This window comes from Lotus japonicus, chromosome 4 (genome assembly GCF_012489685.1).
Source record: "Lotus japonicus ecotype B-129 chromosome 4, LjGifu_v1.2".
Lineage (NCBI taxonomy): Eukaryota > Viridiplantae > Streptophyta > Magnoliopsida > Fabales > Fabaceae > Lotus > Lotus japonicus.
Genome location: NC_080044.1, coordinates 38,092,844 through 38,164,932, shown reverse-complemented (window position 1 = coordinate 38,164,932; position 72,089 = coordinate 38,092,844). Strand labels below are relative to the sequence as shown.

General features: G+C 41.9%; 5 protein-coding genes across 5 annotated transcripts; 3 read left to right on the top strand and 2 right to left on the bottom strand.

Annotated features, from left to right (window-relative positions):
* Positions 1-11,261: 11,261 nt before the first annotated feature.
* LOC130712714 (uncharacterized) lies at positions 11,262-11,972 on the top strand. Its single transcript, XM_057562533.1, has one exon. The coding sequence runs from the start codon at positions 11,262-11,264 to the stop codon at positions 11,970-11,972; it is 711 nt and encodes a 236-aa protein (XP_057418516.1).
* A 40,184-nt stretch (positions 11,973-52,156) lies between these two features.
* LOC130712713 (uncharacterized) lies at positions 52,157-52,780 on the top strand. Its single transcript, XM_057562532.1, has one exon. It carries the CDS (start codon positions 52,157-52,159, stop codon positions 52,778-52,780), a length of 624 nt encoding a protein of 207 aa, XP_057418515.1.
* A 1,342-nt stretch (positions 52,781-54,122) lies between these two features.
* LOC130712712 (uncharacterized mitochondrial protein AtMg00860-like) lies at positions 54,123-54,683 on the top strand. The gene has a single exon (XM_057562531.1). It carries the CDS (start codon positions 54,123-54,125, stop codon positions 54,681-54,683), a length of 561 nt encoding a protein of 186 aa, XP_057418514.1.
* Positions 54,684-66,924: 12,241 nt separating this feature from the next.
* Positions 66,925-67,548, bottom strand: LOC130712711 (uncharacterized). Its single transcript, XM_057562530.1, has one exon. It carries the CDS (start codon positions 67,546-67,548, stop codon positions 66,925-66,927), a length of 624 nt encoding a protein of 207 aa, XP_057418513.1.
* A 2,429-nt stretch (positions 67,549-69,977) lies between these two features.
* LOC130712710 (uncharacterized) lies at positions 69,978-71,324 on the bottom strand. Its single transcript, XM_057562529.1, has one exon. The coding sequence runs from the start codon at positions 71,322-71,324 to the stop codon at positions 69,978-69,980; it is 1,347 nt and encodes a 448-aa protein (XP_057418512.1).
* Positions 71,325-72,089: the final 765 nt, after the last annotated feature.

Below are 72,089 nucleotides of genomic sequence, written 5' to 3'. Positions count from 1 at the left end.
TTCAGATCCTTTATAGCATACTTGGTCCTATCCATGGTCCAGTTGTCATAAATAGCAAAATTGACATGCTTCCTCATGCCAGGAACATTGGCATCAACGTTCTTGATCCTTTTTCCCTGTTGAAACGCCATACCCAGTAGCTTTGCAATGGACTCTTCTGAAATCACAATCTTTCTGTCCAGCACATGGGAGACGACGTAGTAGTCGTTGCAAACTGCATTTTTCCAGAATTCCACCACCAGTTTGTGGTAAATAGGACCACATAGCCTATTGAAATAACCAGACCAACCTTGTAAGTCAACTTGATCCCTGATGTCGAAACCATGATCAGCTAGGTTGTCGAAGTCCACCCTTGCTTCGTTGCATACAACCAGTTCTTCAGCTTTCTTGACACAGGTGACCACATTGGGTGTGTCCAGAATCTATTGAGCTTCTTCAAATCTCTGAGTTTCTTTGTCTTTGGCAGTTTGTTTGGAAGAAGTAGTAGCACTTGCTCTTGACTTCCTCGATTTGCCCATGATTTTCCGGTAGTGAGGTTTAGGGTTCAAAGAAGGAGAGGAATATTGGAGAGAAGAGTGAGAATGAATGCAATGCACACGAAGAGTTTGAAAACCGTATGTGTAAGTGTGTGTGAGATCGTGTGTGAAGAGTGCGTATAGTGGGTTAAATGGTAACCGTGGAGATTTTAAGAAGAGAGAAAAGTAAAAACAAGATCAACGGTTCTAAAATAGATAGTCTGAAAATAGCATAGTGGAGGAGAGTAGGCATTATCATTAAAGCAGATACACCACGCGACTCAAGGAACTATGTCACAAATGAAGTGACACGTGCATTGTTGCCTACCACAGAAGTTTAACCAGTGGGTTAAGTGCTTCTGATCGAGTACCTTCTGAAAAGGGTAACATCTGATAACTTCAGAAGTACCAAGGTCAGAAGTTCTGAGGAAAACCTTACTCTGGACAAAAGTCCATTTTCAGGTTTTCAAGAATAAATAAAAATCTATCTTCTGCTAAGGGCTTAGTGAAAATATCTGCCCACTGATGGTCAGTATCAACATACTCTAATGATAGAGTGCCCTTCTGAACATGATCACGAATATAATGATACTTTACCTCTATATGCTTTGCTCTTGAGTGTAGAATGGGGTTCTTGCTGAGTGAGATAGCAGCTGTGTTGTCACAGTAGATAGGAACCTTCTTCAGAGACAAACCATAGTCCTCCAGATGATTCTTCATCCATATGGTTTGTGTACAGCACGTGGCAGCTGAGACATACTCTGCTTCAACAGTTGATAGAGCAATTGTGTTTTGTCTCTTGCTTGACCAAGTGACAAGATTTGCTCCAAGAAAATGGCAGCTTCCAGAGGTGCTTTTTCTTTCCACTCTGTCTCCAGCAAAGTCAGCATCACAAAAACCTGAAAGTGTATACTCTGATGTTTTTCTATACATCAAGCCAAGGTTAGTGGTTCCTTTCAGATATTTGAGGATTCTCTTAACAGCAGTTAAGTGAGTCTCTCTAGGATCTGATTGGAATCTAGCACAGAGATGCACACTAAATAATATATCAGGTCTGGAGGCAGTTAAGTAAAGAAGAGAGCCTATCATTCCACGATAGAGCTTCTGACAAACCTTAGAGGAAACTTCCTCTTTCTCAAGAATGCATGTTGGATGCATTGGAGTCTTAGAGATGTTGCAGTCATTCATGTTGAACTTCTTCAGAAGTTCCAAGGTGTACTTCTTCTGATGGATATAGGTGACTCCTGGTCGTTGATCTATTTGAATTCCCAGGAAGTATTTGAGTTCTCCCATCATGCTCATTTCGAATTCAGCCTGCATTAACTTAAAAAATTCCTTGCACAGAGAGGGATTAGCAAAACCAAAAATGATGTCATCAACATAAATCTGAACTATAAGAATATCATTCTTATAGGTTCTGCAGAAAAGAGTATAATCACCTTTACCCCTTACAAACTCATTCTGTAGAAGAAAGGAGCTGAGCCTTTCGTACCACGCTCTGGGAGCTTGTTTCAGTCCATAGAGTGACTTCTTGAGCTTGTAGATATGCTCTGGATATTTGTCATCTTCAAAGCCAGGAGGTTGCTTGACATACACTTCTTCAGAAATGTAGCCATTGAGGAAGGCACTCTTGACATCCATCTGATGGAGAATGATGTTGTGATTTACTGAGAAGGAGATCAGTAGCCTTATAGCTTCAAGCCTTGCTACAAGAGCAAAGGTCTCAGTGTAATCAATCCCCTCTTGTTGACTGTAGCCTTGAGCCACCAGTCTTGCCTTGTTTCTTGTTACTTCTCCTTTTTCATTCAGCTTGTTTCTGAATACCCACTTGGTTCCTATGACATGGAAACCCTTGGGTTTAGGCATTAAGGTCCATACATCATTCTTGGTGAACTGATCTAGCTCTTCTTGCATTGCCAGAATCCAGCCTTTGTCTTCAAGAGCTTCATCAACTGATTTGATCTCAATGAGAGAAACAAGTCCCTTCAGACTCAGAAGAGTCTCTTCTGAAGGTTTGAGCATGGACCTGGTTCTGACGGGAGCATCTTTGTTGCCAATAATCAGTTCTTCTAGATGAGAGACAGCTATTCTTTTCTTCTTCTGAAGTTGATCAGAAGTTGTTGGAGCAACTTCAGATGCTTCTACCTCTGGAGCAACATCCTCTGAGCTGTTCTTTGGTTGATTTGCTTCTGAATAATCAATACTTAAATCTGCAAATCTTTCAAACAGCTTTGACTTTTCTGAGCCAAGATTATCATCAAATCTAATTTGAATAGATTCCTCAACAGTTTGATGAATAATATTGTAAATTCTAAAACCTTTAGATCTTTCAGAATAACCAAGAAAATTGCATTTTAAAGCTTTAGAATCGAATTTACCCAATTGCTCCTTAGTGTTGAGCATGTAGCAAGTACTTCCGAATGGATGGAAGTAAGAGATATCAGGTTGTCTTCCTTTGCATAGATCATAAGGAGTCTTCTCCAGAATTGGTCTGATGGAGATTCTGTTCTAGATATAGCAAGCAGTGTTGATTGCTCCTGCCCAGAAGTGCTTGGCCATACTTGATTCTTGCATCATGGTGCGAGCCATCTCCTGAAGAGTTCTGTTCTTTCTTTCAACAACTCCATTTTGTTGGGGAGTGCGAGGACAGGAGAAGTTGTGAGAGATTCCTTGGGAGTTGAACAATTCTTCAAAAGCTTTGTTCTCAAATTCCCCACCATGATCACTTCTGACAGTAATCACTGAAGTTTGGAACTCCTTCTGAACTTGAGTGATGAAGTTGGTAAACATAGTGTGTGTTTCATCTTTGTGCCTTAGGAACTTTACCCATGTCCACCTGTTGTAGTCATCTACAATTACTAACCCATACTTCTTTCCTCCAATGGATTCAGTTTTCACTGGTCCAAAGAGATCAATGTGAAGTAGCTCAAGGGGTCTTCTGGTAGATACCACATTCTTTGCTTTAAAAGGCTTCTTGGTGAATTTTCCCTTCTGACAAGCTTCACACAGAGCCTCTGATGAATACTTCAGACGAGGCAATCCTCTGACGAGATTTAGCTTGCTGAGTTGAGAGATCTTCCGGAGGCTGGCATGCCCTAGGCGTCTGTGCCAGATCCATTGCTCATCATTAACTAACATGAGACACTTGACCTTCTGAGATAGCAGTTCAGAAGATTTGATTTTGTAAATATCATTTCTTCTCTTCCCAGAAAACAGAACAGATCCATCTGTTTGACTGACAGCTTTGCAGCCGGTTTGATTGAAGATCACATCGTAACCTTTGTCAGTAATTTGGCTTATGGAGAGCAAGTTATGAAATAATCCTTCCACCAGAAGTACATCATTGATAACTGAAATTTTTCATCTCCTATGGAACCTTTTCCAATGATTTTTCCCTTCTGGTTTCCTCCAAAGCCAACGTCTCCTCCTGACTTAAGCGGTGTCAGTTCTTGGAATATAGACCTTGTGCCCGTCATGTGTCGTGAGCATCCACTGTCTAGGTACCATGACAGGTGTTTTAGCTGAGCTACATAAGATATCTGTAACAGGAATAATTTTTGCCTTAGGTACCCATATCTTGGGTCCTTTCTTGTTAGTTTTCCCATAAGTTCTTGGAACTTTGGGTGCAACAGGAGGATAATGCAAAGGAACTTGATTATAATATTTAGACATGTCAAGTTTGAATTTTCCTTTTGGTTTTACTACCTTTGGTGTAACCTTTTCTGGGATGACAGTGCCAGCGGGAACGAAATGCTTATGCAAAGGTTCGTGTTTGGGCTCAGATGACTCATCTCTCATGGATTGAGAGTAGCCAAGGCCACTGTTCCCATTTCTGCTCATGCCATAGATCATTGAAGCCATAAGACTTCTGTCTATGCCCTTGGCAAGGAACCTTTGAAACGCTTTCTCATATTTTGTCTCATACTTGACATCAGATGATGCAAGTTGATCTTCTAGCACAGCATTTTTAGCACGAAGAACAGAGTTGTCATTAACAAGAGTATAGTTTTCTTACATGAGTTCAGAGACTGACTTCTCATGAACTTCTGAAGAACTGGTTTTAACAGCATATTTCCTTTTAAGCTCTTTATGTTTACTTACTAGAACATCATGTTTCTCCATTATTTCAGATAAAGCAGTTCTTAGCTCAGATGGAGAAAAATTAGAGAATACCTCATCGTCATTCTCGGAGTCTGAGTCATCTTCTGAAGCTTCAGCACCTCTGCTGGTGGTGGTAGCCATCAGAGCATCCATAGCTTCATCTTCTTCTGACTCAGCTTCATCAGAATCAGTTGCATCGAAGGTCACGAGAGCTTTCTTCTTGAAGACTTTTCTTGGTCTCTTGTCCTTCTTTAGCTTGGGACAGTCACTCTTGTAGTGCCCAGATTCCTTGCACTCGAAGCAAGTGGCTTCCTTTCCAGATGATTTCTTCTGACCAGATGAAGATTCATATCTTCCTGAACTTTTCTTTGGTCCTTTGCCTTTGCTATGTCTATTCTTCCAGAGTTTGCTTAACCTCTTTGTGAAAAGAGACAGCTCTTCATCACCAGACGCATCTGATAGCTCTTCAGAGTAATCTTCCTCTTCTACCTGATAAGCTTTCGCTTTGTCAGACTTTGACTTAAGAGCAATAGATTTGTCTTTCTTTTGAGGCTTGTCCTCTTTGAGTTCAATCTCATGGCTTCTGAGATGACTCACGAGTTCTTCTAACTTCAACGAGTTCAGATTCCTGGAGAGTTTCAGTGCAGTGACAAAGGCTCTCCACTCCTTAGGAAAACTTCTGATGATCTTTTTGACATGATCACAAGTAGAGTAGCCCTTGTTTAGCACTCTGATTCCAGCAATCAGAGTTTGAAACCTTGAGTACATCTCCTCAATGGTTTCACCAGATTCCATCTTAAACTGCTCATATTGTTGTATGAGAGCAAGAGCCTTGGTCTCCTTGACCTCTTCATTTCCTTCATGCGTCATGACTAAGGAATCATAGATGGATTTTGCTGTTTCTTTGTCAGAGATCTTCTCATACTCAATATATGATATTGAGCTGAATAGCATAGACTTCGCCTTGTGATGATCCTTGAAACGCTTCTTCTGAGCGTCAGTCATTTCAGAACGAGGGATCTTCACTCCTGAAGATCTACTGGATCAGTATAGCCTTCCATGACCATATCCCAGAGATCTGGGTCAGTGCCAAGGAAATAACTCTCTATTCTATCTTTCCAGTACTCAAACTTTTCACCATCAAAGATTGGTGCTCTGAGTTGGTTGTTGTTGTTGTTGTTGTCAGCGGAAGTATTGGCTTGGGCCATTGTTTGTTTTTCACACAAGGTTCTGGATCACTGAACACTATTAGGTGTTTAAATCAGAACCGGAGCTCTGATGCCAATTGAAGGTGCGAAAAACACTAGAAAGGGGGGGTTTGAATAGAGTTTTTCAATAAAGGATATACTTTTAGAACTTTTTCCAAACTCAAAGATAAGAACTAGGTGCTGAGAGATAAGAAGTGAAGCACGCAAGTATTTTATCCTAGTTCACTTGAGATAAAAGCTCAAGCTAATCCAGTCCACCCGTGAAGGTGATTTCTTCTTTCTTCTGATGAAGGCAATTCACTAAAATCAATGAGTGTTACAACTGCACTTTGCTACCTGCTAAGTGACTAACAACACACTGATTTTCTCAGTAGTATCCTCTTAAGAAGCTGATCTACCGATCCTCTTAAGACTAGCTAAACACTGAATCAACCTTGATTCAGTCCTCTCAAGATCCGACCAACCTTGGTCTCTTAAGGAACTTTACAATGTAATGTAAAAGGTTTCGGGTTTACAAGAAGTGCTTCTAAAAAGCTAATAGTAAACTCAGATGTTTAAGAACAGTGAAGAAATAATGCTAAGAGATTGGTTCGTATAAGTTGAATGATTTCAGCAAAGTTTTCTTAGCCTCTTTCTTCTTTCTTCAGCCTTTATATACTCCAAGACATGTGATGTAGCCGTTGCTCGGGTTTTGTCCGTTGGAGTGGCAATCTTGTAATATCAGACTGCTAGACTGAACGAGGTAGGTGGCGGACAGACTGAGACTTGTACGATGTTGTACTATGATAGCGACCTGTCCTTTCACCAGTTGACTTGAGATCTGGAGTGCTTCAGATGAACGTTAGTGAAGCTTCTGATCATCGTCAGATTAAAGCTTGGATTCTTCTGACCTTGCAACTTCTGCTTCTGAACAAGTTCCTCAGAACTTCTGAACGTCAGAGCTAGAATAGCTTGGGTCTTCAGAACCAACTTCTTGCAGGTCTTCAGAACTTGAGTCTTCTACTTCTGGACCGTTCCGCTGGAACATCTGGTCTTCAGAACTTCTGACTCTGGTTCTTCAGTACCTCTTAAGAGCTTGTATCTTCAGAAATTCTGAAGGATTTGCCACTGTTCTGAACGAACATGGTAAGCTTTAGAGCTCTCTTTTCAGTATCCCTTGGTTGTTCTTCTTCTGAATAAATAGGCTTGGATCAGTTTCAGAACCTGTTTGTCACAACTAAAAGAGACAAACGCTAGGGTACCACAATTGTTCATCATCCCAAACCTTAATTGTAATCATCAAAATATAGAGATGCAAGTACTGATCAAACCTTGATCTTACAAGCATTTGCAGAGTCACGATCAGGGATCTTCTCATATTCCTCATATGAGATAACACTCAACAAGATAGCTCTTGCTCTGTGATGATCCTTGTACATTTTCTTTTGAGGATAAGTCATCTTATCTCTTGGAAGCTTCACTCCAGCTTCATCAACTGGACGTGTATAGACATCAACAATATGATCCCAGAGATCAGCATCAAAGCCAAGAAAGAAACTTTCGATTCTATCTTTCCAGTAATCAAACTTTTCTCCATCGAAGATGGTTTAGCACTATAGTGGTCTTTCTGGGTTTCATTGGTGGTGGTAGCCATTGAGTTTTTCACACCGCCCCGGATCTCTGAACACTGTTAATTGTGGTAATCAGAACTTACGCTATGATATCAATTGAAGGTATGAAAAACAGTAGAAAGGGGGGGGGTTTGAATAGGGTTTTGAAGGTTTAAAGCTTTCTCTCTAAGATTTTGATAATCTTTTCAGTATATAAAAAAAAAGGTGCAAGAGATGAAGGATAGAGAAAAGCACACAATGATTTTATCCTGGTTCACTTGATGAATCACTCAAGCTAATCCAGTACACCCGTGTGATTTCTTCCTTCTTAGAATGAAGGCAATCCACTATTCAAAGATTGTTACAACTGCACTAGCACACCTTGCTCAGTGACTAACAACCTATGAACTAGCAACACTAAGACAACCTTGTCTTAGTATTCTCAAGAACACTGGCCTCACTGGTCTCTCAAGGAAATACAAACAAGGTTTGTAAAGGGTTTGGCTTACAAAGAAATGCTTCTAAAATAAGCAAAGGTAAACACAATAAGAACAATGAAGAAATATTGCTAAGGTATTCGCTTGTAGGTTTTAACTTGTATTGCATAATAGTTTCTTAGCCAATATCTTCTATCTTCAGCCTTTAAATACTCAAAGGTTTAGGGTTTGTATCCGTTGAAAGAATCCATCCGTTGGAGGGCAATTCTGGAATTTCCAGAACCTGCTAAGGCTGAACCTCGTAGGTAAGGCGGTCAGAATAGTATACTTGCTTTTGTACTATTGACAATGACATTGCCTTAGTCTAGTTGACTTCTGATCTTGGCGATGCTTCGTGTTGGAACTTGTGAAGCAATGTGATCAGAGTGAGAAGGAAGCTTGGATCTTCTGACCTTCAGAACTTCTGCTTCTGAACCGTTCACTCTGAACTTCTGGTCATCAGAGTTGGAAGTACTTGGGTCTTGAGAGCTAGCTTACTCTTAGACATCAGAGTCTTCAGCTTCTGGATTGTTCCTCCGAACTTCTGGTCTTCAGAACTTCAGTGCTTGAGTCTTTCACAGTATACATCAGAGCTTTAATCTTCAGAACATCTGAAGCGTTTGCTACCTTTCAGAAGAACGTAGTGATTGCAGAAGCGTTTCATTGGTTACTCTTGCATCTTCAACTTCTGATAGATATGTCTTTGAATCAGAATCAGAGCCTGTTTGTCACACACTTAAAAGACAAACGTTAGAGTACCCTAATTGTTCATACACAAATATAAACTTGTTATCATCAATACATAGAGTTGTACCACCCGACCAAATATTGGTCTTACATCTTTCTCTTGAATTCTTGATTATGGTCATGCTAGGCTAAACTTCTTTTAGTACTTGGGTTGTGAATCCGTTTTTAATGATGTTTTGATTTGAATCGTTATTTATATGAATTCTCTTTTTCAATCGTAGTAATTGAATCAATTTATATCGTTTATTCTTGAGTGCACGCAAAGAACTTGCTAATTTCTATGAGAACGGAAGTTGATTAGGAATTAGGGAAATAAGGATTCGATTCAATTAGGCGTTCCCAACTGCTTGATTCAAGAGTAGAACCTAGTTGTGTTGGCTAGTTTAATTGGGACTTAATCTTCAATTCTCTGGTCTTGGTGCTCGTAAAACAGACTTAGTATTTGAATTGAAAGTCTAGGGCGTGTGAGTTACCAACATCCTAGAATAAAGGCTAGACCGCCGAAGAGAGGTTTATTGAGTTCATATAAATATTGTTAAAATTGAAGCATAGGACAAATAGGTGAAATATACCCGAGTGCTATTTTCCCAACTGAATTCTCAAATCTATTTAATTTTTCGTGTTACTTATTGCGTTCAACATCACTACGTCTAAATATGAAATTCGTTTTTACTTTTATAAGTCTAAATAAGAGAATTAATAGAAAATATTTTTGAATCACAATTCGTCTTAATATGAAATTCGTTTTTACTTTTATTACTACGGGCAACTTTGTACACTTGCAAAGGAGTTATCAAGTTTTTGGCGCCGTTGCCGGGGATTGTCTTTCCAATACTAGTTTTAATTAATCTCTATTGTTTAGATTTTTTTTGTTTTTGTTTTTTAATTTTTGTTATATGATATTTACCGAACGGGTCCATCTGATTAGTGTGTTCAATGTATGCGAGGTACAGTTGATCCAGATGCATTGCTTTTTTATCCAGAAATCGACCGCACCTTTCATTACCGGTTAGCACAACAAAGAAGAGCCCTTGCATCTGCAATGGCAGCTGAACAAATGCTGAATTGGAAGCGCGACTTTGAGCGGAGTTCGCAAGGACTGAAGAGGAATGGGTGCAGGAAGTCTTGCGCCGAATCCAGCATGAAATAGAACTAGAGGAGGCCAACCGCCCCTCAGGGATCTGAATGAACCTGTTATGAGTTATGATTACACAGGAAGTATAGCCCCTCATGATGCGAGGCTCAGAACTTTGAACTCAGACCTGCACTCATCAACCTCATTAGTCAACATCAATATGGAGGATCTGGTAATTAAGATGCCAGTACTGCACGTCTTCCCAATGCTGAGCTTGTCCGTTTGCAACTCTTTCCTTTTTCATTAGCTCAACTTCCAACCTCAAAGCAGCATAAGAACTTGGGAATATTTAGCTAAGAATTTCACTAAAAAGTTTTTCCCTCGTACCTTGCTGAGGAAGCTGAAGAACGACATCCTGATTTTTAAACAGCAAGATACTAAGAATCTCTATGAAGCTCTAGAGCGGTTCAAGAAATTGTTAAGGAAGTGCCCTTAGCACAATCTCACTTTGGAAGAGTAGGTGGAGAGGTTTTTTGACGACTTGGCTGATTCTGCCAGATCAAACTTGGAAGCAGCAACTAGTGGCGAAATTGATGCTCTTTCAGCTTAAGCAGGTTGGAACTTAATCAATAAAATGGTTGAAAGTGCAATGAACTCTACCAATGACCGCCAAAACAGAAGGGGTGTACTGGAAATAGAAGCGTATGATAGGATGGTTGCTTCAAACAAGCAATTATCTCAACAAATGACAGCTATGCAACGACAATTTCAGGCAGCCAATATATCTTATGTGGATAGTATCTATTGTGGATCGTGTGGTGGTCCTCATGCCAGTGAAGATTGCAGAGTAAATTTTGAGGAGGAAGTCAAGGCTTTCGGCGATCCCCAAAATAATCCTTATTCCAACACCTACAATCCGGGGTGGAGGAATCATCCTAACTTTTCCTGGAGGGAACATAACAATTCCAATCAAGGAGGAAATAATCAGAGGCAATATTCAAATCAAAGGTTTCAGTCTCAGAATTCAGGACCTGAACAAACTCAGGATCAAGGCAGTGGCAGTGGGAAGAAATGCTTAGAAGAGCTGATGGAGAATTTCATCAAGAGATCAGAGACCAGTTTTAAAAATCACGAAGCTGCTGTAAAAAATTTGCAGACTCAGACGGGACAGATGGCTAAGCAAATGTCAGAAAGCCCCCCAGGTATGTTTCCTTCAAACACTATTATTAATTCTAAAGAAAATTGTTCTGCCATAACTCTTAGGAGTGGTGCTACCTTGAGGGAGTCTGAACTAAAAAAGGTAGAGAACAATAATGTCAATGATGAGTTTGTAGGAGATATTGAACCTTTAGGAGAGAATAAGAAAGAGCGGAAAGAAAAAGAAGAGGAAAAGAGAAAAGTAGAATTAGAAAATAAGTTTACAAAAGTCCATTTTCCCCCTTTCCCCACTAACATAGCAAAAAGGAGGTTGGAGAAGCAATTCTCCAAGTTTATATCTATGTTAAAAAAAGTTGCGTGTAGAGCTCCCATTCTCTGAAGTTTTGGAAAATATGCCTCAATATGCTAAATTCACGAAGGAGATACTTTCAAAGCAAAGGAGGTTGAGTGAAGAGAATGACATCGTTGAGCTTACTGAGGAGTGTAGCGCTATTATGCAAAAGAAGCTTCCACCTAAACAAAAGGATCCAGGTAATTTCACTCTACCTGTTAATTTTGGGGCTTCAAAGGAAGTGAGAGCCTTATGTGATTTAGGGTCAAGTGTCAACTTAATGCCCCTATCAATATTTGAGCGACTTAATGTTGGAGAACTGAAACCGACAATGATGATGCTTCAATTAGCGGAACGCTCCATAGTGACTCCATGGGGAGTTGTTGAAGATGTGCTAGTAAGAGTAGGAGAGTTCGAGTTCCCGGTGTACTTCGTGATAATTGATGTGGATGAGGACTCTAAAATACCATTGATTTTTGGAAGACCATTCCTAGCCACTTCGCAAGCGAACATAAATGTGGGAAAAGAAACAGTATCTTTAAGGGTAGCTGATGAGAAGATCACTTTCACCATATATGACCTGAAGTCAAAACCAGTTGAGAAGAATGATGTATTCTTGGTGAAGATGATGGAAGAGTGGAGTGATGAAAAGCTAAAGCAGATCTTCCTTAAAGAAAAAGCTGGAGCATCAAATAAGAAGAAAAAGGAAGATGCGCAGAGCTACCAAACTAAGCAAGTCTACTCAATGAGCATGGTTGTTGACTCAAAGTAGAAGGAGGAGATGAAGTCAGAGCAGAAGGAGAAAATCTACTCAGATGAGAAGGTAAAAGGTGGGTGCTTCCAATGGAAGCCTAAGCGTAAGAAAAATGAAAAATCCATTATCCCTCTTAGTTCAAAATTTTATGATTGTGTATCTTGAGGTTGCATGCAAAAATCTAACTAAGGTGTGTACTCAACTGAAATATTCCAAAAGTGCAATGCACTATGGGATAAACCCTTGATAACATTTTTGAAGGTATGAAAGACGATAGAAAGGGGGGTTTGAATAGCGTTTTCAATCTAAAACCTTTCTCACTTGAGATTTTAACAAATCTCTTCAAACACCAAAGATAAAAGTGCTAAGATAAGAGTTGAGGAAAGCACACAATGATTTTATCCTGGTTCACATGATAAATCCCTCAAGCTAATCCAGTCCACCCATTAAGGTGATTTCTTCCTTCTTATAATGAAGGCAATCCACTAATCAGAGTTTGTTACAACTGCACTTGCTACCTGCAAAGTGACTAACAATACACTGACTTAGCTATCACTAAGATTCACTCTCTTAGTCTTCTCAAGGATCCGACCAACCTTAGTCTCCTTAAGGAAAAACAAACAACTGTTTGAAGGTTTGGGTTTACAAAGAAATGCTTCTCAGAAAGCTAATAGTAAACACAATAAGTACAATGTGAAGAAAGATTGCTTAAAAGAATATTTGAATTTCGTGTGAGCTTCAACAAAGTTTCTTCATGCGGCATCTTTCATCTTCAGCCTCTTTATATACTCCTAGGAATTAGGTTTGGAAGTTTGCATGGAATGCTACCGTTGGAGGGCGGGTTTTCCAGGTTCTGCTGTGGCTGAATAAGTTAGGTAAGGTCGTCAGGAATGGTATAATGCTTTTGTACTTTGGATAGTGACATGACCTTTATCCTAGTTGACTTCTGATCAGAGCGACGCTTCATAATGGAACTTGTGAAGCTTGGTGATCAGAGTCAGAAGGAAGCTTGGATCCTCTGACCTTTGTACCTTCTGCTTCTGGACTCAGAGGAGAAGTACTTGGTCTTCAGAGCCAGCTTACTCTTGGACTTCAGAATCTTCACTTCTCAGCTTCTGGACCTTCAGAGCTTCTGATCCTTCAGAGCTTCTAGTGAACTGAATCCATATCAGAGCTTTACTATCTTCAGATCTTCTGAAGCTTAATCTACTGTTTAGATTGAACATAGTAAGTGCGAAAGCGTTGCGAAGGTTACTCTTTGAGCAAAGTGCTTCTGAATTATGTGAAATAAGACCAGAGTCATAGCCTGTCATTAGAACACTCAGAAAACAACGTTAGTGTACCATAATTGTTCATACACAATAGTTAATATGTAATCATCAAAACATAGAGTTGTACTACTAGATCAAAACTTGATCTTACAATCTCCCCCTTTTTGATGATGACAAAACCAAGTATTTTGATCAACAATTCTTAAACAATAAACTGAATTCACTCAGAGTTTAGAGAATAGAGATAAACTTATCCTGAGGTGAATGGTTTATGTTGCTCATTCTGAATCCAAGTCACAGCTTGATTCTGAGCTTAGCTCCCTTTGAATCTAAGACTTAATGAAAATATTAGTAATATCTAGATTCTGAGCTAAATAATAAAAGAGTTCAGAGTGAGAATTTATGACATAGATAATATGTGAATATCAGAGCGCATAAATATTCAGAGTCAAGAGCAAGGTAAAAGTATCAGAGTCAACCAATTTAGCTTATGATCACTTCACAAGAAGTGAAAATGTATTCCTTGCAAATACCCACGGACAGATCTATGGTCATAAAGAGTGGAACTCTTAAATTCTCCAAAAGAAAAAGAAATCACACTAACACAGCTTACACATCAAAAAATGGTTGTATACTCCCCCTTTTTGTCATAAGCAAAGAGCATGGGGTGTGAAAAACTTAGCTTGAAGTACAAGGTACTCCCCCTTAGAGAAGGTCTAAGTTTAAAAGGATGGAGAAAATAAAAAAAAATTAAAGAAAACGTATTTAATTAATGCGTATGCAGAAGATTAAGTGAATGGGTGGAACGTTTACAACCGGCCAAGGAGTTAAAAGTAAGCGTCTGTTACCAATAAACAATCCTCGAGAAACTGCTTCAGCATTAACTTTTGGAGACTGAACTGACCTTATAAATAGCGGTTAAAGCATAACAGTCGTCACATCTCGTTTTCACTTGAAATCAATATTGCAATGGCATCCTTCATAGCATGCATCGAAGAATTGAGGAAGAAGGCCTTTGATGAAGATCTCTTCATCAACGTGCGCCATCCAGATGAGCCGAGTGTCTATAGTCTGACAAACCAGCTGCTGGGGATGAGTCTGAGTCCGGAGATGGACAACATCCTTAGAGGTTTCCTCAGATTCGTGGAGGAAATGCAAGAACTCTTCCAGAAGGAGCTGGACCTTTATGAAGAGATCAGAGCAGCAGAGGTGGCTCTGGAGACTATGGCGGAGGGTCCTGAGAGGCAGGAGTTTCGCCGGAGCTTGGTCCACTTAGAATATAGGCAGCATCGTCTGGAGCTTGAGAAAGCAGCGATGCGTAGGCAGTGTAGATCATTGAGGAAAATTCCTTCTTTTTAAATGTATCAATGCAATGTATGAATGATGTTATTAATAAAAAAAACTTCTTTGTTGATTAATGCGTATGAGAAAAAAAAAACTAAGTAATGATGAACAAGTAATTATGCAAGCACATAGGAAAGAAAAACGATAATCTGATAAAAGAAACATAGTTAAATACGAAAACATAGTAACATAGTAGAAAGAAAACAGAAGAAAAGAGAGTTCCTAAAGACTAAGGCTTGGGTGTCCTCTTCAGAAGTTCTGTGCACATCTCTCATCTCTTTAAGACTCTGAAGAAGAGCTTCATGAGAATCAAGTCTTTGTTCAATGAGATCAAGTCTTGAGCCTGACTGAGCTTGAGCAGACGGAACAGTAAATGGAATAATTCCAAGTGGAGGCAACATCAGTAAATGGAATAATTCCAAGTGCTTGATTTCTAAGAGCCTCAGCTTCAGCTTGTAATTTAGCTTCTTGTTCCAGAGCTTGCAACCTTGCAGCTTCACGCTATTCTGCTTCAAACCTTGCAGCTTCTTCTTCTTGTTCTTTCTTTTTCTGTGCTTCTTCAATAGCAGCATGAAGTTGATTTCTCAACTTTTGTTCATTCAGTGGTTCTCTTCTTCTAAAACGCTGACTAGCAGCTTCAACTCTTTGATCCCTTTCAGCAGTAAGGAAACCCAGCATTACTGCTGCTTGGTCAAGCATCCAAGTGCAAAGACGATCCCAGTCTTCAACAACCAGGTCTAGTTTCTCACTGAGGTCAGTGCGACCATGCACATTGCGAACCCTTAAAGATGCTTCTTGATTAAATAATTTGATGCAATCAAGCAGGGTGTTTGGTCTGAGTTGGGTATAGGGAACGATGGAGAGATAGGTTTCAAGTGAAGAGGGATGATTGCTACTTGTAGCTTCAGAAACACCATGAGGAGAACCAATTTGCACAGTTTGGGGTTCAGAGGTATTGGTCTCAGGGTTTGGATGAGAAACTTCAGTCTCAGGATTTGGAGATTGGTCAGAGACAGAGTTTTCATTTTGAGGTGGAGGAGAAGGAGGAAGAGGTGGTGGTACTGAAGACAGAGGGACTGCATGGATTGGAAAATCAGGAGCAGTCAGAGGTTCTGGTCTTGGTCCAGAATAGCGGTTTGGACTTGGAACATTTATGAAATGTTCAGGAAGTTCTGAAATTATTTCTCTGGCAATTTGAAAGAATTGGCGAGAGGCTTCAGATTTATTTGAAGGAGAGGAAAATGGAATATTTGTAGGAAAAGAGACAGAGGGAGTAGGAGAGAGAATTTCTCTATCAGAGGGTTCCTGATGTGAGTGATCAGAGGGTTGAGGCTCAGAGTAAGATTTTTCAGTGGTTGGTATCTCTAGAGCTTGTGTCTCAGAAGCCTGTGGTTCAGAGGTTTGTGGAGTGTATGGAAGGATAATGGGTGAGGTTGGTGTGTTGGACTTAGGAGTTTGGAGCATTTTCCAGAGGGGTTCTTCCTCAATGGAGGGTTGAAAGAATGAAGCCCTAGGTGGAGAATTGTGTGAAGTGGATTGATCAATTTGTGTGGGTTCAGGGTTGGAAACACCAGGAATTGCATCAAGCAGATTTAAATCATCTGTAAGATCAAGTTTTGATCGAGTAGTACAACTCTATGTTTTGATGATTACAAGTTAACATTTTAGTATGAACAATTATGGTACGCTAACGTGTTTTTCTGAGTGTACTATTTACAGGCTCTGACCTCAATTTAATCTCACACAAATCAGAAGCACTGTGCATAAAGAGTGACCCAAGTAACGCTTTCGCAACATCTATGTTCACTCTGAACAGTAGAAATGCTTCAGAAGATCTGAAGTCATACAAGCTCTGATATGGACTCAGTCACTTGAAGTTCTGAAGATCCAGACGTTCTGACAACCAAGAAACTCTGAAGGTTCAGATGTTCTGATGGTGTAGAAGACTCTGAAGATCCAAAAGCTGAAAAGTGGAAACTCTGATGTCCAGAAGCAAGATTACTCTGAAGACCATGTACTTCCCTCTGAGTTCAGAATCAGAAGATACAACGGTCAGAGGATCTGTGCTTCCCTCTGACTCTGATCAACTGGCTTCACAAGTTCCAACATGAAGCATTCCCCTGATAAGAAGTCTACTAGGTTTAAAGGTCAAGTCACTATCCAAGTACAAAAGCAAATGTACTATCCTGACGACCTACCTAACATTCTCAGCCACAGTAGAAGCTGGAATTTCCAGAACTGCCCTCCAACGGTAGCATTTCCATGCAGCGTTCAAACCCTAATCCTTGGAGTATAAATAGAGGTTGAAGATTGAAAGATGCAGTTGGAAGAATCTCACACGCGCAAGCTATATTCAAAACCTTCTAAGCATTCTTTCATCTGAATTCATTGTGTTTACTATTAGCTTTTCAAAAGCAAATTCTTTGTAAACATTCTTTCTTCAACAGTTGTTTAGTTACCTTTAGGAGATCAAGTTTGATCGGATCCTAGAGAAGACTAAGAGAGTGAATCTTAGTGTGAGCTAAGTCAGTGTATTGTTAGTCACTTGTAGGTTTCAAGTGTAGTTGTAACATTTACCTGATTAGTGGATTGCCTTCATTCTAAGAAGGAAGAAATCACCTTAACGGGTGGACTGGATTAGCTTGAGTGATTCATCAAGTGAACCAGGATAAAATCCTTGTGTGCTTTTCTATCTCTTATCTTAAGCACTTTGTTCTCGAAAGATTTGTTAAAATCTTTAAGGTGGAAGTTTTATTCTGAAAACGTTATTCAAACCCCCCCTTTCTACCGTTTTTCATACCTTCAATTGGTATCAGAGCTCCGGTTCTGATTTAAACACCTAATAGTGTTCAGTGATCCAGAACCTGGTGTGAAAAACAAACAATGGCCCAAGCCAATACTGCCGCTGACAACAACAACAACAACAACCAACTCAGAGCACCAATCTTTGATGGTGAAAAGTTTGAGTACTGGAAAGATAGAATAGAGAGTTATTTCCTTGGCACTGACCCAGATCTCTGGGATATGGTCATGGAAGGCTATACTGATCCAGTAGATGCTTCAGGAGTGAAGATCCCTCGTTCTGAAATGACTGACGCTCAGAAGAAGCGTTTCAAGGATCATCACAAGGCGAAGTCTATGCTATTCAGCTCAATATCATATATTGAGTATGAGAAGATCTCTGACAAAGAAACAGCAAAATCCATCTTCGACTCCTTGGTCATGACGCATGAAGGAAATGAAGAGGTCAAGGAAACCAAGGCTCTTGCTCTCGTACAACAATATGAGCAGTTTAAGATGGAATCTAGTAAAACCATTGAGGAGATGTACTCAAGGTTTCAAACTCTGATTGCTGGAATCAGAGTGCTAAACAAGGGCTACTCTACTGGTGATCATGTCAAGAAGATCATCAGAAGTTTGCCTAAGGAATGGAGGGCTTTTGTCACTGCACTGAAACTCTCCAGGAATCTGAACTCGCTGAAGTTAGAAGAACTCGTGAGTCATCTCAGAATCCATGAGATTGAACTCAAAGAGGACAAGCCTCAAAAGAAAGACAAATCTATTGCTCTTAAGTCAGAGTCTGACAAAGCGAAAGCTTATCAGGCAGAAGAGGAAGATTCCTCTGAAGAGCTATCAGATGCGTCTGGTGATGAAGAGCTATCTCTTTTCACAAAGAGATTAAGCAAACTCTGGAAGAACAGACATAGCAAAGGCAAAGGACCAAAGAAAAGTTCAGGAAGATATGAATCTTCATCTGGTCAGAAGAAATCATCTGGAAAGGAAGCCACTTGCTTCGAGTGCAAGGAATCTGGGCACTACAAGAGTGACTGTCCCAAGCTAAAGAAGGACAAGAGACCAAGAAAAGTCTTCAAGAAGAAAGCTCTCGTGACCTTCGATGCAACTGATTCTGATGAAGCTGAGTCAGAAGAAGATGAAGCTATGGAGGCTCTGATGGCTACCACCACCAGCAGAGGTGCTGAAGCTTCAGAAGATGACTCAGACTCCGAGAATGACGATGAGGTATTCTCTAATTTTTCTCCATCTGAGCTAAGAACTGCTTTATCTGAAATAATGGAGAAACATGATGTTCTAGTAAGTAAACATAAAGAGCTTAAGAGAAAGTATGCTGCTAAAACTAGTTCATCAGAGGTTCATGAGAAGTCAGTCTCTGAACTCACAGAAGAGAATCATTCTCTTAAAAATGACAACTCTGTTCTTCGTGCTAAAAATGCCATGCTAGAAGATCAACTTGCATCATCTGACGTTAAGCATGAGACATTATATGAGAAAGCGTTTCAAAGGTTCCTAGCCAATTGCATAGACAGAAGTCTTATGGCTTCAATGATCTATGGCATAAGCAGAAATGGGAACAGTGGCCTTGGCTACTCTCAATCCATGAGAGATGAGTCATCTGAGCCCAAACGCGAACCATTGCATAAGCATTTCGTTCCCGCTGATACTTTCATTCCAGAAAAGGTTACACCAAAGGTGGTGAAACCAAAGGGAAAGTTTAAACTTGACATGTCTAAATATTATAATCAGGTTCCTATGTATTATCCTCCTGTTGCACCCAAAGTTCCAAGAACTTCTGGGAAAACTAACAAGAAAGGACCCAAGATATGGGTACCTAAGACACAAATTATTCCTGTTGCAGACATCTTATGCAGCTCAGTTAAGACACCTGTCATGGTACCTGGACAGTGGATGCTCGCGACACATGACGGGCATAAAGTCTATATTCCAAAAGCTAGTACCGCTTAAGTCAGGAGGAGACGTTGGCTTTGGAGGAAACCAGAAGGGAAAAATCATTGGAAAAGGTTCCATAGGAGATGGATAAATTCCAGTTATCAATGATGTACTTATGGTGGAAGGATTATTTCATAACTTGCTCTCCATAAGCCAAATTGCTGACAAAGGTTACGATGTAATCTTCAATCAAACCGGCTGCAAAGCTGTCAGTCAAACAGATGGATCTGTTCTGTTTTCTGGGAAGAGAAGAAATGATATTTACAAAATCAAATCTTCTGAACTGCTATCTCAGAAGGTCAAGTGTCTCATGTCAGTTAATGATGAGCAATGGATCTGGCACAGACGCCTAGGGCATGCCAGCCTCAGGAAGATCTCTCAACTAAGCAAGCTAAATCTCGTCAGAGGATTGCCTCGTCTGAAGTATTCATCAGAGGCTCTGTGTGAAGCTTGTCAGAAGGGAAAATTCACCAAGAAGCCCTTTAAAGCAAAGAATGTGGTATCTACAACAAGACCCCTTGAGCTACTTCACATTGATCTCTTTGGACCAGTGAGAACTGAATCCATTGGAGGAAAGAAGTATGGGTTAGTCATTGTAGATGACTACAGCAGGTGGACATGGGTAAAGTTCCTAAGGCACAAAGATGAAACACACACAATGTTTACCAACTTCATTACTCAATTTCAGAAGGAGTTCCAAACTTTAGTGATTACTGTCAAAAGTGATCATGGAAGAGAATTTGAGAATAAAGCTTTTGAAGAATTGTTCAACTCCCAAGGAATTTCTCACACCTTATCCTGTCCTCGCACTCCCCAACAAAATGGAGTTGTTGAAAGAAAGAACATAACTCTTCAGGAGATGGCTCGCACCATGATGCAAGAATCAAGTTTGGCCAAGCACTTCTGGACAGAAGCAATCAACACTGCTTGCTATATCCAGAACAGAATCTCCATCAGACCAATTATGGAGAAGACTCCTTATGAGCTATGCAAAGGAAGACAACCTGATATCTCTTACTTCCATCCATTCGGAAGTACTTGCTACATGCTCAACACTAAGGAGAAATTGGAAAAGTCAAAGCTGTTTGAAAGATTTGCAAATTTAAGCATTGATTATTCGGAAGCAAATCCACAAAAGAACAGCTTAGAGGATGCTGCTCCAGAGGCAGAAGCATTTGAAGCTGCTCCAACAACTTCTGATCAGCTTTAGAAGAAGAAAAGAATAGTTGTCTCCCATCCAGAAGAACTGATTATTGGCAACAAAGATGCTCCCGTCAGAACCAGGTCTATGCTCAAACCTTCAGAAGAGACTCTTCTGAGTCTGAAGGGACTTGTTTCTCTCATTGAGCCCAAATCAGTTGATGAAGCTCTTGAAGACAAAAGCTGGATTCTGGCAATGCAAGAAGAGCTAGATCAGTTCACCAAGAATGATGTATGGACCTTAATGCCTAAACCCAAAGGTTTCCATGTCATAGGAACCAAGTGAGTATTCAGAAACAAGCTGAATGAAAAAGGAGAAGTAACAAGAAACAAGGCAAGACTGGTGGCTCAAGGCTACAGTCAACAAGAGGGAATTGATTACACTGAGACATTTGCTCCAGTAGCAAGACTAGAAGCAATCAGACTGCTGATCTCCTTTTCAGTGAATCACAACATAATTCTACATCAGATGGATGTTAAGAGTGCCTTCCTAAATGGATACATATCAGAGGAAGTCTACGTTCATCAACCCCCAGGTTTTGAAGATGAAAAGAACCCAGATCATGTCTTCAAGCTGAAGAAGTTTCTCTATGGTCTGAAGCAAGCTCCCAGAGCATGGTATGAGAGACTCAGCTCATTCCTTCTGGAGAATAAGTTTGTAAGGGAATTTTCTGAGATGATGCAGGCTGAATTTGAGATGTGTATGATGGGAGAACTCAAATACTTTCTGGGATTACAAGTTGATCAAACACCAGAAGGAACATATATCCATCAGAGCAAGTACACTAAAGAACTTCTGAAGAAGTTCAATATGCTGGAATCTACAGTTGCCAAGACTCCAATGCATCCTACATGCATTCTAGAGAAAGAAGATGCAAGTGGTAAAGTTTGTCAGAAGCTCTATCGTGGTATGATAGGATCACTTATATACTTAACTGCATCTAGGCCAGATATCTTGTTTAGTGTTCATTTATGTGCTCGTTTCCAATCAGATCCAAGGGAAACCCACTTAACTGTTGTTAAGAGGATCCTAAGGTATCTGAAAGGTACCACTAACCTTGGCTTGATGTATAAGAAAACATCAGAGTATAAGCTTTCAGGTTATTGTGATGCTGATTATGCTGGAGATACGACAGAGAGAAAAAGCACTTCTGGAAATTGTCAATTTCTGGGAAGCAACTTAGTCTCATGGGCAAGCAAGAGGCAATCAACCATTGCACTATCTACTGTAGAGGCAGAATATATCTCAGCAACAATATGCAGCACTCAGATGCTCTGGATGAAACATCAGCTGGAGGATTATCAAATCCTTGAGAGCAATATCCCAATCTATTGTGATAACACTGCTGCAATTTCATTGAGTAAGAATCCTATATTACATTCAAGGGCAAAGCACATTGAGGTAAAGTATCATTTCATTAGAGATTATGTACAGAAGGGCGTACTTCTTCTGAAGTTTGTTGATACTGACCATCAATGGGCAGATATCTTTACAAAGCCCTTAGCAGAGGATAGATTTAATTTCATTCTGAAAAATCTGAATATGGACTTTTGTCCAGCATGAAGATGGATCAGAACCTCTGACTATGATACTTCTTTATCAGAAGATGTCTAGTTCAGAAGGTAACTCTATCAGAGTTTATGTACCCATTAGTGCTGACTCTGAAGCTGAGACAATAAACGTGTGTCAGTTTCTCTGATACATAGTTCCTTGTGCCCGTGCTGACAGTCTGTCGTAATGAGTGTTGATGTGCTTCTCTCCTGCGTGTGATATGTGTATCAACTGTTACTTAATGTCTTTAATTTTTTAACCGTTGATTTTAAATTGCTTTTTGATCAACAACGGTTATTTTTCAAAACCCACTATACACACACGTTCTCCTACACTTACGGTTTTACCTTATCTCTCTTCAGTTTTTCAAACCCTTATCCCCACGATCTCTCTCTCTCTCTATTCATCCTTCTCTCTTCTACCCAAAACCTTCAACCGCCTTCAAGATGGTTAGACCCAACAGAAGAGAAACTGCAGATGCAACAAGATTTCCTCATATGGTAGTAGGCCAAGCTACAGGTCAATTGGGTCCTGAAACTCAAAGTCAAGGCCAAGCTCAAGAGAAGATGATTCCAATTGCAGAACGGGGCTGTGCCGTTCACTGTGTTTTTGCTCCGGAAGAACCCCAAGTGCTTGCTGAATGGAGATTCGACCTGGATAATATAGCTGCTAATGGGTATGATCTTCGTCCTGAAGTTCATGTTCAGGGCTGGGAAGAGTACTTCAACAGGCTTCGAGGACCAATCTATGACAAATTGGTCAAGGAATTCTGGAAACATGATGATTGCGATGACACACAAGTGGTTTCCTACATTGCTGGAAGGAGGATAATCATCACTGAGAAATCCATTGTGAATCTTCTTGGTGCACACACTGGAACTGGGTATAGATTCCAACTAACGGAATCAAAGGTGAAACCCAGAACCAAGGATGAAACCAACAAGGCTCTTTACACCACCTACAAACCTGGCAAGAGCGACTACAAGGTAGTGGATCTTCATCCCAAGCTAAGGATCTGGCACAAGATTCTGCTTCACTGCATCAACCAGAGGCCAAGGGGAAGCTCTCCTGATTACATCAACTTCTGCCAGAAGGCAATGCTATTTTTCATTCAGGATCATAGGAAGATCTGCCTTCCTTTCTTCCTGTTCTCTTACCTGAAAGAATGCATCAGGAAGTCCAGAACCACTGCCTCCATCAAGTTTGCTATCAAGTACATCCCTTTTGGGAGACTGCTTTCAGATCTCTTCATTGAGAGCAAATTCATAGAAGATCTGATCAAGGCAGGATGCACAGAGGATCTGTCAACAATTGTCAGTGATGTCTTCACATCCACATCTTTGAAGAAGATGGGATTGGTCAAGAAGAAGGTATCCCCTGCTCATGAAGATACTTCTGATGAAGTAAGACAAAGAAGGGTGCCTCTGAATGATTACCCTCTGTGGTCCCAAGCAGATAACCTAGAGGCTATTTTGTGCTACATTGATGATCTGAAGCAACAAGGGTATGAGATTGATGTGGACGAGTTTTTCAGAAAACTGCCACCAGCTCCAGAGTTTGACTCTCCTCCCAAAAGGAAAGTTCAGAGAAAAATGGTCTTGGAGGAATCTTCTGAAGAGTCTGATGTTCCTCTGAAGAAGAAGAAGAAGGCTGGCAAGCCTAAGAGGAAGCACGATGAAACCACCAAGCCTGATGATGATGATGGTGATAATGATGATGCTCCTTCTCCTCCAAAGAAGAAGAAGAAGCAAGTCAGAATTGTGGAGAAGCCTACCCGTGTGGAACCTGCTGCTGCAGTCATCAGAATGGAGACTTCTGCCAGAGTGATTCGGTCTGCCGTGCGATCATCAAGTAAGTCTGTTGTCACTGAATCTGATGATGATTTAAATTCACTTGATGCACTCCCCATCTCTACACTTCTCAACCGCACAGCCACCCAACTCACTCCTATCCCAGAGTCTCAACCAGCTGCCCAAACCACATCTCCACCAAATTCACCAAGGTCTTCATTTTTCCAACCTTCCCAAGAAGAAGCACCTCTGTGGAATATGCTTCAGACTCCACGTCCCTCTAAACCAACCTCACTCATTACCATTCAATACAACCCACTAACCTCTGAACCCATTATTCTTGAACCCTCTGAACCTGAACCCAGAACTTCTGATCACTCTGTCCCTAGAGCATCAGAATGTCCTGATCGTAGAACTGCTGATACAGACTCTTCAACTCCTTATACTTCTGTATCCTTTCCTACCAACGTTGCTGACTCCTCACCTTCCAACAACTCTGAGTCACTTCGTAAATTTCACGAAGTTAGGAAAGAAAAAGTGTCTGCCATTCCAGAGTACTACCTCACAGTACCAAGCCCTAGGAGATACCCTGGACCTAGACCAGAACGTCTAGTTGACCCATATTATCCTATCCAGGCTGACCCCTTGCATGAAGCAGACCCTTTAGCCCAACAAGTTCAACCAGACCAAGTTCAACAAGAACCCATTCAACCAGAACAAGAAAACTCAGTGTCTAACCATTCCTCAGTTAGATCACCTCATCCTCAGGTTGAAACTTCTGAACCAAATGCCCAAACTTTTGATGTTGGTTCTCCTCAAGGTGCCTCTGAGGCAAACAGCAGCAACCACCCAACCTCTCCTGAAACCAATCTCTCAATTGTTCCCTATACCTACCTCAGGCCAAACTCTCTCTCTGAGTGCATCAGTGTTTTTAATCATGAAGCTTCACTGATGATTCACAATGTGCAAGGTCACACTGACCTGAGTGAGAACTCTGACTCTGTTGCTGAAGAATGGAATCGTCTGAGTACTTGGTTAGTTGCTCAGGTTCCTGTTATGATGAGTCATCTCACTGCTGAAATGGATCAGAGGATTGAGGCTGCAAATCAGCGGTTTAACAGAAGAGTTGCTATGCATGAACAACAACAAAGAACTAAGTTACTTGAAGTTGTTGAAGAAGCAAAAAGAAAGAAAGAGCAAGCAGAAGAAGCTGCACGTCAAGAGGCTACACAAGCTGAAAATGCAAGATTAGAAGCTGAGATACTAGAAGCTGAAGCTGAAGCTCTTAGATGTCAAGCTCTTGCACCTGTGATTTTTACACCTGCTGCTTCTGATTCCACTCCAGCTCCTCACTCTGCTCAGAATGTTCCCTCTACCTCTACACAGCCAAGTTCTTCCAGACTTGACATCATGGAACAACGTCTCAATTCTCATGAGACTCTGCTGGTGGAAATGAAGCAAGTTCTTCAAGAACTCCTGCGTCGCTCTGACAAGCCTTAGTTTTTAGGATTTCTTTCGTTTTTCCGTCTTAACTTATTTTATTTTTTTTTACTTTTATTATTTGCTATGTTTTGCTTACTCGTCGTTTATCATTGCATATATATATATATATATATGACATTGTGTTTGCAAAATTTTTTTATTCATATAATTCATGTTTATTACATCATACATTTTATTCCCTAAATCTAGAATGGAGGATCCTTCCTCATTCTTCTGCACTCCCGGCGTTGCTCTGCTCTTTCCTTCTCCAGCCGATCAAGCATATATTCTATGTTGCCAAGCTTGATGCTCAGCTCGGTCTTCTCCATACTATCTTCCATAGTCTTGATTCTTCTTTCCACTGACTCCTTCTCTTCTAGAAATTTCAGTTCCAGCTGGCTGAGTTCCTGAATTTCCTCCACGAAGCCAAGAAATTCTCTCAGATCTTTCTCCAGCTCTGGACCAAGATCTCCTTCAAGCAGTGTCTTCGTCAGCTCCTGTATCGTTTGTGTACCATCAGGGTGCCGGATGTTAAGGAACATGTCTTCCTCGAAGGCTTTCCTTCTGAGCTCTTCCAGTGCAACCATGTATGAAGCCATATCTTTTTATGGTATTTCTCGAGTTGTGAAGCTTACCCTCTTCTTACTCGCTTTATATAAGCTTCTTTCTATCCTTGGAAGTTATTGCTCCTACAGTTTCTCGAGGTTAAGTCCTTGGTAACTGAAGCTTCTCTTTACTCCCGTGGCCGGTGGTAAACGTTCTTCTTTTGCATTAACTCCCTTCTTTAATTCATGCATCGTTTATTTCTCCTTATCGTTTTTAAACTTAGACCTTCTCTAAGGGGGAGTACCTTGTACTTCAAGCTAAGTTTTTCACACCCCATACTTTTTGCTTATGACAAAAAGGGGGAGTACACCCAGTTTTTGATTTGTAAGCTGTGTTAGTGTGATTTATTTTTCTTTTGGAGAATTTAAGAGTTCCACCTTTATGACCATACATGTGTCACTGAGCAAATACAAGGAATACATTTCACTTCTTCTGAAGTGATTCTATTTGACTCTGATACTACTTATTGTTGACTCTGAATACTTATGCGCTCTGATTATTTATTTCATCTATGTCATGCGCCTTCACTCTGAACTCTTACTTTATTTAGCTCAGAATCTAGACATTTCTAACGTTTTCATTAAGTCTTAGATTCAGGGGGAGCTATGCTTAGAATCAAGCTGTGACTTGGATTCAGAATGAGCAAAATAAACTATTCACATCAGGATAAGTCTTTTTCTATCTCTCTAAACTCTGAGTGAATTCAGTTTATTGTTTAAGAATTGTTCATCAAAATACTTAGTTTTGTCATCATCAAAAAGGGGGCGATTGTAAGATCAAGTATTGATCGAGTAGTACAACTCTATGTTTTGATGATTACAAGTTAACATTTTAGTATCAACAATTATGGTACTCTAACGTGTTTTTCTGAGTGTGCTATTTACAGGCTCTGACCTCAATTTAATCTCACACAAATCAGAAGCACTGTGCATAAAGAGTGACCCAAGCAACGCTTTCGCAACATTTATGTTCACTCTAAACAGTAGAAACGCTTCAGAAGATCTGAAGTCATACAAGCTCTGATATGGACTCAGTCACTTGAAGTTCTGAAGATCCAGACGTTCTGACAACCAAGAAACTCTGAAGGTTCAGATGTTCTGATGGTGTAGAAGACTTTGAAGATCCAGAAGCTGAAAAGTGGAAACTCTGATGTCCAGAAGCAAGATGACTCTGAAGACCATGTACTTCCCTCTGAGTTCAGAATCAGAAGATACAACGGTTAGAGGATATGTGCTTCCCTCTGACTCTGATCAACTGGCTTCACAAGTTCCAACATGAAGCATTCCCCTGATCAGAAGTCTACTAGGTTTAAAGGTCAAGTCACTATCCAAGTACAAAAGCAAATGTACTATCCTGACGACCTACCTAACATTCTCAGCCACAGCAGAAGCTGGAATTTCCAGAACTGCCCTCCAACGGTAGCATTTCCATGCAGCGTTCAAACCTTAATCCTTGGAGTATAAATAGAGGCTGAAGATTGAAAGATGCGGTTGGAAGAATCTCACACGCGCAAGCTATATTCAAAACCTTCTAAGCATTCTTTCATCTGAATTCATTGTGTTTACTATTAGCTTTTCAAAAGCAAATTCTTTGTAAACATTCTTTCTTCAACAGTTGTTTAGTTACCTTTAGGAGATCAAGTTTGATCGGATCCTAGAGAAGACTAAGAGAGTGAATCTTAGTGTGAGCTAAGTCAGTGTATTGTTAGTCACTTGTAGGTTTCAAGTGTAGTTGTAACATTTACCTGATTAGTGGATTGCCTTCATTCTAAGAAGGAAGAAATCACCTTAACGGGTGGACTGGATTAGCTTGAGTGATTCATCAAGTGAACCAGGATAAAATCCTTGTGTGCTTTTCTATCTCTTATCTTAAGCACTTTGTTCTCGAAAGATTTGTTAAAATCTTTAAGGTGGAAGTTTTATTCTGAAAACGTTATTCAACCCCCCCCCCCTTTCTACCGTTTTTCATACCTTCATCATCGTCATCAGAAAGAGCAATAAACTTACTTGAAGCTCTGACTGCAGATCTTGTGACTCTGGTAGAGATTGCAGCTTTAGTAGGCTCCAGAGTTGGTTCCAGATGAATGAATAGTGTTGCAATTCTGACCTTCTTTGCCTTCTTCTGAGGTGGTGGTTCATCATCATCATTATCATCACCATCAGAGGTATCCTGTGTCTCAGAGGGTTCCACTTGCTTTCTCTTGGTCTTCTTCTTCCTGGGAGACTCAAAGTCCGGAGGTTCTGGAAGCTTTCTGATGAATTCATCCACATCAATCACAAATCCTTGCTGCTTCCGATCATCAAGATAGTACCTGATAGCCTCTGGATCATCAGCCTTTGACCAGAGAGGGTAGTCCTTCAGAGGGATTCTTCTTCCTCTTGACTTTGCAGTAGCAGGGTTAACTTCAACTTCTGTTTCCACCAAGCTCATTCTCTTCAATGATGTGGGAGTGAAGACATCTCCAACAATCGTTGTTAGGTCTTCTGTGCATCCAGCTTTGGTCAGAGTAGATATCAGTTTGCTCTCAATGAAGAAGTCAGATAGTAATCTGCCAAAAGGTATGTATTTGATGGCAGACTTTGGTGAAGTAGTAGTCCTTGACTTTTTTATGCATTCCTTCAGATAGGAGAATAGAAAGTAAGGCAGACAGACTTTGGTGTGCTCCTTGATGAAGAAAAGCATCATCTTCTGAGTGAAATTGATGTAATATGGAGAGCTTCCCTTTGCTCTTTGATTTATGCAGTTCAGGAGGATCTTGTGCCAGATTCTCAGGTCAGGATGAAGATCCTTTGTCTTGCAATCAGTTTTGCCCGGTCTCCATGTAGAGTATAAAGCCTTGTTGACCTTCTCCTTGGTACTTGTCTTGACTTTTGACTCTTGCATCTGAAATCTGTAGCCATGACTTGTATCTGCACCCAGAAGTCTTACAAAAGACTTCTCTGAGATGATGATCCTTTTTCCCAGAATAAAGGACACAACCTGATACTCATTGCAATCAGCATGCTTCCAGAATTCCTTCACCAGTTTGTCGTAGACTAGACCATGTAATCTATTGAAATATCCTTCCCAGCCTTGAGCCTGTACTTCAGGACGAAGATCGACCCCATTAGCAGCAATGTTGTCTAGGTCGAAACGCCATTCAGTAAGAACTTGAAGTTCTTCTGGAGGGAAGACGCATGTAACTGCACAACTCCTTTGAGACAAAGGAACAACATCCTCAGCATCTTGCACTTGTGCTTGAGCAGCCTCTGTCAATCTGGGACCAAGAACGGGACCTACTTGCCCTGTTGGAAGACCCACTATCATCCTTGGGAACACTCTTCCATCGGCGGAATCAGCCCTTTCATCGGAATCAACTCTTTCAGATCTCACCATAGTTGAAGGTTTGAGGATTGGGTAGAAGAGAGATGAACGAAAGAGAGAGAGAATCGAAGAAGATAAGGGTTTTTGCAAACAGGAGAGAGAAGCGAAAAACACGAGTGATGGAGAACGTGTGTGCGTAGTAGTTTTTAGAAAGTGACCGTTGTTGATTGTAAAACAAAAGTAAAATCAACGACTAAAAATTAAAGACATCATTATGAACAGTTAATACACATAACACACGGTGGAGAATAAGCACATTTACGCTCATTACAACAGATTATCCGAAGGGCACGAGGAACGAGGCATCAGAGTAAACTGACACACGTTTACTGTCCTGTCTCGGAGTAAGCACCAATGGGTACTTAGCATCTGACGAGGTTACCTTCTGAACTAGACATCTTCTGATGAGGAAGCATCATAGTCAGAGGTTCTGCTCCATCTTCATACTGGACAAAAGTCCATATTCAGATTTTTCAGTATAAAATTAAATCTATCCTCTGCTAAGGGCTTTGTAAAGATATCTACCCATTGATGGTCAGTATCAACAAACTTCAGAAGAAGTACGCCCTTCTGAACATAATCTCTAATAAAGTGATACTTTACCTCAATGTGTTTTGCCCTTGAGTGTAAGATTGGATTCTTACTGAGTGAGATTGCAGCAGTATTATCACAATAAATTGGAATGTTGCTCTCAAGGATTTGATAATCCTCTAGCTAATGTTTCATCCAGAGCATCTGAGTGCTGCAAATAGCTGCTGAGATATATTCTGCCTCTGGAGTGGATAGTGCAATAGTAGACTGCCTCTTACTTGCCCATGAGACTAGGTTATTTCCCAGAAATTGGCAATTTCCAGAAGTACTCTTCCTTTCAGTTCTATCTCCAGCATAATCAGCATCACAGTAACCTGAAAGCTTATACTCTGATGTTTTCTTATACATCAAGCCAAGGTTAGTGGTACCTTTCAGATATCTGAGAATTCTCTTAACAGCAGTTAAGTGAGTTTCTCTTGGATCTGATTGGAATCGAGCACACATATGTACACTAAACAGAATATCTGGCCTAGATGCAGTTAAGTATAGAAGTGAACCTATCATTCCACGATAGAGCTTCTGACATACTTTTCCACTGGCATCTTCTTTCTCCAGAATGCATGTAGGATGCAAAGGAGTCTTAGCAATTGTTGATTATGTCATATTGAACTTCTTCAGAAGTTCCTTTGTGTACTTGCTCTGATGGATGTAAGTTGCTTCTGGTTTTTGATCAACTTGTATTCTAAGAAAGTACTTGAGTTCTCCCATCATACTCATTTCAAATTCAGCCTGCATCATCTCAGAAAATTCCTTGTAGAAAGATGGATTAGCAGATACAAATATAATATCATCAACATAAATTTGCACAATTATGATATCATCTTTGTAAGTTTTGCAAAAGAGAGTTGTATCTATTTTACCCCTTACAAACTCATTATCCAGAAGAAATGAGCTAAGTCTCTCATACCATGCTCTGGGAGCTTGCTTCAGACCATAGAGAGATTTCTTCAATTTGAAAACATGGTCAGGGAACTTCTCATCTTCAAAACTAGGAGGTTGGTGCACATACACTTCCTCTGAGATATATCCATTCAGGAAGGCACTCTTAACATCCATCTGATGAAGAAATATGCTGTGATTCACTGAGAATGAGATCTGTAAGACCTGGATTTGCAGAACAAGTTAATTTCCGACTCACGCGTAGAATCAGTGTAAGCGTGACAGGAGTTTGCTATTTGAGAAAGATTAATGAAGAAGAAAGTTCAGGAATTGCTTGAGGAATGTTGCGTAGTCGCTTTAGGAATTAGTGCGAGTCGTCTGCACACCTGCCTTATGGCGAGCGTGTCCAGAATAGGCTAATTTCGCTTTTAGAGCAATGTTTAGGTGAGATTTCAAATCCTTGGAAAATTTAAAGATTCTCTTTATTTTTCCTTCGACCAGCGTTTCATTTCGGAACCCTGGACTGTACGCACGATAGTATTCACTTTTCGGAAGTCCGACGACGCTAATTTCTTTGCTTCGAAACCCTAGATTCGAGCGATGGATGAAGACTTTTTCTATTTGGGACTTCTAACGAAGTTTCCGCCCGCATTGCCAGATTTGTTTCGACGTTTCCAATCTTTCTTCAGAAGAAAGTTTTGTCGTCTGACCATCACAGCAACAAGTAGTTTTTCGGGACAGAATAACTTACACCGCTTTTGGGATTTTAGATATCGTTTTTCCCAAATGTCAGAGATTTGTTTTGAGTTCTGGAATTCTCACGCCAGAATCTCTCTTAGAATTCTTTAGTCGTTTCTGTGCTCACAGTTTTGAGCTTTTTGTAAAACTGTCCGTTTTTCCTGATTTCTCTGTTGGGTTATCTTCCCTACGTGCCCAAGAGCCTAAAACCTCCGTCAGTATTCGCCGATTGTGATCGAGTTGTCAAGGATCTGAAAAACTATTTCAAAACCCTTTTTGTCGCACATTTCGAAACTTTACTGTCGAAAAGTCGTAATCTGACTTCGTGCCTTTAGGATTAGTTGTCACGGATGTCGTTAGGATCATTGCTGTCAAATTTATTTTCCGAATTGATAACTTTGAGGTTTTGAGCTTTTATTTTGGACCAAAATGCCCCTGAACAGCCGTATTTTGATCCGATCGTCCGAAAATTGTTCCGACAGTTTCTTTGCCTTAGTTTTACCCTAAAACTACCTTGTAAACAGATTTGATTGAAGAAAAAGAGCCGGAGCCCTTTTTCCTTTATGGCCGAGAGCTATATCAAAGGGGGGGGGGAGTTTTTCGTTTTCGAAAACTTGTCTTTTCATACTCGATTGTTATATTCTGAAGCTTTATTGCTTTGTCTATCGTTTTATGAGTTGTATGGCGATCGAACTAATCGATTTTGTTTGGATTCTGCTTTGTTTTCTCCGAGGTTCAGTTGAAGGAACTTTAGGTTTTGCAGAGCAATCGTGTGAAGGAACCTTTGATCACGAGACTGGATCAGCTCGAGGTTAGGGCAACTTACTAATAGTTATGACTGCATGATACGCGTCGATAAACTCGACTTATGCTTTGCTTTGATGATGATTATGTGATGAACTGATGTTATGATGTTTTACATAACTTGTGATGTTGAGATGTTGATGAATTGTGCGTTTTGACGCGACTTCGGAGTGGGGATTCATTGATCTGGTGATCTTTGATATTTCGGGTTGGATGAACAACCCTAGGAAAGTTCAAACGTGGGGTTTGAGATTTAACCATTTGTTGGTATTCGTTGGTTTACTTAGACTTTCCCCGGGAATTTCGTTTGGAGGGTTTTTGGAGAAAATTAGAAAGATTAGAATTTCGAAAACTAGAGACTTTGGGAGACTTAGACTTTGAGAAATAAACTCATAACCTGACTAATCCAATTCGAACCGTTTTTACTAAACGAATAAATATAGGAAACCTAAAGGAGAAAATAATTGCGAAAGACGGGGAAAGGTCGACTTATGTTGTGGGTTTTGGAATTGGGGAAAGCCACTGAGGTGAGCTGCGGTGATGATTGAAAGTCACCGAGTACGCTAGTACTCTTGTTATTCGAGTTGTGTTGTATTGACCGACACTAACTCTGGGTTTTGGGTGTGGGAGTTGTGTTGTATTGACCGACACTAACTCCGAGTTATGTTGTATTGACCGACACTAACTCTTGGGTTGTTGAGATTGGGTTTTGAGCTAAACACTTGTGTTGTGAGGATGATTCGATGTTTGGCTAACCATATTGCATCATGCATCATATGGTGAATAACGGGAATGGTTCACCTGGTAAATAACGGGAATGGTTCACCAATGCATCATTTGGTGAATAACGGGAATGGTTCACCGATGCATATTCGACAAGGAACGGGAATGCTTTGTCGAGGATGAATAACGGGAATGGTTCATCCATAGTGAAGAACGGGAATGCTTCACTTGTGGCGAACGGGAACGCGTCACATATATCCGGATCATATTGATTGCATTTCACGCATACATTCACTCTGACTGGAATCGTGTGTTGTTTGATTTATTGAAGCATTGTTAGAGCCAATAACATGCTAGGATTGCTTATACATATATATATATCAACATATATATCTATACCCCATATCACATGTTGAGTGTATATCTACTTATTTCCGTGAGTTGACCCTAGGCTTTGGTCGCATGTTTGTGTTTGGGCGGTCGGCCTGCTGCCAAATGTCGATGGCCGACTGGTTTTCGATGGTCTCTCCCTCGGGGGGGATCAGGTATGAGCTGGTGGATCGTGATGCCCCCACCGCTTGGGTGATCGATGTTGCGGGTCACCGAGCGACGTACAGGGGAAGGGTCATGGAGGACCGGACGGATGAGCGAGGACGCTTGACGAGAGGAGTGCTACGGCGTATGGAGCTGAGCTTTGACTTGCCGCCCTCAGTTCACTGTGGACCAGGTACTGGTCGAGGACCACCTGCACCACCTCCTGCTTCATCTTCTGATGACGAGGACCCAGCGGAGATAGAGCCTGCTGTTGCTGCACCTGTTGCGCCACCTCCTGCTACTGCCATTGATCCTACCGACGTGGCGTCGTCCTCTAGGCTTGTGCGGCCGAAGAGGGAGTCTGTCGTCCCATCTGCCTCACGTCTCTTTTCTTTCTCTTCACCGCACGGTTACCGTGTGGACCCCTTGGTTAGGGTGGTGGAGGAGGATGTTTTTACAGGAGAGTTAGATGTTAAGACCGGCTCGACTAGGGCGGTGCGCAGGACAGTTAGGAGGGAGGTCGTTGACTTGGACACCGAGATGATTACGGTGGATTCCGACTCTGACTCCGAGAGCAGTGGGGAGAGCTACTCGCCGAGCAGCGACGAGGAGGAGGAGGAGCTATGAGCTGAGCTGGGAGGGTAAGTTAGGCTAGCGTCATTTTTTGTGTAGAGCTCTGATTGTCTTACTTTTTAGGACAGGGTAGGTTCCCGATGTGTGGCTTTTTGTGTGGTTCTTTTGAGGAGGATCACAGAGAGTCTGTCGGAGTATAGGAGTCTTTTGTTCAGGCCATTTTTGGGTGCCGACTTTCTCTTGGATGACTGTACTTTTGATACTTTTACTTACAGTTCTGGTTCTGTATATATTTGCCTACGGGCACACTACTTTGGAGTCACTGCGAGTGTGCGTGACGAGAGAGTGCAGCTGAGGCTGTACATGTGTATATATTTGTATATTGGTTAGTTAGTGTTGGGTTATGTCTTTACTTTCTATCGCTTTATTTAAAAGGAATCAAACGAAAAAAAAATTACCTGTTTTTCCGCGTGAATTTTATTTTTGGTTAGTAAAGTGACACCTGGTAATCGGGGTGTTACAAGATCAGCAGTCTGATAGCTTCCAATCTTGCTACTGGAGCAAATGTTTTAGTATAATATATTCCTTCTTGCTGACTGTAGCCTTGAGCAACAAGCCTTGCTTTGTTTCTGACTACATCTCCTTTTTTATTCAGCTTGTTTCTGAAAACCCATTTGGTTCCAATGATGTGAGCGCCTTGAGGCTTCTTGACAAGGTTCCAAACATCATTCTTGGAAAATTGATTCAATTCTTCTTCCATTGCCAGAGTTTAGTCTTTGTCTTGAAGAGCTTCATCAATTGACTTTGGTTCAATTAAGGATACCAATCCTTTCAGACTAAGCAGAGTCTCTTCAGAGGGTCTGAATGCTGATCTGGTTCTGACTGGTTCATCTTTGTTTCCCAGAATCAACTCCTTACGGTGAGAATTCTGCTCTTCTTCTGAGGCTGTGAATCAGAGGAACCAACTTCCTCTAGAGAGTTTCCTTTATCAGAAACATTTATACTCATAACTGCAAACTTTTCAACTAGCTTTGACTGATCAGAGTCAAGTTTATCATCAAATCTAACATGAATAGATTCCTCAATAGTTTTAGCATCAGTATTATAAATTCTAAAGCCTTTAGAACGATCAGAGTAACCAAGTAATAGACATTTAGAAGATTTAGAATCAAACTTATGCAATATATCCTTAGTATTCAGAGCATAGCAGACACAACCAAAAGGATGAAAGCAAGAAATGTTGGGCATTATTTTCTTCGACAATTCATAAGGAGTCTTATTCAGAATTGGTCTGATAGAGATCCTGTTCTGAATGTAACATGCTGTGTTTACTGCCTCAGCCCAGAAGTGCTTTGCCATGTCATTTTCTTGAAGCATGGTTCTAGCCATCTCTTGAAGAGTTCTATTCTTCCTCTCAACAACAACCATATTCTGTTGAGGAGTTCTAGGACAAGAGAAATCATGTGCAATTCCATAGGAATCAAACAGACTCTCAAACTTGTCATTCTCAAACTCTCCACCATGATCACTTCTGACACGCATAATCCTGCAACCCTTCTCGTTTTGCACTTGGGCAATAAAGGTAGAGAACACAGAATGTGACTCGTCCTTGCGGGATAGAAATTTTATGTGAGACCCAAGTTTTTAAGTTTGGAATAAATCGAATAAAATTTCTTTTCACGATTAATTTAATGTAACGTGAAGGAAAAACCTGAACAAGTGTTTATTGAATGGAATAAATTTGTGAGGGAGAAAGTTCAGGAAAAAGCTAAGGATTGCATCAAAGTCGATAAAGGTTATAGCACGGTTAGTATTCGCTTTAACCTAGGTCAAGAACGCTAGGAAATAGCTAATTTACGTTTTAGGACACGATGGAACCTAATTCCAAAAATCTTCAGAGAAATGTTAGAACCTCTCTTGATCGTCTCTAAACAAGCGTTTCGATACGAAACCCTGGAATGTACGAACGTCAATTTCCAATACTCGGAAGTTTGCCGAAACCGAAACCCTGATAGTTCAGAAACCCTAAACTCTACGGACGATGAAGATTATTTGTATTCGGAGCTTCAAATAAAGATTTCATCCGTGTGCGCCCACTCTAATCGACGTTCCAAATCTTTCTTCAGAAGGAAGTTTCTACATCCGAGGTCAAAAACATAAAGTGCATAAAGTGCATTTTAAGCCGGTACACATTAAAAACAAGCCTCGAAAACATAAAATCATACTGATATTTCTTTGAAGAATTAGAAGATTCAGCGGGAAGAATATCGTGTTTAAAATACGTTGGAATCAGTAGGAAAAATCGGAATCGCGAAATTTTCATTTTTCCGCGTTTTCCGTTTCCTATATATAGCTTGAAATGAAAAAAAAAAAACACAAAAAAATCACAAACACACACACACGGTCGTGGGCTTCCAAGGGGGAAGGAGGAAAAGTGATTTTTTTCCAATTCTTGACCGATCATCGTTCCGTTCGTTGCTACGCGTAGGCCTCGAGGTACTGATGCTATTCCTTACTTCTGATCGTCAATTCTGTCGCTTTTCTCTATGTCTTTCTGTGCTCAAAGTTTTGAACTTTTTTTAAAACTGTCCAAATAACTTGATTTCAGTGTCTAAACTTATTGCCTACGTGCTCTAGAGCATGAATATCCGGTTGCTTTCTGCTGAATGTCGCCGAAATGCCGCCGGAATCAATTTCTATGAGAAATACCCATTTTTAAGCAAAGTTGCGACCTTTAAGCTGAAAACACACGACTTAGCTTAGCGCTAGTAGGATTAGTCGTCATAAACGTCGTTGGTAACGTCCCCATCCAATTTGTTTTTCGAAAATCAAGTTTTGAAATTCTGAGCAGAAAATAATGACCAACATACCCCTGCGACAGTTTTCGACCCGATAATTTTTCTGAGAGTTTCCCTGGCCTAGATATCGCCTAAGAATACCTAGGAATTGATTTAGATCGAAGAAAAAGTTCGAAAACCCTATTTTCCATAGTGGCCGAAACCTATTTGCTTGGGTACCGTGTCCAAAAATAATTTTTGGGTCTCTATGACCTGAGCCATTGCGTAGCTCTTTCAATTGTCGAAATTTTGGCGCCGGTTTCGTGTCATTCCGAGTTCTGTAGCTCGAGTTATGCACGTTTTAGCGAATGAAGTGTTTTTGTACAAAACTTGAAACGAGTCAAAACTCATCCATTCGGGAAAAGCCCTTCCTTTCGTGCCTAGATGTTGTACTCTGAAGCTTCTTGGGCTTTGTCTAACTTTAGTTAGTATTGTTTCGATTATATCGACTTAATTTGATTGATTTCTGTGAATTTGTCCTAAGGTTCGTTTGAGGAACTTTGTGGAAGAAGTTTGTGAAGGAAGAGTTGAGGAACAAGCTGGAAAACCTACAGGTGAGGGATACTCACTGAATACTAGATAATGAATTAGGTGTCGACGATTTCGACTTGATTTATTGTTAATGCACTTAATTGTGTTTGATTGGGAAAAACGTTTTCTGAGGCTACGGCTGACAATTGATAATCAGTTATTGCTTGAATTGTTTGAGATTGAATGACATGCTAAATGTTACCTGGTTAATCTAGGAGGTGTGATATTTTCCCTATATGCTATGTGCTAAATGGTTATTCCTCAATGTGTTGATATATGTGTCATGACTGTTGGATTGTACGGATTTGAATATGCAAGTACACATATATCTGTTATTCGGCAGAGTGAGGATAACGGGCTGTTATGGCAACTTTTGTTGTGAGATTTTGAGGAAGTTTGATGGGACGGACCGAGGTTCGGACCCTTGATAATGTTTTGATGGATCGAGACCTTCTCTGGGAATTACTTGGGGTTATGGGATCTTTTAAACTTATAAGATTTGAGATAAAACTAAATGGAAACTATTTTACAACGAAAATTCATAAGACATTAAACAACCTCTAAACCTTTAATTAATGATACAAACCCAAATAATGGCTTAGGACTTGAGTATTAGTTTTGGAAAATGAGAAGTGTTGCCGAATCCAAGATTTAGGAAAACTAATGAGTTTCCGAGTATTTTTATACTCTTTCGCTCGATTGAGCAGATTTGTTGTTTGACTATCTAAAAGATAAGTCCGGGAACTATAAGTTTCCAAGTACATTGGTACTCTTCGCTCACTGAGCATATTTTGACCGTCGGATGGAGATGAGTCAGATAACTCAAGAAGTTATCACGAGTGATTGCACTCTTTTTGATATTGAATTGTCTTTTGTCGTAGAATCGACATTTACCTTAGGGTATTCTTTTTAGAGACAATTAGTTAGCTAGAACACGTGACGACGTGACGAGTGAGGTCGGAGACGTTGTTTGGCTAACCACTTGCATTCATGCACTCATTGAGGTTAATATACGGTGGAATGCCGGACCTCGTTGGATTCCAAAAATGGTCATAAGATCCGGATTTCCATGTAAGAACACTGCGGTGATTCTTAGTAGCAGACGGAAATGGCAGACCTACGGGTTCACTGCTGATCTGACTACATTTTATTTGGTATAAGAGACGCCCGAGCGGAAATGGTCCCACCGTGGCTGGTGTTAGGGCTGACTCGTTGGTGCCCATCCCTCCGGATTGCATCTTGTTCCTTAGCATTTGCATTCATGCACCATTCACACTGACTTTGCTGTCGAATGTATTTGGTACTTGTTAATCTTACTTGATATATGTTGTTTGCCAATAAATGTTATTATTTCCTTTGGTAAAATAATAAAGTTGTAATGTTGTCATCTACATCTAAGCCTATGTAGCTATTACTTAAACTTTACCTATTGGTTGTACTATTATGTAATTCTTTGAGTTGACCCTTGCGCGTGCTACCTGTGTTTGGGGGGCTAAGTATGCCCTTTATTGTCAGACGCCCATGGCGGACTGGTACGAGATGGTCGTCCCTTCGGGGGGGACTAGGTTCGAGATGTTGGACCAGGACACCCCGGGCTCATGGGTGGTGGACCCCGCCAGCCACCGAGCTATCTATTCGAGGCGAATAATGGAGGATCGCGTTGACCGGATGCCAAGCCTGACGCGCGGAGTTTGGAGGCGCTACACTGTCAGCTTCAACTTGCCACCGGGTGTACACTACGGACCTGGACTGGGAGCACCACCACCACCACCGTCGCCTTCGGACGACGAGGACCCCTCGGAGGAGGTGCCTGTGGGAGGGCCTTCTTCAGACACTAGTTCACCCACTGTTACGGCTGCTGGTTACTTGGGATCGGGTGCAGAACCCGCGCGACCAGCTGTGGAGACCGATGCAGTCATCGACATAGTCGTCTTGGATTCAGATTCAGACGACGATCTTGGGGATGCATAGTTGGGAGTGCGGTGATGTGCTCCTCTAGTAGGATTTAGTGTAGGAATAGCATCTTGGCTCTGGTCTACAGTTTCTCGTTTTGGGCAGGGTAGGTTCCCGGCCTTTAGCTTTTCGTGTGGTTCTCTTTACGGGGATCACAGAGAGTTGGTCGGATTAGGAGGCATTTTGGCTGACCTATCTTCTATGGAGGACTGTATTTTGCACACTTGACACTTTGTTCCGGTTTGTACCTATTTGCCTACGGGCACTACTTTCTATCAGTTACACGTCACTGGAGGTTACTCGTGACGTGGTTTGCTACTAGCAGTGGGGTTTGTAAATATATCTGTATATTAGTCATGTCTACCTTTTGTCGTTGAGTCTTGACTTCGTCGAGTCTTTATTTACTTAAACAAATATCAAAAAAAAAATTATTCACGTTTTTCCGCTTGTTTTCTTTTTGGTTACTAAAGTAACGCCACCGAAATCGGGGTGTTACATTGTGGTATCAGAGCTTGTCGAGTCTTTCGGGAGTCTTTGGGGAATAAGTCTTCTGTGCTAGGTTGTGTGACTCTGCAAAGAGTGAAAATCGATTGTCTGCAAGCGATTTTTCGCTTAGAATTGATTGAAGTTATTGCTTAATCATATTGTATAGTTGTGCCAGAGACTATCTTGTGATGGGTACTGACTGTTTGTTTGACTAAGCATAGGATGGTAAGCCCTGACCGAATGGCGAAGGCAATAGCTACCATGATTGAGGCAATGATGAATCAGGCTGCTGAGGACGCTTACAGACGCGCTGAGGAGGCTGCACGTGAACAACCTCAACTGCTAAACGGGGTGTCCAAGTACCAGCATAGTGGATTGGACCGAGCTGGAACTGTAGGACCAGTGAGATCAGGTTCTCAGGAGCACCGACGGTGGAAGCCATACCAGCATCCTGAGGGAAGAGACCCTATTCCAGGATCACGCAAGTCGACGACCACAACTATTGGCCAGGAGGTTGTGTCATGTTTCCGTTGTGGAAAGCTTGGACACTACGCCTTTCAGTGCTCAGTGACTGGACCACAATGCTTCAAGTGCAAACGACGTGGACATTTGGCCCTGAACTGTAGGACGTTCCAGGCGGGACCGTCTGACAACAAGATGAAGGGCAAGCTTCCTGCCATGACTGTAGGGCCAGGAAACAAGTGTCATGTTTCAAATGCGGGGAGATTGGGCACTACTCCACGAAATGCCCGAAGGGGAAGCCGAGGTGCTTCAAGTGTGATCTACCAGGACATCTGGCCAACAACTGCAAGACACTCAAGGTTGAGCCATTTGTTAACACTGTAAGGGGAAACCGCCCTGCTGCTAAAGGAAGGGTTTATATCATGGACGGTGAAGGAGCTGAGGGGTTAACCAGAGGAGGGCGCAAGAACGATGGTAACCTTCTAACTATTCCTTCTCATTCTAGGATAACATGCTTTATTACTCTCGTGGAACGTGCAACACACCTAACTTGCCCTTACTGTCGAGCTTTGACTTTATAGTTATTACGCCTAATAATACTTTATTTGACCGTTGCTCGTGTTTTAACTATAGAAGTTACACGAGGTTTAGAATAACACACTAAGTCTAGAAAGTAGTCTTCCACCGATGTGTTTAACAAATAAGCTGGAAGCTGGAGAATGAATCTCCGAGAGATTCCGTATGGATAGTATACGTATGATATCGAGAGTGTGTAGTTCCGTAGCGACATCATTAAGGATTTAATACCAGGGTAATTGAGGCTACTGGATGTTAGGAACTCATCGACTGTTCCAGTGGGTTTTTCTAAATCTTCACCTTCGATGTATTAGGCCTGATCAACTTAATATTGAGGGGGTGATATTTGGAATCAGAACTGGCAATGGACTTTGATCGAAGGATTGGTAAGATTAACTTGATTGGATCGAAGATTAGTCGAGTTTGGGAGGAAAAGATCGCATTAAGTATTAGTTTTCTTGCGAAGGAGATGTAGTTTTAAGAAATGGATATTCATTTAAGAAGTATTGAAGAATTAAAGGACATTTGAGGTTCAAACTTGGTGAAAGTTTAGGTTTTAAGTCTATAAATTCTTGTCTTAAGTGTGTAGGACTCAAGGTTTGTCAGGTCTTGATCGAGAGACTAAGTATTAGATTGATTGGAGGATGATCCAGTTATAGAAATAAAGTGTCAGTATTAAGATGAATACTTGAGGCTGTTATATGTGGACAAATTTCTTAGAGTCTAAGAGTGAATGGAACTTGGTTATGGATTTCGATGTTGCATGCTAAGGTTTGCAAGTGAATTTCTCTAAGTTAAGTGAGGATCCTAGGATTAAGATTGACCTTGGGAGGTGAAAATCATGTATGAATAGGAGATTTAGTGGTGTTAGCATTAACGATTGTTGTTAAACCTCTGAATGTTGAGGGATTGGATGATAAAATGACTAGTTAAGTTTCTTGAGGTACAGTTAAGATTTGATCTTCTAGGGGAAAAAGTTCGGATTTGGGGGAAGTGTTAAGGATTTTAGGTAAGCGTAAAGTGGTTCGTGAATAAGTGAAGGTTGGTTTTATGGTTCGAGTAAGGGAAGTCTCGGGGAAAAAGGGGAGATGACAATGATGGATTGTAAGATATTAAGATGGTGATTAGCTTATAAGTTGCTGATGAATGGATGTTAAAAGGGATTGGGTCTAGCGATGCACAAGGCATTAAGACTCAAGTCGAGTTTTAATTTGAATGATGACTAAGTAGAAGATTGATTTCATGGTGCGAATAAGGATAGTTACGAAGTTAGAGGTAATGATTAATGGACTAGTAGATTCCAAGGGAATTGTTCGTCTATGAGTTATAGAGCGATCGAGTTAAGTTTTGAATCATGAGTGAAGATCACGAGGACAGGTTGAACATTCACTCTGGAATGGCAGAGGTGTACTGAGTTTATGCAGAATTTGTGAACGAACAAAAGTAAAGGATCAAGTGGTTAAGGCTGTGCAATTGCACGGAGTGCCAACCAATATTATTTCCAACATAGAACCGACACGAGTGGTCGAGCCGGACGACATAGAGCTTAAAGATGAGCTGTCTTTCGAAACGCCGCCAATTAGCATTGGTGACACAAGGATAAAACAGTTGAGGGGAAAAGAGATTGTTTTGGTGACAATCATTTGGAACAAAGACACGGACGATGCTATATGGGAGTGAGAGAGGAAAAAGATCAAGGAACAGTATCTGGAACTCTTTGATGAACCTTAAGTTTCGAGGACGAAACTTTCTTTTTGGAGGGTAGTAATGTGAGACCCAAGTTTTTAAGTTTGGAATAAATCGAATAAAATTTCTTTTCACGATTAATTTAATGTAACGTGAAGGAAAAACCTGAACAAGTGTTTATTGAATGGAATAAATTTGTGAGGGAGAAAGTTCAGGAAAAAGCTAAGGATTGCATCAAAGTCGATAAAGGTTATAGCACGGTTAGTATTCGCTTTAACCTAGGTCAAGAACGCTAGGAAATAGCTAATTTACGTTTTAGGACACGATGGAACCTAATTCCAAAAATCTTCAGAGAAATGTTAGAACCTCTCTTGATCGTCTCTAAACAAGCGTTTCGATACGAAACCCTAGAATGTACGAACGTCAATTTCCAATACTCGGAAGTTTGCCGAAACCGAAACCCTGATAGTTCAGAAACCCTAAACTCTACGGACGATGAAGATTATTTGTATTCGGAGCTTCAAATAAAGATTTCATACGCGTACGCCCACTCTAATCGACGTTTCAAATCTTTCTTCAGAAGGAAGTTTCTGCATCCGAGGTCAAAAACATAAAGTGCATAAAGTGCATTTTAAGCCGGTACACATTAAAAACAAGCCTCGAAAACATAAAATCATACTGATATTTCTTTGAAGAATTAGAAGATTCAGCGGGAAGAATATCGTGTCTAAAATACGTTGGAATCAGTAGGAAAAATCGGAATCGCGAAATTTTCATTTTTCCGCGTTTTCCATTTCCTATATATAGCTTGAAATGAAAAAAAAAAACACAAAAAAATCACAAACACACACACACGGCCGTGGGCTTCCAAGGGGGAAGGAGGAAAAGTGATTTTTTTCCAATTCTTGACCGATCGTCGTTCCGTTCGTTGCTACGCGTAGGCCTCGAGGTACTGATGCTATTCCTTACTTCTGATCGTCAATTCTGTCGCTTTTCTCTATGTCTTTCTGTGCTCAAAGTTTTGAGCTTTTTGTAAAACTGTCCAAATAACTTGATTTCAGTGTCTAAACTTATTGCCTACGTGCTCTAGAGCATGAATATCCGGTTGCTTTCTGCTGAATGTCGCCGAAATGCCGCCGGAATCAATTTCTATGAGAAATACCCATTTTTAAGCAAAGTTGCGACCTTTAAGCTGAAAACTCACGACTTAGCTTAGCGCTAGTAGGATTAGTCGTCATAAACGTCGTTGGTAACGTCCCCATCCAATTTGTTTTTCGAAAATCAAGTTTTGAAATTATGAGCAGAAAATAATGACCAAAATACCCCTGCGACAGTTTTCGACCCGATAATTTTTCTGAGAGTTTCCCTGGCTTAGATATCGCCTAAGAATACCTAGGAATTGATTTAGATCGAAGAAAAAGTTCGAAAACCCTATTTTCCATAGTGGCCGAAACCTATTTGCTTGGGTACCGTGTCCAAAAATAATTTTTGGGTCTCTATGACCTGAGCCATTGCGTAGCTCTTTCAATTGTCGAAATTTTGGCGCCGGTTTCGTGTCATTCCGAGTTCTGTAGCTCGAGTTATGCACGTTTTAGCGAATGAAGTGTTTTTGTACAAAACTTGAAACGAGTCAAAACTCATCCATTCGGGAAAAGCCCTTCCTTTCGTGCCTAGATGTTGTACTCTGAAGCTTCTTGGGCTTTGTCTAACTTTAGTTAGTATTGTTTCGATTATATCGACTTAATTTGATTGATTTCTGTGAATTTGTCCTAAGGTTCGTTTGAGGAACTTTGTGGAAGAAGTTTGTGAAGGAAGAGTTGAGGAACAAGCTGGAAAACCTACAGGTGAGGGCTACTCACTGAATACTAGATAATGAATTAGGTGTCGACGATTTCGACTTGATTTATTGTTTATGCACTTAATTGTGTTTGATTGGGAAAAACGTTTTCTGAGGCTACGGCTGACAATTGATAATCATTTATTGCTTGAATTGTTTGAGATTGAATCACATGCTAAATGCTACCAGGTTAATCTAGGAGGTGTGATATTTTCCCTATATGCTATGTGCTAAATGGTTATTCCTCAATGTGTTGATATATGTGTCATGACTGTTGGATTGTACGGTTTTGAATATGCAAGTACACATATATCTGTTATTCGGCAGAGTGAGGATAACGGGCTGTTGATATATGTGTCATGACTTTTGTTGTGAGATTTTGAGGAAGTTTGATGGGACGGACCGAGGTTCGGACCCTTGATAATGTTTTGATGGATCGAGACCTTCTCTGGGAATTACTTGGGATTATGGGATCTTTTAAACTTATAAGATTTGAGATAAAACTAAATGGAAACTATTTTACAACGAAAATTCATAAGACATTAAACAACCTCTAAATAAGAGCTTAGGACTTGTGTATTAGTTTTGGAAAATGGGAAGTGTCGCCGAATCCAAGATTTAGGGAAACTAATGAGTTTCCGAGTATTTTTATACTCTTTCGCTCGATTGAGCAGATTTGTTGTTTGACTATCTAAAAGATAAGTCCGGGAACTATAAGTTTCCAAGTACATTGGTACTCTTCGCTCACTGAGCATATTTTGACCGTCGGATGGAGATGAGTCAGATAACTCAAGAAGTTATCACGAGTGATTGCACTCTTTTTGATATTGAATTGTCTTTTGTCGCAGAATCGACATTTACCTTAGGGTATTCTTTTTAGAGACAATTAGTTAGCTAGAACACGTGACGACGTGACGAGTGAGGTCGGAGACGTTGTTTGGCTAACCACTTGCATTCATGCACTCATTGAGGTTAATATACGGTGGAATGCCGGACCTCGTTGGATTCCAAAAATGGTCATAAGACCCGGATTTCCATGTAAGAACACTGCGGTGATTCTTAGTAGCAGACGGAAATGGCAGACCTACAGGTTCACTGCTGATCTGACTACATTTTGTTTGGTATAAGAGACGCCCGAGCGGAAATGGTCCCACCGTGGCTGGTGTTAGGGCTGACTCGTTGGTGCCCATCCCTCCGGATTGCATCTTGTTCCTTAGCATTTGCATTCATGCACCATTCACGCTGACTTTACTGTCGAATGTATTTGGTACTTGTTAATCTTACTTGATATATGTTGTTTGCCAATAAATGTTATTATTTCCTTTGGTAAAATATAAAAGTTATAATGTTGTCATCTACATCTAAGCCTATGTAGCTATTACTTAAACTTTACCTATTGGTTGTACTATTATGTAATTCTTTGAGTTGACCCTTGCGCGTGCTACCTGTGTTTGGGGGGCTATGTATGCCCTTTATTGTCAGACGCCCATGGCGGACTGGTACGAGATGGTCGTCCCTTCGGGGGGGACTAGGTTCGAGATGTTGGACCAGGACACCCCGGGCTCATGGGTGGTCGACCCCGCCAGCCACCGAGCTATCTATTCGGGGCGAATAATGGAGGATCGCGTTGACCGGATGCCAAGCGGGTGTTTGGAGGCGCGGAGTTTGGAGGCGCTACACTGTCAGCTTCAACTTGCCACCGGGTGTACACTACGGACCTGGACTAGGAGCACCACCACCACCGCCGTCGCCTTCGGACGACGAGGACCCCTCGGAGGAGGTGCCTGTGGGAGGGACTTCTTCAGACACTAGTTCACCCACTGTTGCGGCTGCTGTTGACTTGGGATCGGGTGCAGAACCCGCGCGACCAGTTGTGGAGACCGATGCAGTCATCGACATAGTCGTCTTGGATTCAGATTCAGACGACGATCTTGGGGATGCATAGTTGGGAGTGCGGTGATGTGCTTCTCTAGTTGGATTTAGTGTAGGAATAGCGTCTTGGCTCTGGTCTACAGTTTCTCGTTTTGGGCAGGGTAGGTTCTCGGCCTTTAGCTTTTCGTGTGGTTGTCTTTACGGGGATCACAGAGAGTTGGTCGGATTAGGAGGCATTTTGGCTGACCTATCTTCTATGGAGGACTGTATTTTGCACACTTGACACTTTGTTCCGGTTTGTACCTATTTGCCTACGGGCACTACTTTCTGTCAGTTACACGTCACTGGAGGTTACTCGTGACGTGGTTTGCTACTAGCAGTGGGGTTTGTAAATATATCTGTATATTAGTCATGTCTACCTTTTGTCGTTGAGTCTTGACTTCGTCGAGTCGTTATTTACTTAAACAAATATCAAAAAAAAAATTATTCACGTTTTTCCGCTTGTTTTCTTTTTGGTTACTAAAGTGACGCCACCGAAATCGGGGTGTTACATTTTACCCATGTCCAGCGGCTATAGTCGTCAACAATGACCATCCCATATCTCTTGCCACCTATAGACTCAGTTTTCACTGGCCCAAAAAGGTCGATATGCAGAAGTTCCAACGGCCTTGAGGTGGAAACAACATTCTTTGCCTTGAAAGGGACTTTTTTAAATTTGCCTTTCTGACATGCTTCACAAAGAGCATCTGAAGAGAACTTCAGAGTGGGTAAGCCCCTGACAAGGTCAAGCTTACTCAGCTGAGAAATCTTTCTCATACTGGCATGCCCTAACCGTCGATGCCATACCCATTGCTCCTCATAAACAGGAAGAAGGCCCTTTACTTTCTGAGTTTCCAACTCAGATAATCTGATCTTATAAGTGTTGTTCCTCCTCTTGCTGTTAAATAGCACAGAGCCATCGATCTGACTTATAGCCCTGCAGGACTTTTGATTGAAGATAATATCATAACCCTTGTCAGCTAATTGACTTATAGACAATAAGTTATGATTTAAGCCATCTACCAATAGAACATTATCAATGCATGGACTATTATCAACACCAATAGTACCAGAACCAACAATTTTACCCTTCTCATTGCCACCAAAGCCAACTTCGCCTCATGGCTAAAGTTTTAGCTCTTGGAACATACGCCTTTCTCCCGTCATGTGACGCGAGCATTGTAACATCCCACCAACCAGGTAACGACCTCATAGGAGATACGAAACCCTAGAAAGTCGGAATAGGCAAATACGCACTAACAATCTAACTATACTATATAATATATATATATATATATATATATAATATGTGTGTGTGTATGCATGTATGTGTGAATATTTTACTATATTGCTTGTTTGCACGTAAACCGAGACATGGTCACAAAAACCCCAAAAAGAGGATGAACTTGAGATAGTGGTAGGATAGGCTAAATAGATGATCTGATCACATCTCTTGACAATGATAAATGCATTGTCTCAGAGTGATTGAAACCCGAACCAAGCTAAAAGAGTGATACTTTAACCACTCTAAGGAGATGATATTGAACCTTGAGAGGGGAAATACACTCTAATTTAGCACTAACAAACCTGAACCAGTATAATATTGCATCAGTTTTGTCCCGACATGGAAAATAATAAAGAAATCTACCAGTCGGAACCCTAGGATTTGTGTGCCGCTGACTCAAGCATGCAATCAGCCCTGACAACCTTCCTTCATCACCTCTGATGGCTTCTGAAGCTTTCCAAACTCATCCCACGCAACCAGAAGCCCTAGGTTAATCACCATGCATAAAAACCTATTGGTGGTGCAACCTTGAAAATGCTTAAGCTTGGATTAGCCATTTAATCACTTTTCAGCCTATATAAGGAGTACCATTCGACTCCCCTTGACCACATCATCACACTAAGCCCCTTGAAACCCTTAGAGAGTGCCCAGGGAGCTTGAGAGAAGAGAAAAACCGAGAGGAAGTTCAGAAACTTCTTCTCTTCGAATCTCTCAAACCAGAGAGAGTTAGACCCTGATTCTTGTCCCATTGTGTTCCTGGAGAGGAGAGGAAGAGGATTGACTATTCGTGGTCAAGTTTTGGTCGAGAAACGAAGCTTTCACCATCTCCGGCGAAGCTCCAGCGACCCCTCAACCTGTAACGCGCCTTTTCTCTCATCACCGAGCACTTCAGCCACACTCACGAGTACCATTCAACTCCCCACGACCTGTAGATCAAGCCCCAGTACTCGGAGTAGCACGGCGATGACGTTTTAAGAACCTCCGATCATCTTCTCCGGCGAGTTCTGCAACTTCCGGCGAGGTAGCTTCTGAAACTCGCCAATTTTAGCTTGTTTTCGATCCAAATTGATCCCCTGAGCATGTTAGGACATAAATAGGAACCTTTAGACTAGTTTAGAGCGATGAATCATCAGGAATCAATGAGAACCGATCCAAGGTCTTTGGAGCTCGAAGAAGCTATCGGGTTGAGCTTCTGAGAGTGATTTGGCCTGCAAACTAGATTAGTTTATGCTTCTGGAACATCATAGGAGCTTTTAGGATAGTTAATTGTAGTGTTAGAGCCCTGAAGAGGAAAGCCCCAATTTCAACTTGTAGGCAGCCCCTGAAATCGTGAATTGGCACTGTTAGAGTGTCCAGAAGTTGAAATTGATGATTCCATTGAACTCAGAAGGTAGAAAACTATAGGAATAGACTATTAGATGTTAACATTAGGCTCAGTTTATAGATTTCTTAGTTTGCAAGTAGACTTTGAATTAAGTGCTTAAAATAAGTGATTCTGAACCTGAGTTTAAGCTGAGAACAGTAAAATGAGCTTAATAGAACCTGAAACCAGTAGGATAATAACCAGGTAAAGACTTAGGAATTGTAACTTAGTCATAGAATTAATTTACATAATATGGCTTAAGTAATTAGAAATAATTAAGTAGAAATATTTTAGCTTAAGTTAGATTATTAGATTAATGACTTAGAAATAATGAAATTAGATTATGAGGACGTATAGGACATGAGGACAGAAATGGTAACATGAATTAGCTATTAGAAAATGGAATTAGTTTGCATAATATAACTAGATGATTAAATTGTTGTTTTTAAATTAGTAAATAACCTAAGTGAATGATTTAGCGACTTAAAACTAATTAGGTCAGATTAATGGACATGCAAAATATAGGTAACACCCTAGTTAGTTGAGATCAAGGCTAAGTTAGAATGACGCTAGTTTGATAGCAAAAAGGAATAATAATAATAATAATAATAATAATAATAATAATAATAATAATAATAATAATAATAATAATAATAATACTAATAATAATAATAATAATAATAGTAACGAACGATTTAATGCCTCGATTAGCTTATCTTGACCCAAGCATAATCAGTGATGCAGAGAGAGCTATCTCAGACACACACGATCCTCTATTGGTAAAGGTTAAAGGTAAGGGGGGTTATACAAGACCTTGTCTTGGTACACAACTAATAAGTTGAACGTTATTACGGTAGGAAGCATATTATTACTTGCTTATATGTTATTGGATGCATGATTGGATGTTGTGCTGGAAGAGTGAATGTTGGATGAATTATTGTGTTGAATTGCTGTGACTGTGATCCATGATTGAAGTGATGCACAGTAGAAAGGGATGATAGTACACTATGGGATATAGTGGTACTTAGGATTATAAGTGACATGGTATTAGGATTGTTCCTGATACGCTAAGCATCTGAGGTAGTGGGAAGAGGGAAAAGATAATCCCCGATTTAATGTGTTATTGATACTTTCTTTTGAAAATTAAACCACCTATAACACCTTAGGAATACCCGTAGGATAGGTAGAGCAATAAAATGAATAATGATAGTAATATAGGCAAGTGAGCCCATTTCTCTAAGCAATTAAAAGTACATAACCGTTAACGGTGGATTAGAACTCCCGCTTGTATTCCTAGAACTACTTGATCTTATCAAAGATCCCACCTCTATAATTACTATGGTGTACTTACTTTAAGTAAGGCAGCAGATGCTTGTTTCTAACTTATTAGAAACTTAATGGAAGTATAAGGGGGAGATGGTTGATATTTGAAAATACACTTAAGGAGCAATAAGGAGTAGGAAAGTACTGTCACTACCACGAAGAGAGTGGGAATACAGAGACGCCAAAGGTGGTCATGTTCAGAGATGAATTGACCCGGGATTTACACGGCAATACACCTCTCATGTCTGTCTTGGCAGGTCCCCTGAGGTCGGGATTGGCATGATGTTTAAGGCAAAGAGTTGCGTTGTGTACTTCTGTCTGTGAGCTACTGAGCGATCAATGTCCGGTAAAGAGTGGACTGTAAGGAGTGTCCATGTTCCCGAGACGACTATCCGAAGATAACGAAGCAATAGCTTCGGGCCCTTAAATTATACTCATCACATGATAAATAAAATAATAAAAAGGTTGGCGATGAACTCACCATTTCCTACGAAGTAGTGAGAGAAGTCAATTCGAAGGACGGAGGAATAAGGTTGATTTAGCCATATTGCATTATTACTTGTGTTTGTTAACATGTGCGTAACTAATGATATGTTGGCTTATGTTTTAACACTTATCTTATCTGATGTGTATTATTGTGCAAGTCGCGTTTGACTCACCCTTGCACTTATTTTTATAAAAGCGGATAACAGGTGTGACAATGAGCTTCCCTCCAGTCCTCGCGATCCACGCTGATTTCCCGTCCCGTGCTGGCTGGCATGTTGACCCAGTTACCGGATACTGCTTTTATCAGGGACACATCGGTTTCCCAGTGACACTCCCGATGGTGTTCTCATTCTTCCTGCCGACCCACGCTGAGCACATAGGTCCGCGGAGTCCAGGCAATCAACAGGTGCCATATCCACAGGCAGGCGAGCCTATGGAGACCGGAGATCCTATCCCAACAGTACCAGTCACCGTGGTGAGCCTACCGGGATCCCCAGATCAGAGAGTTCCGCAAACCCAGGAGTCTATGGGATCTCCTCCACCCCGGAGGCACTTGTCTTGCTTTCGGGTCACAGCCCGCAAGCGAGTGAGATCCCCTAGATTCTCCCGAGATGCCAGGATTTACCGTCGCAGATTTCGGAGAGGCGAGGCGTCCGGAGTCAGGGAGTCAGAGCAGGGTCCGACAGCAGAGCCAGGGTCAGTGCCAGCAGCCAGCGGGGGAGTCAGTGAGGAGGATCCGGAGGAGGAAGATCCGAGGGGATGAAGCCATATGGTCCGAGTTTCTGATGATGATGATGATTTATGTTTCTGTTTCTGTATTCTGATTACCTGTACCAGACTATGTGTTTGAGGGCACTGTGTCCTCTTTATGTGTTGTCTTCTTATCTGTAGACTTATGCGGTGGATCCGTCCACCAACTATGCATGCTATGTATGATTTGTGTGGTTTATATCGTTATTCTCCGTAGTCTCAGGTTAGGAGGTCGAAATGCCTGGGGATGTTAAGGGAGACGCTCGAGTACTCTTTACTCTTGCGATCCCGACCTAATGAGGAAACCCTAAGTAGAGAAAAAAAAACTTCACTATTTCACGTAGCGTGCTCACTCCTGAGTGATGGAGTTAGGGAGAACTCGTCTCTTTAGGAAGGGGACGCCACACGGATTGGTATCAGAGCAGTGATTCGTCGGCCTAGGGTTATAAGCCTACTAGGGAGTCTAGGATAGGTAGTTGAGGTCATAGGAAACTAATCACTCTGTGAATTTCAGGAAAGGATGACGGGAGCAATGGCAAGAGCTATTGAACAACTTACCGCTTTCTTGACCGAGCAAGCGGAAAAAGCTGGGAATGGAGGTGGACACCAACCAGCGGAAGAGGATGTCTACCACGGATTGGACAAGTTTCTGAAGCGAGATCCGCCAAAGTTTGAAGGGGGTTACAATCCTGACGGAGCGTATGAGTGGATCCGAGAATTAGATAGGATTTATGAGACGTTAGTATGTGCTGACCCACGTAAGGTTGCTTTTGCTAGTTATTTACTTTCAGGAGAGGCTAGGACATGGTGGACTGGAGTAAGAGGAAGGATAACTCCAGCGGAAGGAGCCATAACCTGGGAGATCTTTAGGAATGCATTTCTGGAAAAGTACTTCCCGGCGGACGCAAAGGGGAGGAAAGAGATGGAATTCTTGGAGTTAAAGCAAGGTATGATGTCAGTAGGAGAGTATGCAGCTAAGTTTGAAGAACTGTGTCGGTTCCATCCGCATTATACAGCAGCAGCTGATGAGACCTCAAAGTGTGTCAAGTTTGAATATGGACTGAGGCCAGACATCAGTACTGCTGTGGGACATGACCAGATTCGGAACTTTGCTACTCTGGTAGAGAAGTGTAGGATTTTTTAGGAAAACGATAAGTCTAGGAAGGAGTACTTGAGGGGACAAGGTGTTAACAAGGCCCCGAAGAAGAAGGAAGAGAGGAGGAAGCCATACTTTAGGCCACCCGAGCAAGTGAGGAAACAGTTCGGAAATCGAACAGGAGGATTTGGATTCCACAACAGGACAAGTGGGTTCAATCCTAACAATCCATTCTGCGTGAGATGCCGAAAGAATGGACATCGTGCTCCAGAGTGTAGAGCCGTGTTAGGGGAACAGGCTAGTACACAGGCCAGCGGAAATGGGAATCGAAACCCTACTGCTACAACAGGTGAGGTAGGTAGCAGAGGAGCATCGGCACCGAGGGATAACCGGAAGTTCGGACGACCCGCGAATAAGGGGAAAGTGTTTGCGATGACACTGGAGGAGGTAGTTGAAGCGCCAGAACTTATCCAAGGTACATGTTATGTGGATAGTTTTCCTTTAATTGTTTTATATGATTCGGGTACAACGCATTTGTTTATATCACAAGAGAGGGTCAAACAATTAGGTATATCAGTGACAAGTTTGGCATGGGACTTAGAAGTAAGTACCCCAACTAGAAATACCTGTAGAACCTCGAAAGTTTGTAGAGACTGTAGGTTAGAAACGTTAGGAAGAACCTTTAGGCAAGACTTAGTGTGCTTACCTTAGAAGGACTAGAAGTAATATTAGGAATGGATTGGCTAGCGGCCAACGATGCAACCCTGAACTGTAGGAGGAAGACGGTTACTTTTGGGACTAGCGAAGGAGATGCTAAGCGGACTAAGCGAACCGAAGACGTAGGAAAAGCGCCCGAGAGCGAATCGAACGTACTTTTAGGAATGCTAGATGCGGATAGGAACGACTTAGGTATAGAAGGGATACCCGTAGCGAGGGAGTGTCCGACGTTTTCCCCGAGGAAGTAACCGAGTTACCACCGGAAAGGGAAGTCGAGTTTTCTATAGACTTAGTTCCTGGAACGGGACCTATCTCTATAGCCCCGTATAGGATGTCACCAGTGGAACTAGCGGAGTTGAAGAAGCAAGTGGAGGAGCTCGTGGACAAGGAGTTTGTGCGGCCGAGTGTATCCCCTTAGGGAGCACCAGTTCTTTTGGTAAAGAAGAAGGATGGTGGTATGAGGTTATGCGTAGACTATCGGCAACTGAACAAGGTGACGATCAAGAATAAGTACCCGTTGCCTTGGATTGATGATCTGATGGATCAGTTAAGAGGAGCGGAAGTATTCTCCAAGATAGATCTGCGATCCGGATACCATCAAATCCGAGTGAAGAAGGAACACGTACCGAAGACGGCCTTTCGGACAAGATATGGGCATTATGAGTATTTAGTCATGCCGTTCGGAGTGACTAATGTGCCTGCAATATTCATGGACTACATGAATCGTATCTTTAACCCGTATCTCGACAAGTTTGTTGTGGTCTTCATTGATGATATTCTGATTTACTCGAGGAGCAAGCAAGAGCATGAGGAACATCTTAGATTAGTATTGGGAATACTAAGAGAACGACAGCTGTACGCCAAGCTATCCAAGTGCGAGTTTTGGTTAGAGTCTGTGAAATTTTTAGGACACGTGGTGAGTAAGGCAGGAATAGCAGTCGATCCGGCGAAGGTAGAGGCAGTTAACTCATGGGAAGCACCCAAGACGGTCACGGAAGTGCGAAGTTTTCTCGGATTGGCAGGATATTACCGGCGATTCATCGAAGGATTTTCCAAGATCGCGATGCCATTAACCAAGTTGACGAAGAAGGATCAGCCTTATAATTGGACGCCAGAGTGCGAAGCGAGCTTTAAGGAACTTAAGAAGAGGCTAACTACGTCGCCAATTTTGGTATTGCCCGATCTTGCAAAGGAACTTAAGAAGAGGCTAACTACGCGTCAAAGATGGGACTAGGATGCGTGCTAATGCAAGAGCGGAAAGTAGTAGCGTACGCATCAAGACAACTTAGGTCTCATGAAGTGAATTACCCCACTCATGACCTAGAGCTAGCAGCAGTAGTGTTTGCGCTCAAGATTTGGATACACCACTTGTATGGTGCGAACTTCACGGTGTTCAATGATCATAAGAGTCTTAAGTATCTATTCGACCAAAAGGAGTTGAATATGAGACATAGGAGATGGGTAGAATTCTTGAAGGATTACGATTTCAAGTTACAGTACCACCCAGGAAAAGCAAATGTGGTGGCAGATGCGCTGAGTAGGAAGAGCTTGCACGTCTCAGCAATGATGATAGAGGAACTGAAGCTGTTGGAAGCGTTCAGAGACCTGAACCTAGCTGTGGAACTGCGACCAAAGCAGATGAAGTTCGGTATGGTTGTGGTGACTAGCGAATTTCTAGAAGAAATTAAGCGAAGTCAAGAGGAAGACAAAGATTTTCAAGAGCAGATGAGGAAAAATGAAGGCGAAAAGCTAACCAAAGGGAGAGATGGATTATGGAGATTCCACGAGAGGATATACATCCCGGAAGACAAGGAGCTGAGAGAAAGAATCTTAGAAGAAGCACACAGAAGCGCTTTGAGCATACACCCTGGATTCACCAAAATGTATCGGGACATGAAGGAAAGATTTTGGTGGCCCGGAATGAAGAAAGACATCTTGAAGAAGGTAATGACCTATCTGACATGTCAAAAGGCTAAAGTGGAGCATCAGAAATCCTCTGCAGAATTGAGACCTCTAGAGATACCTGAATGGAAGTGGGAGAGCATTTCCATGGATTTTGTCACAAGATTACCAAGAACTCAGAGCAAGAACGATGCTATTTGGGTAATTGTAGACCGACTCACTAAGTGCGCGCATTTCATAGTGGTTAACATGACATACTCACTAGAGAGATTAGCAAGGATATATGTGAAAGAAGTAGTGAGACATCATGGAATACCGGCAAGCATAGTTTCGGATAGAGATCTGCGATTTACATCACAATTTTGGAAGAGCCTACACAAAGCCTTTGGAACAAACTTGAAGTTTAGCTCAGCATATCACCCCAGACAGACGGACAGACAGAAAGAACCATTCAAACACTGGAAGATATGTTGCGAGCAAGCGCTTTAGAAGAGCAAGGCAGTTGGGAAGATTGTTTGCCATTAGTCGAGTTTGAAGGTATGAAAAACGGTAGAAGGGGGGGTTTGAATAACGTTTTCAAGATAAAACTTCCACCTTAAAGATTTTAACAAATCTTTCGAGAACTAAGTGCTAAAGATAAGAGATAGAAAAGCACACAAGGATTTTTATCCTGGTTCACTTGATAAATCCCTCAAGCTAATCCAGTCCACCCGTTAAGGTGATTTCTTCCTTCTTAGAATGAAGGCAATCCACTAATCAGTTAAGTGTTACAACTGCACTTGAAACCTACAAGTGACTAACAATTACACTGACTTAGCTCACACTAAGATTCACTCTCTTAGTCTTCTCTAGGATCCGATCAACCTTGACCTCCTAAAGGTAACTAAACAAACTGTTTAAGAAAGAATGTTTACAAAGGATTTGCTTCTGAAAAGCTAATAGTAAACACAATGAATTCAGATGAAAGAATGCTTAGAAGGTTTTTGAATATAGCTTGCGCGTGTGTAATTCTTCCAACCGCATCTTTCAATCTTCAGCCTCTATTTATACTCCAAGGATTAGGGTTTGAACGCTGCATGGAAATGCTACCGTTGGAGGGCAGTTCTGGAAATTCCAGCTTCTGCTGTGGCTGAGTATGTTAGGTAGGTCGTCAGGATAGTACATTTGCTTTTGTACTTGGATAGTGTCTTGACCTTTAAACCTAGGAGACTTCTGATCAGGGGAATGCTTCATGTTGGAACTTGTGAAGCCAGTTGATCAGAGTCAGAGGGAAAGCACAGATCCTCTGACCGTTGTATCTTCTGATTCTGAACTCAGAGGGAAGTACATGGTCTTCAAAGTTTCTTGCTTCAGGACATCAGAGTTTCCACTTTTCAGCTTCTGGATCTTCAGAGTCTTCTACACCATCAGAACATCTGAACCTTCAGAGTTTCTTGGTTGTCAGAACATCTGGATCTTCAGAACTTCAAGTGACTGAGTCCATATCAGAGCTTGTATAACTTCAGATCTTCTGAAGCAGTTCTACTGTTCAGAGTGAACATAGATGTAGCGAAAGCGTTGCTTGGGTCACTCTTCATGCACGGTGCTTCTGATTTGTGTGAGATTAAATTGAGGTCAGAGCCTGTAAACAGCACACTCAGAAAAACACGTTAGAGTACCATAATTGTTCATACTTAAATGTTAACTTGTAATCATCAAAACATAGAGTTGTACTACTCGATCAAAACTTGATCTTACAATCTCCCCCTTTTTGATGATGACAAAACTAAGTATTTTGATGAAAAATTCTTAAACAATAATCTGAATTCACTCAGAGTTTAGAGATATAGAATAAGACTTATCCTGATGTGAATAGTTTATTTTGCTCATTCTGAATCCAAGTCATAGCTTGATTCTGAGCATAGCTCCCCTGAATCTAAGACTTAATGAAAACGTTAGAGATGTCTAGATTCTGAGCTAAATAATATAAGAGTTCAGAGTGAAGGCGCATGACATAGATGAAATAAATAATCAGAGCGCATGAGTATTCAGAGTCAACGATAAGTGGTATCAGAGTCAAATAGAATCACTTCAGAGGAAGTGAAATGTATTCCTTGTATTTGCCCAGTGACACATCTATGGTCATAAAAGTGGAACTCTTAAATTCTCCAAAATAAATCACACTTACACATCAAAAACTAGGTGTACTCCCCCTTTTTGTCATAAGCAAAAAGTATGGGGTGTGAAAAACTCAGCTTGAAGTACAAGGTACTCCCCCTCAGAGAAGGTCTGAGTGAAAAGATGGAGAAATAAACGCGGTAAGAATGAGAGTTACGCGAAGTAAAGAAGGGAGTTAATGCAGGAGAAAAACGTTTACCACCGGCCACGGGAGTAAAGAGAACTTCAGTTACCAAGGACTTAACCTCGAGAAACTGTAGGAGCAATAACTTCCAATGAGCAATAACTTCTTGGAAGAGCTCAGAAGGAAAGCCTTCGAGGAGGACTTGTTCCTTAACATCCGGCACCCAGATGGTACATGAACAATACATGAGCTGACGAAGACATTGCTCGAAGAGGACCTTTGTCCAGAGCTTGAGAAGGATTTGAAAGAATTCCTTGCTTTCGTGGAAGAAATTCAGGAACTCAGCCAGCTTGAGCTGAGGTTGCTGGAAGAGAAAGAAGCCATAGAAAAGAGACTCAAGACGACAGAAGAGAGTCTGGAGAGGGATGAGCTAAACGTCAATCTCAACAACATCCAGTATTCATTGGAGCGTCTGGAGAAAGAGAGGGTAGAGCAGCGCCAAGAGTGCAAAAGAATGAGGAAGGATCCTCCATTCTAGATTTAGGGAAAAAGAAATGTATGATGTAAAAGCATAATTTATCATGAATAAAGAAAATTTTGCAATCACAAAGATATAGATATATATATATATATGCATGTGCAATGAAAAATAGCAACTAACAAAGCAAAGCAAATAATGTAACTTAAACAAAATAAAATAGAAATAAAATTAAATAAAGTTAAGAAGGAAAACGAAGAAATCCTAAGACTAAGGCTTGTCAGAGCGACGCAGAAGTTCCTTAAGAATTTGCTTCATGTCCATCAACAGAGTCTCACGAGTATCGAGACGTTGTTCCATGATATCGAGTCTGGAAGAGCTTGACTGTGTGGAGCTAGAAGGAACATTCTGAGCAGATTGATGAGCTGGAATGGAAGCAGAAGCAGCAGGAGTAAAGACCACTGGTGCAAGAATTTGGCATCTAAGGGCTTTAGCTTCAGCTTCAAGTCTCTCAGCTTCTAATCTTGCTTGTTCAGCCTGAGCTGCTGCTTGACGTGCAGCTTCCTCTGCTTGCTCTTTCTTTCTTCTGGCCTCTTCAACAGCTTCAAGGAGCTTATTTCTTTGCTGTTGTTCATGCAGAGCCACTCTCCTTGTAAACCGCTGCCTAGCAGCCTCAATCCTCTGATCCCTTTCTGCAGTCAAATGCCTCATCATAATAGGAACCTGAGCTACTAACCAAGTACTCAGACTATTCCACTCTTCAGCAACAGAGTCAGCATTCTCACTCAGGTCAGTGTGACCTTGCACATTGCGTAGCATCAATGAAGCTTCATGATTAAATACATTAATGCACTCAGAGAGAGAGGTTGGTCTGAGGTATGTGTAGGGAACAATGGAGAGGTTGGTTTCAGGAGAGGTTGGGTGGTTGCTACTGTTTGCCTCAGAGGCACCTTGAGGAGAGCCAATGTTAAAGGTTTGGACATGTGGTTCAGAGGTTTCGACCAGAGGATGTGGTGATCTAACCGAAGAGTGGTTAGACACAGAGTGTTCTGGTTCTGGTTGAATTGGCTCTTGATGGACAGGGTTAGGTTGAGCTTGTTGGGCTAAAGGGTCTGCCTCATGTAAGGGATCAGCCTGGATAGGATCATCTGGGTCAACTAGACGTTCTGGTCTAGGTCCAGGTTATCTCATAGGGCTTGGTACTATAAGGTAGTACTCTGGGATGGCAGACACTTTTCCTTTTCTGACTTCCATGAATTTACGATGTGACTCAGAGTTGTTGGAAGGTGAGGAGTCAGCAACGTTGGTTGGGAATGATACAGTAGTATAGGAAGTTGAAGAATCTGTATCAGTGGTTCTAGCAACCGGACGTTCTGATGCTCTGGGGACAGAGTGATCGGACGTTCTTGGTTCATGTTCTGGGTGGTCAAGTTCTGGTTGTTCAGGAATGATGGGTTCAGAGGTTAATGGGTTGTATTGGATGGTAATGGGAGAGGTTGGTTCATCTGGACGTGGAGTCTGAAGCATATTCCACAGAGGGGCTTCTTGCTGGGAAGGATGGAAAAAGGAAGACCTTGGGGAATTTGGTGGAGATGTGGTTTAGGTAGCCGGTTGAGACTCTGGGATGGTAGTGAGTTGGGTGGATGTGCGTTTGAGAAGAGTAGAGATGGGGAGTGCATCAATAGAATTTAAATCATCATCAGATTCAATGATAGCAGACTTACTTGTACGCACGGCAGACCGAGTCACTCTGGTAGAAGTCTCCATCCTGATGACTGCAGCAGCAGGTTCCACACGTGTAGGCTTCACCACTATTCTGACTTGTTTCTTCTTCTTCTTGGGAGGAGAAGGACCATCTTCATTATCACCATCATCACCATCATCTGGCTTGGTGGTTTCAGCATGCTTCCTCTTAGGCTGGTCAGCCTTCTTCTTCCTCTTCAGAGGAACATCAGACTCCTCAGATGATTCTTCCAAGACCATCTTCCTCTGAACTTTCCTCTTGGGAGGAGAGTCAAACTCTGGAGCTGGTGGCAGTCATCTGAAGAACTCATCTACATCAATCTCATACCCTTGTTGCTTCAGATCATCAATATAGCATAGAATAGCTTCTGGGTTGTCTGCTTGGGTCCACAGTGGGAAGTTGTTGATAAATCCGCAAGTGTACGAATCCACCCGGTTTTAAATATCGAACCACAAGGATTGTGAGTGACTAAATTCAGCTTAAGCCTTGAGTATGAAGGTTTGTATTATTGAATAAGAGATATGTTGAAGTAGTAATAAGGAAAAGGAAAAATAAAAAGACAATTCAGAAAATAACATGCTTTGGGTTCTTGTTCAACTAGTCAATTCAAGTACATCATTCTAAGCACATGTTCTCATGGATCTCTCCTTGATGATATAGCCTAGTTACTCACTTATTGATTCCTCACATAAGCAATTCTCTCATACTAAAAGCTAAGCCCAATTCCTTGTGTACTTAGTCATTTATATGAGGTTTTAGATCATGCAAATTCAGGCCATCAAACCCCAACCCTTCCTCTATTCCTAGTAGCAAGCATAGAAGGGGTAATCCCAAATCGGTTCCCTAATCTATAACAAACTTCCGTTCTGATTATAGGAAAGCAAAAAGAAAGCATGCATACAAGCTTAGATTGATGTTCAGAAAATGGGATTCAAGGAAAGAAGAAGAACATGTGGGAAAGAACTTAAGATTATAACTTAAAGATGAAAAGTCTTACATGAAAACCAAAGCATAAGAAGAGAGATTAGCCATGCTTGGCTAAGAACCTGAATTACAAGCTTGGAAGCCCTCTCTCACTCTCCTAGATGATCCTCTACCTCTGAATTTTACAAAGTATCCAAAGATACCAGAGAAAATGACTAGAATCCTATTTATAGGCAAAAATCACGAGTCTGGGCTGTTCCGGGCGCTCAGGCGCCAATTCAGAGCGCCTGAGCGCCAATTCCATGCTGAAAAAGTGCCTCTGGAAGGTAATTGGCGCCTAGGCGCTCAACAGGAGCGCTCAGGCGCAAATTACTCTCTAGCATGATGTACACAACGATCCAAATGGCGCTCAGGCGCTCAACACGAGCGCCTGAGCGCTCTCGACATGCTAGAAAGCCTCTTGACCTTCTTCTTAACTCCCCTTTAAGCCTCCCTTCAATTTTCCAAGCCTTTTGACCTTCTTTCTTCAACAGTTTCATACCTGATTACTTAGGAACAAAGCAAGGAAAAATATCTAGGAACTCCAATAGATTATTAGCACAAAAGACCCCTCAAATAAAATAGGAAAATTATGCAAGTCCTAAACTTACTTAAAATGCAAGAAAAGTCCCTATAAGACTATGAAATTACCAAAACAAAGTAAAAACACAAAGAAAGGCAAAAATGCATGAGAATGCATGAAACACTACATGAGACACAAGGAAAAGACTCAAAACCTACAAAGAAATGACTCTAAAAACACTACTAAATCCGGGTCATCAGAAGTCATTCAGAGGCACCCTTCTTTGTCTTACTTCATCAGAAGTATCTTCATGAGCAGGGGCTATCTTCTTCTTGATCAAGCCCATCTTCTTCTAGGATGTGGCTGTGAAGACATCACTGACTATTGTGGACAGATCCTCTGTGCATCCTGCATTGATCAGATCTTCTACGAATTTACTTTCAATGAAGAGATCTGAAAGCAGTCTTCCAAAAGGGATGTACTTGATGGCAGACTTGATGGAGGCAGTGGTTCTTGACTTCCTGATACATTCCTTCAGGTTAGAGAACAAGAAGAAAGGGAGGCAGATCTTCTTCTTATCCTGAATGAAGAATAACATTGCCTTCTGGCAGAAATTGATGTAATCAGGAGAGCTACCCTTCGGCCTCTGATTGATGCAGTGAAGAAGAATCTTGTGCCAGATTCTGAGTTTAGGATGAAGATCCACCACCTTGTAGTCGCTCTTGCCCGGTTTGAAGGTGGTGTAAAGAGCCTTGTTGGTTTCATCCTTGGTTCTGGGTTTCAGCTTCGATTCAGTCAGTTGAAATCGATACCCAGTTCCAGTGTTTGCACCCAGCAGATTCACAATGGACTTCTCCGTGATGATTATTCTCCTTCCAGCAATGTACGAGACAACTTGTGTATCATCACAGTCCGCGTGCTTCCAGAATTCCTTTACCATTTTATCATAAATTGGACCTCTGAGCCTGTTGAAGTACTCTTCCCATCCCTGAGCTTGAACTTCAGGACGCAGGTCATACCCATTTGCAGCAATGTTGTCTAGGTCGAATCTCCATTCTGCAAGTACTTGGAGTTCTTCCGGAGCATAAACGCAGTGAACGGCACAGCCCCGTTCTGCGATTGGAATCATCTTCTCTAACGCTTGACCTTGATTTGGATTTTCAGGACCCAATTGGCGTGTAGCTTGACCTACTACCATATGAGGGAACCTGGTTGCATTGGCTCTTGGAGTTGGTTGAAGGTTTTGGGTTGAAGGTGAAAGATGAATAGAGAGCGAGAGAGATCGTGGGTAAGAGATTTTGAAAAACTGAAGAGAGAGGGTGTAAAACCGTAAGTGTAGGAGATCGTGTGTGTATAGTGGGTTTTGACAAATAACCGTTGTTGATTCAAAAAGCAATTTAAAATCAACGGTTAAAAATTAAAGATATATAGTAACAGTAAATACACCTATCACACGCAAGAGAGAAGCACATCAACACTCATTACAACAGATTGTCAACACGGGCACAAGGAACTATGTATCAGAGATACTGACACACGTTTACTGTCTCTGCTTCAGAGTCAGCACCAATGGGTACAGAAACTCTGATAGAGTTACATTATGGACTAGACATCTTCTGATGAAGAAGCATCATAGTCAGAGGTTCTGATCCATCATCATGCTGGACAAAAGTCCATATTCAGATTTTTCAGAATGAAATTAAATCTAGATTGGGATATTGCTCTCAAGGATTTGATAATCCTCCAGCTGATGTTTCATCCAGAGCATCTGAGTGCTGCATATTGCTGCTGAGATATATTCTACCTCTGTAGTAGATAGTGCAATGGTTGATTGCCTCTTGCTTGCCCATGAGACTAAGTTGCTTCCCAGAAATTGACAATTTCCAGAAGTGCTTTTTCTCTTTGTTCTATCTCCAGCATAATCAGTGTAACATCCTGACTTGACGACTGGCCTTACGGTAACAACACGAGTCTTTTCAGCGCGCTTTGTCCTCACTCACGCACTTCCCGGGAAAACTTCCCAGGAGGTCACCCATCCTAATATTACTCCAAGGCAAGCACACTTAACCATGGAATTCTTATCAGTTGGGCTCCCGAAAAGAAGTTGCAACTTGTTGTCATGAGTAGTACCAATCAAATCTCTTATGCCCTCCTCAACTGTATAGTCCATCCCTATACAGTCTCGGAATACCTCTTGTTCGGGTGTGAGATCGGTTCATTCATGTGCCCCTCCGCCTAGAAGCCTGCCAGGAGCCGCTCCTTGTCCGTGCCTCACTGCACCGGCGATCACTCTTCGCCCTCGTCGGCCCAGGGCGTCACAGGCCCACCAACTTCCGCTTGGTTCGTCCCCGAACCACACCGTACTGGGAGAGGTCGGCTCTGATACCACTTGTAACTTCCCGACTTGACGACTGGCTTCACGGTAACAACACGAGTCTTTTCAGTGCGCTTTGTCCTCACTCGCGCACTTCCCGGGAAAATTTCCCAGGAGGTCACCCATCACGATATTGCTCCAAGGCAAGCACACTTAACCAGGCTCTGATACCACAATGTAACGCCCCGATTTCTCAAGGGTCACTTTAGTAACCTTTTTCAAAAACGTGTATAAATTTTTGTCGAAATAAAACCCTTTAATGATAATAAATAAAAGATAGAATGAATGCTGAATAAACTTCATTTTATTAAATAGACCAAGGCTTTTTCTTTATTACATCAAGACTCAAAGAAGGAAACTAGTGCTTTCAACCTTACTTAAGCTCATCCACATACACGATGGCTTTAAGAAGGTATCGAGCCCTAAAACAACACTCGACCTCACCCCAAGTACAGACACAACACTCTCCCAACCCGACTCAGACGAAGCCTCTGGCCCTGAATGCCTCATCTACGGCCTCCCTGATCAATATCCGAAGCCTCTGCTCCTGGCGCTCGATTACCCTGCCGAAAATCTCCTCCATGCGAGCCTCTGGGATGGGAGGGTCAGGTACAGGCGATGCCGGGGAGTAATCCGAAGAATCAGGCCCAGGTGGGGGCGGTGTGAACACGACCGGTGGTGATGAACCCTCCGAAGGGTCTGTCTCCATAGTGGACTCCTCGTCGTCGGGTGGTGCGAACCGTGCGGGAGGATAGGGCATCCGAATCTCGCCCTCGAAGCCTGTCACCTTCCGATGAGTGCCGTCCGGGTTGTAGGTCGATAGAAACATGAAGCCTTTATACACATACCGGTCCAGGGAGTGGTCTATCTCCCAGGCGGTGTCATCATCCATGCTATGCAGAGTGAGGCCCATTCTCCGGCGATCCATCTAGGCGTTAAGCGCCCTAAACAACAAGCAAACAAACAAGCAAGGGTCAACTTCTAGAAAGCAACCACTCAAGTCAAGTATTGTGTTTGTCAAGTGTTTATAGGTAAGCCCTAGGCTAACATTTTCACATAAAGGGAACTATCATGTCTCTAGGTCATAATTAGTCAATGTGGGGTAAGTATGCATGCAGACGCTTTGGATATCCTCAAGCCAATCCCTCTTGGAAAGGCTGGACGAACACGACTCCGCGATCGGGGATGGACCTCTCCAACGCACCGCTTCCCAACAGCTTGAAGATCGGGGGTTGGACCTCTCCAACATCGTCGTATCTTGCTCGTCCTTATTCAGGGCCTCCCCTAAATGTCACCATCAACTAGCCCAATCCAGGTCACTAGCCGTGGCCAACCAAGCCCAATCCAGGTCACTTGGTCCACAATGCATGCCATGCAAGTCAGTCATAATCACTAGGCCCTAAGCCCATCACGTTCATCTCTTATGAACAACATATCATCGCATAATAACTTGCATGCATAGCAATAAATATAGCTAACACCCTAGGCATATAGGCATGTTCATAATAACACTAGCTAGCATTTATTGCATCATCATCATATAGCATATCTAGCACATACATCATCAATAGTCCTAGCATCATGCTTGCTAACATTCACAATCACAAACAATTTATCTAGGCCGAGGCCGAAGTGCCCTTACCTTTGTCACAGCAAAAACACGTCCTAAGACTTTGGATTTGGCGGGATCACGCTCACTTCGAACTTCCTAGTCATGTGGATAGAGTAACGGTACAAATTAGTAGTCATTTAGCGATAATATATCCTTTCCTCGTCTTTTCAAAAATATTATCTTAAAACCTCGAAAAATCAAATCTTTCTCTTTCATAAGATCAAAACCTCTTTTCTAAAATAATTGTTTGAAGATCATAAGAACACTTTAAGAACATCATGAATTTTCTTAAGAAAAACCCCCAAAAACATAAACATTCCTAAGCAACCCGATCAAGATCATTCTCTTCTGGTTTTTGGCAGATCAGCTTAAGCTGCAACCACAGAGCATATTGAGAATGGCCTTGCTCAAGGCTTAGGAACTAAACAAGAAAAAAAAAAAAGAAAGACAAGAGAGGGAGAGGAAGCTCACGGCTAGAGAGAAGAGAGCAAATGAGCTTGGTGTGAAGAAATGAGAGGGGGAGAGGGTCTATTTATACTAGAGGTTTGGGGTCAAAGCATTGAAGGGGTGATTGAATGCATTTTTCCCTCCAAAATGCTTGAAAATTTCGGCCACAAGCTTGGTCAAACCAAGGGCCTCTTTGCAATTTATTTATAGTCCATAACTCCTTTTAAAACCATCCTTTAATCCTCCATTTAATTTCCATTAAAACCAAAACTCTTTAAGGCTCAAAATTAAATCCTTAATTCTTTAAATCAGATTTGTCAAGGCCCTTTAAAGATTTGAAAACTCTCACTCAAGCCCTCCCACTTAATGTGAGTCAAAGGAATCAAACCCTTGATTTTCTCCTCCATAAAGACTAGCAATTAAGTGGAAAACCATTCCCTCCTCCTTCTCCAAGCTTGGCCGCCCACCTCTTGCAAATATGAGCAGATTTTCACTCAATAAAACCATCAAACACAAAACAAGGTGGTTTTTAGGTGATTAGGTGCATTAATCACAAAAATCCCCTCTTAATGCACCATAAAAACCCTAATTTGAAATTCTAAAGTCTTTTTCTCCTTCCTCCCTCCAAAAATTCGACCAGCCTCATAAATGTTCCAGAAAATAATTTTGAAAATTTTTATTTAATAAATTATAGGTTTTAAAATAATTAAATACATTTTATTTGAATAAAAACCCATTTTATTTAAATAAAACTCTCAAAAAAATAGGGAAAAGGAATATTCCCTCATGGAATATTTTTAGAAAGATTCCCAGCACCTCCCCATGAGGTGTGGCCCACGAAATCGTCCTTGTCGACTCGATTCGCCAACTTATCGCCCCTATCGGGCCGATTTTGACCTAAAAGTCGCCGTCGCAGAACCCTAGCAATATTACTGTCAAAGTGCTCGTATCGTCGCGCTCATCTACGTCTAGATGTTTCTAAGACTTAATATTGCTTCTAACAATTAATCACCTTTTTAAAAGGCTTAATATCACATATAGCACAAGCAATTCACAGAATATTATTTAATATTATTATTAAAACAGTATGCCCTAAAACCGGGTCTTACAATACCACCCTCCTTAAAATAGTTTCTTCCTCGAAACTAAAGCTAAGGGTCTACGAATAGCTCGGGATACTGTTCCCGCATCTTATCCTCTAGCTCCCAGGTGGCATCTCTCGTGGTTTGATTCCAAATCACCTTGACTAGGGAAACTTGCTTATTCCTCAATTGCTTGATCCTTCGCTCTTCAATCTTCATTGGTGGTACCTCAACGGTGAGATTATCCTTGAGTTGAAGGTGATCCGGCTCTATCACATGTGACGGATCGGATACATACTTCCTCAACTGGGACACATGCAAAACATCATGAATGTTAGACAAAAAGGGTGGCAGCGCAATCCGATATGCCACTGGTCCAACACGCTCAATGATTTGGTATGGTCCTATGAATTTTGGCGTAAGCTTCTTCGACTTCATGGCTCTTCCAACGCCCGTAGTCTGGGTGACTCGTAAGAACACATGGTCCCCCGCTTCGAACTCCAAGTCCTTCCGCCGCACGTCGGCATAACTCTTCTGCCTACTCTGAGATGCTCTCATCTTTTCTCTGATTTGCTTTACCTTTTCCGTCGTTTGTTGAACTAGCTCTGGTCCGACGATCAGATTTTCGCCATCTTGGTACCAGCATAAGGGAGTACGACATCTACGACCATACAATGCTTCGTACGGTGCCATCCCTATGCTTGCGTGGAAGCTATTGTTGTAGGTGAACTCTACTAAAGGTAGTATCCAGCGATTGGATCGTTCTCTCAGTCTGTCCATCCGTTTGAGGATGATATGCAGAACTTAGTCTCAGCTACGTTCCTAGAGCCTCCTGCAAGGCTCCCCAGAAACGCGAGGTAAACCTCGGGTCTCTATCTGACACAATGCTCGAAGGGACACCGTGTAAGCGCACAATCTCTGCAACATAAATCTCCGCCAACTGTTCTATCTTGTAACCAATTCTGATAGGTAATAAATGAGCAGACTTTGTTAATCGATCCACTATAACCCATATAGAGTCGTGCCTCCTCCTTGTAGTAGGCAAAGCCGTCACGAAATCCATCGAAATGCTATCCCACTTCCATTTTGGCACATCCAGCGATTGTAACATCCCAGCATGTTTCTGATGTTCCACTTTAGCTTTCTGACAGGTCAGGCAGGCCGTAACATATTCTGCCACCTGTTTCTTCATCCCAGGCCACCAAAAGTGGAGTTTCAAGTCTTGATACATTTTATTCATTCCGGGATGAATATTAAGCTTTCCCTTATGACCTTCCTCCAAGATCAATCTTTTCATCTCTACATCATTAGGTACGCAGACTCTTCCCTGGCATCGTAGGATACCATCGCTTCCAACCTTGAAGTCGGTTGCCTTTCCTTGAGCCACTAGGTTGCGTGTCTCTACCAACTCCTTGTCTAACATTTGCTTCATTTTCACCTCGCCTAAGAGATCATTGGACAGGGTCAACATGCTAAAGTGTAATCCTTCGGTGACCTCACTACTTCCCAAGCTAAGGTTCTGAAAGGATTCCCAGAGTTCCATCTCTTTAATCATCAGCGAAGCCGTGTGAATCGTCTTGCGACTCAACGCATCAGCCACCACATTCGCTTTTCCCGGATGGTACTGAAGTGTAAAATCGTAATCCTTGAGGAATTCCATCCATCTCCTTTGCCTCATGTTCAACTCCTTCTGATCGAACAAGTACTTTAGACTCTTGTGATCACTAAAGATAGTGAAAGTGCTTCCATAAAGATGATGTCTCCAGATCTTGAGAGCATAGACTATAGCTGCTAATTCTAAGTCATGCGTCGGGTAATTCCGCTCATGTGTTTTCAGCTGTCTCGATGCGTAGGCCACTGCTTTCTTTTCTTGCATCATCACATAACCAAGTCCATGGTGGGAAGCATCACAGTACACTTCATAAGGTTCACCTGCCCTTGGTAAGGCTAGCACTGGTGCGGTCGTCAGACGCTTCTTCAATTCTTGAAAACTAGCTTCGCACTTCTCTGTCCAAGCGAATGGCTGGTTCTTCCGGGTAAGTTGTGTCAAAGGTCCTGTCAACTTCGAGAACCCTTCGATGAAACGTCGATAATAGCCAGCTAAGCCCACAAAGCTCCTAATGTCGGTGGCGGTCTTTGGTTGTTCCCATGCCATAATGGCTTCAATCTTACTCGGGTCCACAACTATCCCTTCCTTAGAGATGACATGCCCTAAGAAAGTTACTTCCTCCAACCAAAATTCGCACTTGGACGCGTTTGCATACAACTTCTTCTCTCGCAATACTTGCAATACTTGTCGTAAGTGCTCCGTGTGTTCTTCATGAGTCTTCGAGTAGATCAGGATGTCATCGATGAACACCACCACGAACTGATCCAGGAACGGTTTGAACACCCGGTTCATGTAGTCCATAAATATTGCAGGGGCATTGGTAACCCCGAAAGGCATCACCACAAATTCGAAGTGACCGTAGCGCGTTCGAAACGCCGTTTTTCGAATATCTTCCTCTTTTACCCTTATCTGGTGATATCCAGACTTCAAGTCTATCTTGGAAAACACTGTAGCCCCTTCAATCCGTGGTAACGGGTAACGGTTCTTGATCGTCACTTTGTTCAATTGGCGGTAGTCAACGCAAAGTCTCATCTTTCCATCCTTCTTCTTTACAAATAGCACTGGCGCCCCCCATGGTGACACACTTGGTCGAATAAATCCTTTAGATGATAGGTCGTCTAGCTACTTCCGTAGCTCTTCCATCTCTGCTGGTGCCATCCTATAAGGTGTGATTGTAATGGGGCTAGTGCCAGGCACTAGGTCTATTGCGAACTCTACATCTCGAACTGGTGGTATTCCTGGTATATCCGTTGGAAATACATCGCCGAACTCCTGAGCTACTAGTATGCCTTGCACACTACCATCTTTCTTTTCCTCTACCATTGTTGAGTTCATCGCCGGTGATTCTTCTTTCGCAGCTTGCGATTTTAGGTATTTGACTGCGTCAGGATCAGGTATGATCACCGTCTTGTTAGGACAGTCGAGAAGGACATGGTTCTCTGCCAACCAATCCATCCCGATGATTACCTCTAGTTGATCGAGGGGTAAGCATAGGAAATTTGCGAAGAACTTCCTATCTTCGTAGGTCATAACACCCTAGACAGGCTATCCTCGTAACCATACTCTTGGTGCCAGGGGTCGACACCACAAGATCAAAAGACAAGTCAGTTGTAGTCAGCTTTAACTTCCTTGCACAGTCCGTAGATATGAAGGAATGGGTAGCACCCGAATCAAATAAGACAAGTAGTGGAGCATTAGCTATGAAACAGGTGCCTTGAATGAGGTTCTTACCACCGGCAGCCTCCTGTCCAGACAGTGCATAAACTCTTCCCGTGGCCATAGGGCGCTTTCCCTTGTCAATGTCGCGTGAAGTTTCTGCCCTAGGTTCCTTGCAATCCCTTGACAAATGTCCAGGCTTGTTGCAATTCCAGCAGTTGAAAGCCTTATCATCGCAGTGGTTGGCTAGATGTCCCGGTTTGTGACACTTGAAGCAGATGACTTCGGGGCGTGGGGTAGGTGCCCCCGTGTTTGTTGTAACTCCACTGTAGCGCTGTCCTGAACTGTGTCCTCTTGCAAGGGGACGTTGGTAGGGCTTCTTGGAGAAGGGCTTCCTTCCCCTATCATCTTTCCTCGGTGGTTGTGGATTAGACCGGATTGGCCCACCACTCACTTGTCGGCTCCCCCGACGGTTCTTCATGGCTTCCACCTCCCGGGCTTTCTCCACTAGCACTTGGAACTGACGAATGCCCAGAGGCCTAACAGCTTCCTCAATGTCGTAACGTAGGCCCATCATAAAACGGTTGCACAGGTAGGGCTCGTCCACCTGTAGCTGAAAGAATCGGAAATGTTTTGACAGTGCCTCCATCTTGGCGGCATATTCTCCAACAGACATGCCTCCTTGGTGGAGCTTCAGGAATTGGGTTTCTTTCTCTTCCCTTGCAGTCTCAGGGAAGTATTTGTCGAGGAATGCCCTCTTGAAGGTATTCCAAGTGACCACCGTGTTGCTTGCCTCCAATATCTGCCTGGCGCTCCTCCACCAGTACTCGGCGTCACCCAGCAGCATGTACGTAGCTAGCACCAACTTAGTGTCATCAGGGGTCTGCAGCACTCCAAAGATTTTCTCAAGTTCCTGGATCCAAAGGTCAGCCTTTTCCGGATCCGACTCACCACTGAACCTTGGCGGGTCCTGGCGTTTGAAGTCATTCAACCCCCTAGTCTGAGCCTGAGCTAGCTCCCGAGCTTGTTGCTGAGCCCTCCGAGTATGCACTTCAGCCTCTCGCTGAGCTTGAGCAGCATTGTTGGCGGCAGTTGCAATAGCTTGCTGGGCCACCACTTGGGCCAGCTGAGACATGGCTTGAGCCAACTGAGCATTAGATGGGTCTTGTCGTGGAGGCATCTTCAACCTGCACGTGAACATCATCTAAGCCACAGTTTACAGACAATTCAAACAAGAGTTTCAAAGCCTAAGGACTCAAGAGGTTGAGCATCACGGCAATGACGCTCCAGACAATCTCATAAGTCAAGCAACCATCTTAACAAGCAAGTTCTACCCAACTCTCTCAGATTCAACCCTTAGGGACCACTAACCCAAAGCTCTGGTTTTCTCAACCAAAGCTCTGAAACCACAATGTAACATCCTGATCTGACGACTAGCCTCACGGTAACAACACGAGTCTTTTCAGCGCGCTTTGTCCTCACTCGCACGCTTCCCGGGAAAACTTCTTAGGAGGTCACCCATCACGATATTGCTCCAAGGCAAGCACACTTAACCATGGATTTCTTATCAGTTGGGCTCCCGAAAAGAAGTTGCAACTTGTTGTCATGAGTAGTACCAATCAAATCTTTTATGCCCTCCTCAACTGTATAGTCCATCCCAAAACAGTCTCGGAATACCTCTAGTTCGGGTGTGAGATCGGCTCATTCCTGTGACCCTCCGCCTAGAAGCCTGCCAGGAGCCGCTCCTTGTCCGTGCCTCACTGCACCGGCGATCACTCCCCGCCCTCGTCAGCCCCGGGTGTCACAGGCCCACCAGCTTCCGCTTGGTTCATCCTCGAACCACACCGTACAGGGAGAGGTTGGCTCTGATACCACTTGTAACATCCTGACTTGACGACTGGCCTCACGGTAACAACACGAGTCTTTTCAGCGCGCTTTGTCCTCACTCACGCACTTCCCGGGAAAACTT

Bases quoted from the DNA above. Each gene is read 5' to 3' on its own strand.
- LOC130712714 (XM_057562533.1), top strand. From the start codon at position 11,262: ATGCCTCAATATGCTAAATTCACGAAGGAGATACTTTCAAAGCAAAGG.
- LOC130712713 (XM_057562532.1), top strand. From the start codon at position 52,157: ATGACGGGAGCAATGGCAAGAGCTATTGAACAACTTACCGCTTTCTTG.
- LOC130712712 (XM_057562531.1), top strand. From the start codon at position 54,123: ATGCCGTTCGGAGTGACTAATGTGCCTGCAATATTCATGGACTACATG.
- LOC130712711 (XM_057562530.1), bottom strand. From the start codon at position 67,548: ATGGCACCGTACGAAGCATTGTATGGTCGTAGATGTCGTACTCCCTTA.
- LOC130712710 (XM_057562529.1), bottom strand. From the start codon at position 71,324: ATGATGTTCACGTGCAGGTTGAAGATGCCTCCACGACAAGACCCATCT.